We start from the raw sequence: 72,089 nt of genomic DNA, 5'->3' as shown, positions 1-72,089 counted from the left end.
TGTCATGTCTCCAACAAACTCCTACAGGTGTATCATAGAAGGCATAATGTCGGGTTGTATCTCAGCTTGGCTTGGAAGGACAGCTTACAAGGGCGGCACGGTGGTGCAGCGGTAGAGTTGTTGCCTTGCAGCGCCGGAGGCCAGGGTTCGATCCCGACTACGGGTGCTGTCTGGACGGAGGTTGTACGTTCCCCGTGAGATCTATGGTTTCCTCCCACACTCAAAAGACGTACAGGTATGTAGGGTAAACTGCCTTGGTGTAAGTTGTCCCGAGTGTGTGAAGGATAGTGTTAATGTGCGGACATCGATGATCGGTGCGGACTCGGTGGGCCGAAGGGCCTGTTTCCGCGCTGTATCTCTAAACTAAACTAAAAAAAAAACACCTCTGCCCTAGCAGGGAGAAGGAAAGACTGACTGAAGTGGGAATGGTCTTTGGTTATGCGACTACTTTCCCAAGGCAGACTGTAGATGGTGGCACAGATGAAGTTAATGGTGGGGAGTCTGATTTGTGAGTTCGAATGGACCACATCCACAACTCTTTGCAATTTCTTGCAGTCTTAGTGTTCCAATCTGCAAAAGCATAATGTTGAAATTTCCCTTTGGATAAAAAAAAAAAGGCATTTGATTTTTAAAAGCTAAGATTTGCAAAGAACTAATTAAAATGGTCTGAAGAAGGGTCTAGACTCGAAATGACCCTTCTTCAGACTAAATGAAGGGTCCCAACCTGGAACATCACCTATCCATGTTCTCTGGAGATGCCGCCTGACCTGCTGAATTACTCCTGCACTTTGTGTCTTTCTTTGCTCTTTCTACATTGCTGATTAGAATGATTAAATCTCACCTTCCTGATGAAAGAGCAATATTGTAAATTCCTTGGTCTTTAATACCTTGTGATGCATGATTCATTATTCTGCTGCAGGTTTTGATTGATGTCAAAACAATTTGATAATAGGCTATTAAGTTGGCACCTAGTCGTAAAAATACTATTAATTGAAATTGAAAATATAAGATAGACCCAAAAAGCTGGAGTAACTCAGCGGGACTCAGCCATGATCATATTGAATGGCGGTGCAGGCTCGAAGGGCCGAATGGCCTACTCCTGCACCTATTTTCTATGTTTCTATGTTTCTTTGACAGGCAGCATCTCTGGGGAGAAGGAATGGGTGACGTTTCGGGTCGAGACCTTCAGACCTGAAACATCACCCATTCCTTCTCTCCAGAGATGCTGCCTGTCCCTCTGAGTTACTCCAGCATTTTGTGTCTGTGCGTGTGTGTGTGTGTGTGTGCGTGCGTGCGTGCGTGTGTGCGTGCGTGTGTGCGTGCGTGCGTGTGTGTGTGCGAGTGCATGCACGCACGGCCGCCAGGAAATGGTGTCCCCCCCATGTTTTGATAGTGATTTCCGTGCCTGGGTGGGTATATGGAAGGAGTTGCCAGAGGAGGTAGAAGAGGGAGGGACTATCGCAGCATTTAAGAAACGATTAGACAGGTACATGGATAAGGACAGGTTTGGAGGGATATGGGCCAAATGAAGGCAGGAGGGATTAGTGTAGATGGGACATGTTGGGCGGTGTGGGCATGTTGGGCCGAAGGGCCTGTTTTTACACTGTATGACTAATACTCTATGCAGCATGGAAACACGCCCTCATGCCCTCCAGCCAATGACTCACCTGTTCACACGTTTTTCTAAGTTATCCCACTTTCTCAACTGCTCCCTACACATTAGAAGCAATTTACAGAGGGCCAATTATCACCCACAATGTCACCCATCCCTTCCCTCCAGGGATGCTGCCTGTCCCGCTGAGTTACTCCAGCGCTCGTCACTTAATTTCATGTTTCATGTATCTTGTTGTGTTTTGTGTTGGACTGTTAGCCGCCCAATCTCCCTCCTGGGATAAATAAAGTTCTATCGTATCGTATCGTATTTTGTCTCTATCTATACGTCTTCGGGAAGTGGGAGGAAACGGGAACAACCGGAGGAAACCCACGTGGTCACAAGTAGAACGTACAAACCCAGTACAGACAAGCACCCATAGTCAGGATCAAACCCACACGGATGGCAGCGGAGGCCCGGATCAAAGCCAGTTCTCTGGTGCTGGGAGGAAGCAGCTCTATCAGCTGCGTCACCGTGCTGCTGCATTTATATAGAAACATTTGCATCCTCGGTGAAGCAAAGCATTTTGCATTGGCAAGGTAGACAAAGTAACTTTTAAAGGAATGGCTACTGCTCCATGACTGATGTGACATTGATTTATAGACAGCATGACCTCACAAGAAACACATTTTAACTAGTATTGCAACAGAGATTAATGGGGGAGAACTCAGTGCTTCAAATATGATCATATATCCTGGTTAATAATTCATCCGTGATTTTACTCCTATGAAGTTTTAAAGGTGGTTATGAAACGTATTTTATACTCTGCGATGTTAAATATCCTGCTCATATTATCTAATAAACGAGTTTGATTTGCTATCTTTTAGCAGGTATTAAAAGCATTTCCCAATAAAACACATAATCGCACCAGAAAGGCACATCAAATCGACACATCCCAAGTATCTTTGCACTTGTCCTTATCAATGACACAATCTTCTTTGCATATTTTACCACCGCAGTGGCTGAGAGAAAGTGCCTGTTGATTAATGGGCTTTGATGTAAAGATACCTGGCATAAACATTTGACTTTGTGATCAATATCTCGTAAGGGAAGTGTCTTTCCCTGGGTGTACTTAAAAAGAGAAACAGGCCCATGATTAATGTGCCGGGTCAGTCAAACGCCACCATTTCTGCTCTTGATTCTATGCTGGAGAAGAGCGGGGTCAGGCTAGTGAAGATAAATCACTAGGAATTTATTCCAGGTGCGTACTGCTCTTAATAATGCCATTGTTTGCAAGAGTTCTGCTGCCTCTCGATGCGTCACCGAAAACTCTGCGTTCCCGATTTCCCCATTCCCGGCATTTCTCTCTACATTGCATGCCCAATTTTGTCTGCATTTTAATTAACTGCTATCATTTGGACCACTTCGGTGTAAAATTGATTCCGTTCCGTTTCTGCACACTTCTGAGCTGCTCTAAATTGATTTTTATGGATCTTTCATCTATAAAGAGAAATCAGATAAATGCTACAGGAGGTGGGAGGAGATAGTTCAATAAAGGTCATGCGGAAATGCAACTAAGGTCAAGAAAACTGGAACGGTCAACAGATATTTAAAATATCTCCCGTAAAAGATGCATTTAGTTGTACTTTCTAATCTAATTTATACTTTTTAATCTTGGTAGAAGAGATGAAGGACATATATGGCCTGGATAGAGTGGATGTGGAGAGGATGATTCCACCAGTGGGAGGGTCTTGGACCAGAGGTCATCGCCTCAGAATTAAAGGACGTCTCTTTAGGAAGGAGATGAGGAGGAATTTCTTTAGTCAGAGGGTGGTGAATCTGTGGAATTCATTGCCACAGAAGGCGGTGGAGGCCAAGTCAATGGATATTTTTTAAGACAGAGATAGATTCTTGATAAGTACGGGTGTCAGGGGTTATGGGGAGAAGGCAGGAGAATTGGGTTGAGGGGGAGAGAAAGATCGGCCGTGATTGAATGGCGGAGTAGACTTGATGGGCCGAATGGCCTAATTCTGCTCCTATCACTTATGAACTTATGAACTTATGAAATGGACATGGAAGCTCTGTAAATTAATTGTTTTAAAAATCGTTAAGTTGTTAAAGATATCGTGCAAGTATAAGCAGCCTTTGTGCAGGAGCTGAAAGATTGGGGACAAGAAGAGCCACTTCTGAAATGATGATAAGTGAACAATAGCAAAGATACAAGGCAAAGTCATCTTTAGCTGCGGCAGACAGATTGGGGTATAAAATCTGTCTGCGTGTGAGTACAAAATGGGTAATGATAATTCCGCAACTTGTGCTCCAGTTTCTGATGCTATAGAAAAAAATATCGCCATTCAGGGCGGTGGCACGGAAGCGCAGCGGTAGAGTTGTTGCCTTACAGCCCTTACAGCGCCAGGGACTCGGGTTCGATCCCGGCTAAGGGGGCTTCTCTGTACCGAGCTTGTACGTTCTCCACATGACCTGCGTGGGTTTTCCCTGAGAACTTCGGTTTCCTCCCACACTCCAAAGATGTCCAGGTTTGTAGATGCATTGTTTAAGAAGGAACTGCAGATGCTGGAAAATCGAAGGTAGACAAAAATGCTGGAGAAACTCAGCGGGTGCAGCAGCATCTATGTAGCGAAGGAAATAGGCAACGTTTCGGGCCGAAACCCTGAAGAAGAATGTCTGTGCCAAACATGATGCAAGGACCAACTCTTATCTGCCTGCACATGATCAACATGATCAACATGATCAACATGATCAACTCAGACCCTCTCTCACACCTCCGCCCATCCATGCTGCCACAGAGGGTAGTTGAGGCCAGTTCATTGGCTACTCATTAGATGTGGCCCTTGTGGCTAAGGGGATCAGGGGGTATTCCCGAGAAGGCAGGACTATACTGAGTTGGATCACAGCCATGATCATATTGAATGGCTTGGCAGGCTCGAAGGGCCGAATGGCCTACTCCCACCTAATTTCTATGTTTCATGTTTCAACCGGACTATTGCCAACTGGTCCAGAACGCAGCCGCCCGACTCATCACCCACCACACTAAATCCTGGCATCACATCACTCCAGTCCTCAAACAACTTCACTGGCTTCCCATCTCCCACCGGATCACCTACAAAATCCTGATCCTCACCTACAAAGCCCTCCACCATCTGGCCCCCCCATATCTCACTGACCTCCTACCAACCCTCATGGTCCCTCAGATCCACATCAGCCGGTCTCCTCTCCATCCACAAGTCCAACCTCCGCATTTTTGGGGACAGAGCCTTCTCCAGGGCAGCTCCCAGGCTCTGGAACTCCCTCCCCCAACTGATCCGCAATTCCGGGTCCCTCACCATCTTCCAGTCCCGCCTCAAGACCCATCTCTTCACCTCTGCCTATCCTTAGCCCCACGTGCCCTCCTTTTTCATCTGTGCATTAATTGCTTCATACTGCGTTTTGTATTGAATTCTGTATTTACTTTGTGTACTAGTCATGTCTCAGCTATTTATTTCATTCCCCTTACATGTTTTTCCTCTACCTGCTAAATTTTTGTAAGGTGTCCTTGAGACTCTTGAAAGGAGCCCATAAATAAAATTTATTATTATTATTATAACATCCCTCCATTCCCCACATATCCATGTGCCTATCCAAATGTCTCTTAAATGCCACTTTCATATCTGCCTCCACCACCACCCCTGGCAACATGTTCCAGGCACTCACCACCCTCTTCGTTAGAAATGTGCCTGGCATCTCTCCTTTAAACCTTGCCCCTCTCACCTTAAAGCTTAAGTTTAAACATTACTATAACACAATTCAAAAGACATTTGAACAGGTACATGGATAGGATGGGTTAAAGGAATATGGGCCAAACGCTGGCAAGTGGGACGTGTAGATGGGGCATCTTTGATGGCATGGACAAGTTGGGCCAGAGCGTCCGTTTCCATGCTGTATAACTGTATGTCTCTATGACTCTATAAACCTATGCCCTCTAGTTTTTGATATTTCCATCCAAGGGAAAAGGTTCTGACTGTTTTCCTATCGTGGAGCGGGGCGATCCGTTGCCGGGGAATCGCCAGAGAAAAGCTCCGATCGCCGGCCTGCTGCCTATAACCTCCTGAAGCCTCGGTCTGCGGAGCTTCCAGCAGCAGGCGTGGAGCGGGCTGTGTCATCGTGGAGCGGGCCGATCCCTTGCCGGATATCGCCAGAAGAAGAGCTCCGATCGCCGACTTGCGGCCGTCTAACATCCTGAAGCCGCGCGGTCTCTGGTAAGGAACTGGCCAATTCGGGAACTCCAAGCTGCGGAGTGTGTTTGATCTGTCCCGACGTCGGAGCTATGACCATCCCGACAAGAGGGCTTGCACATCGGGCCGTCCTTAACGGCGACTATGGAGGGTCAAAGCCCCCAACCAAGGGTGAACAAAGGAGGAAGACTGACTGAACTTTATTGCCTTCCGTCACAGTGAAGAATGTTTATGTTAAATTCTATCGTGTATTGTGTTCTTTTTAATTGTATGGCTACATGGTAACTCATCTCTCTGGACCTCCATTGGTGCATGGGACCAATCAATGTGAACCTTAAACCTATTAGAAATGTATTTTCAATGGATCACCATCCTAATGCAAATTCAGCTACTAATAATATTCAAGGATAGACACAAAGTGCTGGAGTAACACAACGGGCCAGGCATCATCTCTGTAGAAAAGGAGAGTTCTGACCGGAAACATCGCCTATTCCTTTTCTCCAGAGATGCTGCCTGTCCCGCTGAGTTACTCCAGTACTTTGTGACTATCGTCGGCACAAACCAGCGTCTGCAGTTCCTTCCTACATAATAGTATTCATGGCATGCATTAGAAGGGCCTCGACCCGAAACATTACCCCTTCCTTCTCTCCAGAGATGCTGCCTGTCACCGCTGAGTTACTGCACCATTTTCTATCCTTCATCGGTGTAAACCAGCACCTGCAGTTCCTGCCTACGCATTCAAACATCTACTGCTGTTTTGTTGAATTAAAGACTAATGCCCCTGTCCCACTTAGGAAACCTGAACGTTGCAGGTGGTTGCCAGAGGTTGCAGGTAGTGGAAGCAGGTAGGGAGACTGACAAAAACCTCCGGGAACCGCACGGAAACCTTGGGCGGGGCGCAAAGTCTCCAGAGGTTTCCGTTCAGGTTTCCTAAGTGGGACAGGGGCATTAGAAAACGACAGTTGTCCAGAAAGTAATTTAAAGATAGCGGAGCCAGGGGATGTGGGGAGAAGGCAGGAACGGGGTACTGATTGTGGATGATCAGCCATGATCACAGTTGATGGTGGTGCTGGCTTGAAGGGCCGAATGGCCTCCTCCTGCATCTATTGTCTAAAGGAAGCACAGATGACGTTGGCTGCTTTCAAACAGGAATAAAGGAAGATAATTGAGAAGAGTTGCAGAAAGACTATGGTTAAAGTTTCACATTAGTTGAATGTGACACTAACTACATAGATAAAGGAAATCATTACTAATTAGATCCAGTCAGCAACATCTCAGGGCTGATGATATTCTAGGTGGAAATAGAGGATAAAATCAAATATCAATGGCTACCTTTAGATAATGTACTTCCTTTTAAATCGCACTATTCGATTTAATGGCATAATTGGTTTTCCCTTAAATGTTTAGCCAATGCTTGTTGCTAAAGACAGTTTTGGCTCCACAGAATGCTCAAACCAACCATTACTTGCAGACATGTAAGTAAAATGTAAAACATCAAATCAAAATAGCTTTGTTGTTCGACAAAATTAAATATGCTGAACAATGCAACTATTGTGATCCAAATACTTTCAGACGAACACATTGCCACAGCGGTTATCAATACCATGGATCATTATTTCAACTCGGTGAAGGACCATCATTTCATTGCTTTCACTACAAGCAAGCGAACAAGAATAGTCCACCCTCAAGCAAATTTCCCCATTTCTCAAACTAGACAGTATAAGTGATCTCTCTTTTTTTTTTTTAACGATGCCTCTATACAACTCAATTCGCAACAATGCCAAACGGACTGTAATGTAAATTGATGGCTTTACAAAACTTTACCCTCACCGGACCTTACACTTTGAAACCTCAGTCACTTCTGAAATGCAGCATTTCTGGTTAATCACGGCGATCAGTATAGCTGCCTGTATTGCTCGACATTGAAACAGCGTTCAGGAACACTATTTGAGAGCAGATCTGTGAATAATGGTTCAGGCTTTGTCAGCAATTGTTTTTAAAATTCAGCAGGCACATTAAACTGCAGATGCTGGAACCTTGATTTTTGGTTTAGAGATACAGCAGGAAAATAGGCCCTTCGGCCCATTGAGTCCATGGCAACCAGAAATCACACATACACTAGTTCTACACACTAGGGACAACATATAGAAGCCAATTAACCTACAAACCCAGATGTCTTTGGAGTGTGACAGGGAACTGGAGCACCCGGAGAAAACCCACGTGGTCACAGAGTGAACGTACAAACTCTGTACAGACAAGCATCCGTACACAGGATTGTATGTGGGTCCCTAACGAGCAACCCTCCCACTGCATCACTGTGGCACTATATTCTCCATCCCATAGCTTGACTCTGATTAACTCCAGCATTTTGGGTCCTTTTGTCCATTACCCAGCATCTGCTAGTCTTTGTTTCTTTACTCTATACGCCTTTGAAGGAGCTGTGTAGCCGAGTCGCCCAACAATAGCAAAGGGGCAAGCTGATGTTGGTGTATAATAAAAGCTGAGCCCAAATCTCTTCCCCACACACTAACACTATCCTACACACCACAATTTGGCTAAAGCCAATTAGCCTGCAAGCCTGTACGTCTTTGGCATGTGGCAGGAAACTGGAGCACCCGGAGAAAACTCATGCTGCCATGGGGAGAAGGTACAAACTCCAAACAGACAGCATCCGTAGTCAGGATCGAACCCGGGTCTCTGGCGCTGCAAGGCAGCAACTCTACCGCTGGGCCACTGTGCCGCCCGATGTACTTAAATACAGTGTAATGCTTTGCGTTTGCATACAACCCGGTAAAATCATATAAAATCAAGTAAACCATAGAACTGTTTTTTTTTTCAATTTAAATAAATGTGTCTAATCAACTTCAAATTCATCAGTTCATCTTAACTTATTCTAAATAGAGCCAAATCATATTTGTAAAACAAAAAAATCAACATTTTGTTTTCATTCTATAAGCAAAAAATCATTTGAGCAGCAACGCACTTTTTTGAAAAATGCATTGCATCTGAATCTTTTAGCATTCCTGATCTTTGTACAGTGCGTAAGCATTGAAAGAAAATCTTCAGAATTCCTTTAAGTGAAGAAAGTCTACAGCCATGGCGATTATTTGCCAAACCTCTTTATCACCTGGTGGGAGTCCCAAGAGTGGTCGCAACTTTGTGTTCTGTGAAAAGCTCTGTATAGACAGTAGCGACAAAGGCACATTTGGCGTGAAGTTCCCGCATGTGTGCTTGAGAGAACCAAATATATGATCAAAAATTACACCCATCCATTGAACTTCAAAATACAATCCCGTACATCTCACCCTTGGTCTAAAGCCAGACATTTATACATCTGTAGCACAAAAATCTAGTATCAATCTGTGATATTAATATAGTAATAACTCCGAGGCAACTGTCAGTACAAACAGTGATGATCACATCATTTTGACACAGTGGTGGAGTTGCTGCCTCATAGCGCCAGAGACCTGGGTTCGATCCTGACTACGGAGTTTGTACGTTCTCCCCGTGACCGGCGTGGATTTTCCCTGGGATCTTCGGTCTCCCGCAACATTCCAAAGGTTTGTAGGTTAATTGGCTTCGGTATAAATGTAAATTGTCCCTGGTGTGTGTGGAATAGCATTAATGTGCGGGGATCACTGGTCAGTGCGGGCTCTGTGGGCCAAAGGGCCTGTTTCCGTGCTGTATCTCTAAACTACCCTAAACCCCTAAACACTATGTGTCCCTTTGTGTAAACCAGCATCTGCAGTTTCTACAGGGTAACAGGTGATGGGATGAACACCCTCATTGGATGCGATCTGGTATCTGACCCCAAATTCCCTGAGGGCATGCCGAACATCAAATCATCTAACTAGTGTGGTCAGTACTCGAAGCAATGAAAGATAAAGCCTAACCTCACAAAGAGATCTATCCATAAAGATCCAATCGATTTGGAGGATTGCACGGAGGGAAATGAAAAGAGGAGGTGATCGGAACCGAGAACTAATGATGGGGAAGGTCTTTCGAGAGTCTAAAAACAGCAGGAGAGTTAAATATAAATAAGGTCCTACATATAAATAAGCCACCAAGAAAGAAAATTAGGAAGGCAAAAAGGACCCGTGATAGGCATTATTAAGGTAAATCCAGAGGTGTTCTATCTAAAAATGCTAAAGGCTAAAGAATAACCAGGGAAAACAAATGACTCTTAATGGATAATACGGGTGTATGGTGTAATGTGCAAACTCCACACAGACAGAGAGGTTCAAACCCAGGTCTCTGGTGCTGCGAGGCAGCAGTTCTACCTGCTGCGCTGGAGTCCGCAACATTTCTTGGTATCATATTCCAAGAGTTTCAACCCTGCATTGAGTACAGCAGCATAGAGAATGTCCCTGTATAGTAGGAAATGCAGATGCTGGTTTACACCGAAGACAGTCACAAAATGCTGGAGTAACTCAGCAGAACAGGCAACATCTCTGGAGAGAAGGAATGGGTGACGTTTCTTCTGAAGGGCCTCGACCCAAAACGTCACCCATTCCTTCTATCCAGAGATGCTGCCAGTTCCGCTGAGTTACTCCAGCATTTTGTGTCTATCTTCGGGAAACTCTCCAAAAGCAGCTGCAACAATCATGCACTTCATTAAAGAACCAACCAAGACAGAGAACTCATTGTGAGGAGAGACATTGAATGATGCATTGTTGAACTTGTAGAACTGTTTGGATAGCTAATGCAAATGTTTCCTCTGCTGCAGTCTCATTAATTTGGGTTCTTCATTCGCTTCCTGCCAAAGGCAGGTGACTCATTAAACCTGTTGAGCAGCCCTCGCCTGCCACAGTCCTGGTAATCCTCTTTAAATACAATGCCCAATGCAGGAGGGGAGGCTTGCTGAGAATTGGAACGAGAAGAAGACCTGCATTTTAACTGGGCTGAGGGGCGCACTGAAGCTCGGTGCAACCAACGTGAAGGCTCTGCGGGGGAGGAACGCAGTCTAGGGTCCTGCCACTGCTGCACATTTGGGGGGCATTTGGGAGACACCCCTCAAACAAGGGAAGGGATATCACACCAGGGGGGCACATGGGTGACAAGGGTAAAATTTGTAAAAAAATGTATGTATAGCCTCGGAGAATGTCGGAAGAATGTTTGCACATTTATTGTATTGTGTATATTTTTTACTCTGAACAGTGCTTGATGCCGGAAACACAAAGCACAATGTTTTTACCTCCTGGGCGAACCTATGTGCCAGCATATTCGGCTGTCCACCCAGATAGTTTTAGAGATACAGCATAGAAACAGGCCCTTCGGCCCACCAAGTCCATGCTGACCATTGATCACCTGTTCACACTCATTCTATGTTATCCCACTTTCTCATCACAATAGGGATAATGGTACAGAGGCCGACAAACCTGCAAACACGCATGTCTTTAGGATGGGGGAGGAAACCAAAATGGTGCATTTAGCCTCCATTTGGATAGACTCGACTTGTACTCGCTAGAATTTAGAAGATAGAGGGGGGATCTTATAGAAACTTAGAAAATTCTTAAATGGTTGGACAGGTTAGATGCAGGAAGATTGTTCCCGATGTTGGGGAAGTCCAGAACAAGGGGTCACAGTTTAAGGATAAAGGGGAAGTCTTTTAGGACAGAGATGAGAAAAACATTTTTCACACAGAGAGTGGTGAATCTGTGGAATTCTCTGCCACAGAAGGTAGTTGAGGCCACAGTTCATTGGCTATATTTAAGGGGGAGTTAGATGTGGCCATTGTGGCCAAGGAAGACTCGTACTAGTAGGATGAGGATCAGCTTCTACAATAATACCATCACATTGCTGAACTCGGAGTCCCGCCGATAGATTTCTCCAGTCTCTCCATTCACATTGTTTGATTATTCTGTATTTTTATTTCTATATTGCACTATACTACGGACTGACGCTAAACTGCATTTTGTTGTACCCATACTTGTATTTGTGCAATGACATTAAAGTTTGAATTGAATTGAATTGGGATCAGGGGGTATGGAGCGTGACGTGGAGCGTGAACACCTCTGCGCTGCTGAAAAAGGTCCAGCAGAGACTGCACTTCCTGAGGGTGCTCAGGAAGAATAACATCACTCAGAGACTGCTGCTGTCCTTTTATCGGTGCTCCATTGAGAGCATACTAACATACTGTGTATGCGTGTGGTACACCAGCTGCACAGCGGCTCAGAGGAAAGCGCTCCAGAGGGCCATTGACAACGCCCAGAGGATTGTCGGCTGCCCTCTCCTTACCTTGGAGGACTTACACAGTTCCCACTGCATCAAAAAATCCCAGAGTATCATAAAGGACATTTCCCACCCCGGACACTCCCTGTTTGAACTGTTGCCGTCAGGCAGACGGTACAGATCTACAAGGACAAGGACGAACAGACTAAAAAACAGTTTTTACCCCACTGCTATAAAAGCACTAAATGTAGCCGCCAAGGAACGCAGGGGCGATACAGACTAAGGGACTGTGGTACATTGTGAAATCGACAGAAGGATGGAGGGTTGGGTGTTTATGCGTGCTATTTTCATGATATTTATTTTAGTTGTTTATCTTTTAATATTTTATCTTGTATGTATCGTTAGCTTTTAGAAATGTTTGAATGGTGCACTGACTGGCTGACATTTTTAAATTTCGTTGTACATGGTTCATGTTACAATGACAATAAAGAAATTATTCTATTCTATTCTGGAGAGAAGGCAGGTACGGGATACTGAGTTGGATGATCAGCCATGATCATATTGAATGGCGGTGCAGGCTCGAAGGGCCGAATGGCCTACTCCTGCACCTATTTTCTACGTTTCTATTTGCACAGTTTTAACAAAGTAGGAATCCAATTTCCTTTGGAATTGTAAAACTTCTGTAAAATGAATCTTTTCCCCACATCATTGATTTACACGTTAAAATAAAGTTCAATTAGATTAAAAGCGTTGCCTAATGTACGACAAAACACAAACGGTCCATATAGTTTGCTAGCATCATACACAGTGTGTTCATTCATGTAGTGGCTTCAGTACTTGGTATCTGTTTTCATAAGATACTTAATAATATTCCTTTGGTCATTGCAGGAGAACAGTATCTTGTTCAGTGCGAGTGGTTTCTGTTCTTACTGCTAGACTGCAGAGTAGAACCCAAGCCGCTAAACCAAACCCTTATGGAATCTAGTGTTACACTGTAAATAGTAAGCACTGGTATATTAACCTCATTTACTAAGTGGATCCTATAAAGGCCCAAATTTATTACATTGACATTGAGTTCAACCTACGAGTTTACACTGCCTAGAAAAGCAATCGTAATATTCAGCTCCCAGCCTGAAATACCAACTATACCTTACGACTACAGGCCGTTTAGTGGTACTACAAATTCTCTTCAAAGATTGTTATTAAAAATGGAAAGATTTCTATTTAAAATTTAATAATTCTTTATTTGTCTATTTTCCATCATAATTTTATCATCTTAGAATTTTATAAGGAGGTAGTTGAGGCTGGGACTATCCCAGTTAGAAACAGTTAGACAGGTACATAGATAGGACAGGTTTGGAGGGATATGGGCCATACGCGGGTTGGGTGGAACTAGTTTAGCTGTAACATGTTGGCCGATGTGGGTAAGTTGGGCCGAATGGCCTGTTTCCATGCTGTATCACTCTATGACTCGATGCCTGTAATCCATCCGTTATCCAATAATGCAGAAACAAATAACTGCAGATGCTGATCTGAAGAAGGGTCTCGACCCGAAATGTCACCTATTCCTTTTTTCTCCAGAGATGCTGCCTGACCCGTTGAGTTACTCCAACATTTTGTGTCTATCTTGACTAAATCTTCCTTTCTTCTTGCTGTGAATATTCTTTTTCCCCCATGGCAGCTTCAATATTCCCCGTGTTTCAATAACAGATTTGATTTATCCATGCAGACCTTTTAGTTATTTGTGTAATCCTCTATCAATATTTTTTAAACTATCTTTTATTCATGTCAGAAATCTAATTATCCAACTTCTGCATTTAGGACCATATTCTTTCTTACGTTTTCAATTAGCTGTTTCATTAGTGTACGTAGCTCTCATTTCCTGAAACATGTCTTGTATTTTATCTCTGTTTTGTATCTTATTTCCCTACGTATAAAAGCGATGAAAATTAAGTCACACTCATTTGCAAAGGTCAACGGACTCTTTTCCAGTTGTTAAACTGTTTAATTTGCATTATTACATTTTGTCTTGACTGGATGGCTTAAGTTACCATTGATGACAAATTATCCAGCATAAAGTGTGAAAATGCAGTCTAATGATTTGGCAGAAGCTGCTTGCAAAGCCGCATGAGTACTTCCCACTTAACTCCAAATTGAACTGACAGCAAGCCAGTATTTCTTGAAGGGACGGTGGACAAAAATGCTGGAGAAACTCAGCGGGTGAGGCAGCATCTATGGAGCGAAGGAAATAGGCAAAGTTTCGGGTCGAAACCCTTCTTCAGACTGATGATGGGGTGGAAGATTGCACCCTTCACGTGGTCCGCCCTGTTTCGACAAATGCAATCAAATAAGATAAAACAGAACAAGTTGTCCTACAACTTTAAGCTGTGCACGCCACACACAAGAAGAAGAAGACTGATGATCAGTCTGAAGAAGGGTTTCGACCTGAAACGTTGCCTATTTCCTTCGCTCCATAGATGCCGCCTCACCCGCTGAGTTTCTCCAGCGTTTTTGTCTACCTTCGAAATATCCAGCATCTGCAGTTCCTTCTTAAACATTTCTTGAAAGGACCATCACTTCACGAGGATGTTGCCAGGACTAGAGGGTCTAAACCATAGGGACAGGTTGAGTAGGCAGGGACTCTATTCCTTGGAGCGCAGGAGGATGAGGGGTAAACTTATGGAGGTGTATAAAATCATGAGAAAATTTAATAGGAATCTGAGGGGCAACTTTTTCACACAAAGGGTGGTGGGTGTATGGAATAAGCTGCCAGAGGAGGCAATTGAGGCTGGGACTATCCCAACATTTGTGAAGTTTGGAGGGATATGGACCAAACACGGGCAGGTGGGACTAGTGTAGATGGGGTATGTTGGCCGGCCTGGGCAAGTTGGGCTGAAGGGCCTGTTTCCACGCTGTTCGACCCGCCAATAAAAGCTTTAAGCTACTGCACGTGGCAATAATAAACCAATACCAATATCAAGATGGATGTATGGGGTCTTTGTAAAGGTGGACATGCTGGGATCAGTTCGGGATCAAAAGTTCAGATATATCATTGGATGATAGTTTATTTTTTTTATTCAAGTGATTACCAATGTTTACTTAACGATGTAAAATCAGCAATTAGTTATGAAATTACAGTGAATTGCAGCAAATTGTGGACGCAGCCCAGACCATCACACAAACCAACCTCCCTTCCATTGACTCCATTTATACCTCACACTGCCTCGGCAAGGCCAGCAGCACAATCAAGGACGAGTCGCACCCTGGCCACTCCTTCTTCTCTCCTCTCCCATCGGGCAAAAGGGAAAAGAAGAGTGAAAACGCACACCTCCAGATTCAGGGACAGTTACATCCCGGCTGTTATCAGGCAACTGAACCATCCTACAACAACCAGAGTGCGTTCCTGAATTACTATCCACCTCATTGGTGACCCTCAGACTATCTTTGATCAGACTTTACCTTGCACTAAACGTTATTCCCTCATCATGTATCTCTACACACACGCATGGCTCGATTGTAATCAGGTTTTGTCTTTCCACTGTCTTTCCACTGGTTAGCAAGCAACACACATTAGGTGACAGAGGTTATGTGGAGAAGTCAAGTCAAGTCAAGTGTCAAGTGAATTTATTGTCATGTGTCCCTGATAGGACAATGAAATTCTTGCTGTGAAGGCAGGAGAATGGGGTTAGGAGGGAGAGATAGATCAGCCACGATTGAATGGCGGAGTCAACTTGATGGGCCGAATGGCCTAATTCTACTCCTATCCTTTATGACAAAAGCTTTCTACTGCACCTCGGTACACGTAACAATAAACTAAACTGAAACTGTGAAGCTTTGCTCCAATGCATGTACACTCATGAGATGAGGCCACACCATGCCTGTGATTCACCACTTGCTGTTGTTTCCCATTGCTACATGCAAGGATGGAGAAGCTTTGCTGCAAAACTGGCACAAGGAAAAGAAAAGTGTAAGTATAATCAGAATAAGTAGTAAAGCCTAGGGCCATTTCTACAAAATAAATGAGAGGCGGAACACTGAAATGATAAGAAAATTACTTCTACAGAGAAAACTGCATCGTAATGTGATAAGTACAATGGGAGAGTATTGTCCATTTTCCAGTCCAGTGTCTTGGTTACTGCTGTAAGACTCATTTCCCCAAATTATCTCAGTCATTACTGTTGATAATACTACAACATAACCTCCATCCTAAGCCTGTCACTGAGGTACATTCCTGCCCCCATGCAGAGTAAATTGGCTACTCTACAGTCTCTGATGTACAAGCTCAGCTGAAATGTTAACCTACCTATTTTCATATGTCGATGCAGTCGCTGTGCGTTTCTGATATATTTCCTTTTTATTTCAAATTTCCATCATTCACAGTTATATCTGTTATCTGAGCCACTGTTATTAGCCATTCTAGAAGAGAACACTGGGCCCAGTATCGAGTGCGGCTTGCAAAACCATCAACTAGCTTCTCTTGTCTTTTGATACAACCAGAGGGCACAGCCCCAGAATAAAAGGACGCACCTTTAGAAAGGCAACGAGGAGGAAGTTATTTAGTCAGAGGGTGGTGAATCTGTGGAATTCATTGCCACAGATGGTTGTGGAGGCCAGGTCATTGGATATATTTAAGGCAGAGATTGACAGATACTTGATTGGAAAGTTCAGTTTAGAGATACAGCGCAGAAACAGGCCCTTTGGCCCACCGAGTCCGCACCGACCCCCGCACATTAATGCTACCCGACACATACTGGGAACAATTTACATTTATACCATTATACATTAACCTACAAACCTGTACGTCTTTGAAGTGTGGGAGGAAACCGAAGGTCTCGGAGAAAATCCACACGGGTCACGGGGAGAACGTACAAACTCCATACAGACAAGCACCCATAGTCAGGATCAAACCTGGGTCTCTGGAACTGTAGGCAGTAGCTCTGCCGCTGCGGCACCGTGTCACCCAAGGGTGTCAGGGTTATGGGGAGAAGGCAGGAGAATGGGGTTGAGGGGGGAAGATAGATCAGCCTTGATTGAATGGTGGAGTAAACTCAATAGGCCAAATGGCCTACAACTGCTCCAAGTCATAGTGATGAGTTGCGATATGAATACCTACCACTTTATATCTGCACGGCAAAATACTTGGACCGAATGCCTCGCTAAAACCCATTGGACTGCACTTGGAAATGTAGAAGCACACTATTCCAGTTAGAATTGAATTAGGCTTTTGACAATCCAAAGAATGATTTTCATGCCTCAAGACTCACTTGCCATGTATATATTCAACATATTTTCCATGCACATTTCATTTGACATCGCCACTCTGCTTAGAAACTAGAAAAAAAAATTTACTTTAGTATAACAATAAGATTTTTTTAAAGTATGTTTGGGATGTAAAAAAAATTATACTGAAGGAAATCATGTGAAGAATGATCAAGAACTAGTTATGTGTTTTAATGTTTAAGAAACCAGTGCACTTGAAAAACTGATATTTTTGGTATCAAAAGTTCAACTTGAAAAAATATTGTAAGGTGGGTTGATTATACACAATAGGTTTGGTTAAACAGTGCGCAGGTTTATTGTTTCTTGAAGTGTGGATTGCAATGGGAAAATTATACTTTTAAATGAGGGAGCAAGAGCAGAGAACTTTGAGGAATGAATTTCATGCCTTAGGCAGGGCAACAAAGTAAGGTGAGGGGGGGGATTCTAAAAGAGATGACAGGAACTACTGAAGCCATCTGAAGTTCAGTAAACCCACTTATGATCAGATGATCTGGGTAGCTATGATAGACAGAACAATCGAGTGTTTGGTGCATTTCCCTGTTGTGAATTGTTGTTAAAATTAAAGTTATTGCCAAGTTTCCCACTTCATCTATGAAAGCCCATGAAGAAGAAGATTTTACTGTAACATTATTTGTGGCCTCGTCAATGGCTCGATGATTTATGTTTAGTTGAGTTTAGTTTAGAGGTACAGCCGACCAGCGATCCCCGCACACCATCCTATAGACACGAGGGGGAATTTACAATTTTACCAAAGCCAATTAACCTACAAACCTGTGCGTTTTTGGAGCGTGGGGGGAAATCCCACGCAGGTCACAGGGAACGTGCAAACTCCATAACAGCACTTCCATAAGGGACGAAGCACTTCTTGTAGCGATCGAAGCCGGTTCTTCTTTTTTCACGCTTTATCGCTGCGAATAATCATTTATATAGCACATTTTTAGTCAACTTGCTACCCCAAAGTGCCACACCCTTCTTACTTTACAACCAGGCAAAGGTGGGTTTTTGCCCCAAGGACACAACGCTTTATCAGGGGAAACCGGCTACAACATGGTCGCCAGTGGAACACAATTGTACAGTCGTCCCTAACCAGGTAAACCATACAACATTGAGTGGCACAATGGTACAGCTGGTAGAGTGATTGCTTCAGTGCTCCAGCTTTCCTGTTTCAATCCTGGCGTTTAACACTGTCTTTGTGGAGTCTGCACATTCGGCTTGTGCTTTCCTCTGGGTCCTCTGGTTTCATCAGGTGTCCCAAAAGTACACAGGGTAGTGGGTTAATTGATCACTCTTCATTGCCCCTAGCGTGTAGATGAGTGGTAGAATCTGGAGGGGAAGGGGGAATTAATACATAGCAAATAAAATGAATTAGAGCATGTGGAGTGCAAACATTATCTATACATAACTAAAACTCTGATCTTGTTCTCTTCCGGTTTGGCGTGTCTTTCTATTTGAGCAAAAACGTTTTGCGAAAGTGCTACAATTTTTCGCCAGTTCACTCACCATTCTCCTGTCCGCCCCTTCCTGCGCCATCGGGTCTTTACTGGAGCTGAAGACGGCCGGCGGAGATTTCAAACCGGACACAATCTTCGGGGGGGACCAGAAGCAGCCCAGCCCCAAGCAGCCCAGCCCCAAGCAGCCCAGCCCAGTCAGAGGCCCGACCCAGCCCAGAGTAGGAGACCCTGCCCAGCCCAGCCCGGAGTCGGACATGTCGCCGATGTCGCCAGACGGAAAGCAGAGACTCTGACCCCGGTGGTGGTAAACGACAAGCGCCCGCTGTGAGTCCCCATCGCACCGCCAAATCCAGACACTACCCCTCTGGTCCCCATCGCTGCCTGCACCCCCCATCATGTTCCCCTCTCCCCAATGGTTCATCCCCCGTCTTTTCTCAGAGCTCCCTCCCCCCCTCGCCCACACACCTCTCTCACCCCACACAACTCTCCCCCCCACCCACACAACCCCCCCCCATTCAAACCCCCCCTGCCTACACACCCCACACCCACACACACACAGACCCACACACAGACCCCACCCACACCACACACAGACCCCTCCCCCCCCACAACACCCCCCCCCCCCCCAATCCCACTGTCACACACCCCCCTCCCCCCACACCACCTCCCGCCACACACCCCTCTTCCCTCCTTCCCTCACCTCCTCCCCTCCCACACATGAAGAGGAGGGGGAGGGAGTGCTCAGGGATGAGGGGAAATGAGCCGCGCCTGCACAAGTAGGGGCTATGGGTGAGTGGAGGAATATTGGGTTGGGGGAACAGGTTGCGTTGGGGGACCAGGCCTCCCCAGTGACTGCGACTTAGTCTAGTTATTTTATAAATTTGGAGTGTGGGAGGAAACCGGAGCACCCAGAGAAAACCCACGCAGGTCATGGGGAGAAGGTACAAGCTCGGTACAGACAGCACCCGTAGTCAGGATCGAACCCGGATCTCTGGCGCTGTAAGGTAGCAACTCTACCACTGCGCCACCGTGACACCTGAGTGAATCACTGAGAATAAAACAGCTCGAGAACAAATAGCAAGAATGTTTACCAGAACAACAAAGTCACAATTGGAAATCATTTCTGTCTGGAAACCTGCAAGAGTTGTATATCCTTCCCTTTGACTGCGATTCAAACCTTGATGCCAATGGTGCTGAACTTAAATGCACTGCGTTTTACACATTAGTGCCACCAAATAGGGAGGACTAAATGACATCAGGCTAACTAGATTCAAATCCATTTTCCAGGAGATAAGAAGTTCACTCCTCCATCTCAATGCAGGCACATTAATGCAAATCTTTGAGTTCACTGAAATGTTACTTACAGTCATAAGTGATAGGAGCAGAATTAGGCCATTCGGCCCATCAGGTCTACTCCACCATTCGATCATGGCTGATCTGTCTCTCCATCCTAGCCCCTTTCTTCTGCCCACTCCCCATAAATACGAGGCCATAGAGCTTCTTTTAAAGCACTTTCACAAAATCTGATTTTATTTTTGATTTTTTTTTGGTGAAAGTATTGCTGGAGGTGTTTAAGTTTGTGTATTAGTGCCATCAGTGAGTGAATCTACTTTGAAACTTCAGCTGCCTCCAGCAAAGACATTTTTATTTTTTTTTACGGTTGTCACTGCTGTATAAGTGATTTATCCAGGCTCATGGAATGTGTTACCGCAGGCTTTCAATTCAGCCTCTACTGTAAAATAGTTTAAGAAGCTTTTTTGGATCTAAAGCCCCATTTATACTCGACAAACCCCTCAGATCACATTTACTTTAGGTCAAGATGGGAAGAACAAGGGGTAATCCTCCAGAGTTTATAAAAGGGCCAACACTGAATCTCTCAGAGTAGATGAATATCATGAACCTTGTTGCCAGGAATACACTTTGCATTGTTGTACGGTCTGATTTAAGCCTTTCCGAATAATTTTTTTACTTTTGGAACCAGGGCCAATTTGTGTTTGAATGCAATGTGTGGCTTGAATATCGGTCCGCAAAGGGAGACGACTTTCTTCTGAACACAAGTCAACGATCATATATTGTCACATTAGTTTGGTGATACGGTGCAGAAACAGGCCCTTCGGCCCACCGCGTCCGCACCGACCAGCGATCCCCGCACATTAACACTACCCTACACACACTAGGGACATAGAAACATAGAAAATAGGTGCAGGAGTAGGCCATTCGGCCCTTCGAGCTTGCACCGCCATTCAATATGATCATGGCTGATCATCCAACTCGGTATCCCATACCTGCCTTCTCTCCATACCCTCTGATCCCTTTAGCCACAAGGGCCACATCTAACTCCCTCTTAAATATAGTCAATGAACTGGCCTCAACTACCTTCTGTGGCAGATAATTCCACAGATTCACCACTCTCTGTGAAAAATGATTTTCTCATCTCGGTTCTAAAAGACTTATTCTTAAACTGTGACCCCTAGTTCTGGACTTCCCCAACATCGGGAATAATCTTCCTGCATCTAGCCTGTCCAACCCCTTAAGAATTTTATTTATTTTTAAAAATTCACAATTATGCCAAGCCAATTAACCTACAAACCTGTACGTCTCGGGAGTGTGGGAGGAAACCGGGGAGAACGTACAAACTCCGTACAGGCAGCACCCATAATCTACATGGATTTAAGGTACATGGGTAGGGCAGGTTTGGAGGGAAATGGACCAAACGCTGGCAGGTGGGACTAATGCAGCTGGGACATGTTGGCCGGTGTGAGCAAGTTGGGCCAAAGGGCCTGTTTCCACACTGTGACTCTAGTCAGGATTGAACCCTGGTCGGTTTGTGGCGCTTGAGGGCAGCAAATCTACTGCTGCGACACCATGCCGCCCGGTCTACCTAAATACAGTGAAATGCTTGGTTTTACCGGAGTACGTGGTTGCAACCCCCACCCCTCCCCCTCCCTGCCTCCACTCCCCTCACTCTACCCCCTCCCACTACTCCCCCCCCCCCCCCCCTCCCCCCCTCTCCCCTTCCTGCTAATCCCCTCACTCTACCCCCCCCTCCCTGCCTCTACCCCCTCCCTGCCCCTTCTTCCCCCCTCCTCCCTGCCTCTACCCCCCCCCCCCCCCCCTCCCTGCCTCTACTCCCCCCTTTCTCTAACACCCCCTCCTCGTCCCCTACTCCACCCTCCCTCTACCCCTTCACTCCCAAGGTCTCTCCTCCATTCTCTCGGCACCCCCTTCCCACCGAGATCCCCCTTCATGTCATCTCCAACACACCTTATCTTCTAACCTTCTAACACTCTGCCACAATGTACAGGAGGCAGGCGTGTGCAGCCTTGGCATTGATACGCACCAATTTGCACCCTGGTAGTTTGATTAATTTTTGTGGTAGTTTTATATCCATCTGGTCTCCCGCGGTTTACATGAATGGATATTTAACCCGATGGTCTCTTCGAGTCATTCTTCATATTGCAGGGCAAAGGTTACACGGCTTGGGTCAAAGCCCATTATCCATATTCCGTAGCTGTAGATTTATGCAAGTACATGAAATGCTTGCTCACATCCCTCGGCATTTGGTGTGGTCTCACCCACCTAAAGTATCGCGGACATGAGCTACCTGAATTGAAAGTTCATGTTCGTGCATCGCTGGGAAGGAAAGGCCATTATTTTGCTGTTAGTGTTAGCCTTGTATTCGGGCTTTGAATTCCGACAATTCAAATTCGCCCCAAAAACACTCACTGCTTATTATCTGCACGGCACATGTGTGGACATTTAATTTATGGGTTAAATCTGTGAGAGATATCCATCAGGCATTTATAACAGCCTGCCGTTAACCTTCTGCTTCCGTGCCCCAAATAAAACCGGGAGGTTTTTATTTCCAAATCCGATTAGAGTAAATAAACTTTCCAGTGTTTATCCTTCCCCAGTTGGTGTGATAGTACCGCAAATGTGCAGGGACACATTAGAATTTGCATCCCAAGTATAAACGATGGGGGTGGAATCAGGTAATTAAACCTCCAATGTTTATGCTGCTTTTAATTTGTACTTAAGAATGTGTCAGATAGCGCTTGGCTCCCTCCCACACACACACACACACACACAGTGTCAATGATTTATCATCGTTGTGTTTTACTTGCGTGCCTTTTATTTCATCGGGGGAATTGTGTTAATTAGCGGATAGCTGGACGTCCGAATGATTTTTGTAATAGACAACTTGAACATTGGCGGAGTGGGGGGGGGATTACATAGCAAAACGAATGATGTTGGCGACCTTGTAAACGGCCCGGTCCGAGCCATCGCGAATTTGTTCCTCCGTATATCTGAAGCCGAAACCCAGCCGAATAACAATTTAGGTTTTTATGTCGTGCACTGCAGACGGTTCTACTTGCTGTTGTAAAGCTTGTTTACAGAAGCAAAAACAAAAAGCCAGCCACTCCACAGGACTCCACTCAGCTCCAGGTCTCAGCTCGGCAGTGTTTGTTTAGCAGCTGAGCTTGAACCCAGACTGGATCCACAGGGACATATTAGAAAGCACACATCCCTTTTGGCCTTGATATGCACAATCTGCTTCAAAGGAGAACTTCACACCACAGATTGATTGTATGGGCCCCTGTTGGTACACACTTCTGCTCCCGAGTTTAGGCATTGGTTGGATTTATTCAAACATTTTTCCAAGTTCAATTTCAAAATTATTTTTACCCTGGCAGGGAAAATGGCGAGGAAAGAACAAAAAATAAAACTTGCCGTTGAACTTCCATCAGCGATTTGATGTCCGAAGAAGGGATCCGACCCGAATCGTCACCTATCCATGTTCTCCAGAGATGCTGCCTGACCCGCTGAGTTACTCCAGCATCTGCAGTTTCTACCGCTCTTCAGCAGATTTAGCACAATTGATTGTGATCAATTTCACCTTTAGAACACACATACACTCATATTTATACCACTGTAATCTTCTCAATGCCTTTACCATGGTGCCAAATTTCCATCCCATTCCAAGCATGGAAAAGGTGCAACACTATTTACTCACCTAAAAATAGAATATTTTCACTATTTTCCACCACGAAAATGGTGTGAACTATTTATAATTATAGAAACATAGAAAAGAGGTGCAGGAGTAGGCCATTCGGCCCTTTGAGCCAGCACCAAAATGATCATAGCTGATCATCTAAAATCAGTTCCCCATTCCTGCTTTCTCCCCATGTCCCTCGATTCCATTAGCCCAAAGAGCTATATCGAACTCTTGTGAAAACATCCAGGGAATTGGTCTCCACTGCCTTCCGTGGCAGAGAGTTCCACAGATTCACAACTTTCGGGGTGAAAAAGCTTTTCATCATCTCAGTCCTAAATGGCCCATCTCTTATTCTCAAACTGTGACCCCTGGTTCTGAACTCCAACATCAGGAACATTTTTCTTGCATCGAGCCTGTCCAATCCCTTAAAGATTTTATATCTATATAACTAAAAGACTCACCTTAACCACTTCATGTCTGTGTTGTATATTGATTTTAGAAAAAATGTTACCCTATATCACTATGCTTTTTGGCCATCTTACTCAGTCCTCCTCCATTGAGGCAGCCATGAGAATTTTTCTGATCGATGAAAAATCAAAAAGTTATGAGTGTTTAAAAAAAATTGAGATCAGCAGATTAGTCCTCTCGCCTGTCAATCACCATCATGGGGGGGGGGGGGGGGGGGGGGGGGGGGCAGGACTATAAAACCCCAGAGGACTGGATGCGAGTCAGTCACTCTGGAAGATCGCAGGGGAGAGGCAACAACTGTGATTCTAAGCTGTGATTCAACTGAACTGTGAGTCTGCAATGTACTTGCAATAAATGATTTGTTATGAACTTAATGAAAAGAGCTGTTTGGCCTGCCCTGTGCTTGAAACTGCAGCTGAAATGGAAATGAAATGAAATGAGTTGTTTGGCCTGCCTGAAACCACTAATTTCAGCACACAAAGCCCCAATCAGCTGAGAAACCAGTCCCTTTTGCCCAAAATGCCCGTATTAGCCCAGGAGGCGCATTTTGGCCCAAAAGGCCCGTGCCAGGCCTGGAAAAGCCCAGCAAAATTGCCTTTCATTGATTTCACTCAGATTGTTTTTAAAGAGCCCATTCGGCCCATCAGGCCTGTACTAGCCCAGGATGAGTCCCTTCAGCCCATCAGTAAGTATTCCCCCTGCAAGTATTAAACCTCACCCCAGTATTTTTCCTCCCTCCCTTCATTGGCTCCCTGTGAGATCCAGACCAGGATAGACTTTACTCCTTCATTGCTGTGATCTGCAGAAAAAGATGAAACCTGTCTAAAATTGATTCTCCTCTCTCTCTCTCTCTCCCCTCCCTCCCTCCCCTCCCCCTCCCCCTCCTCTCCCCCCCCCCCCCCCCCCCCCCCCCCCCCCCCCCCCATCCCCGTTTTGGGCAGAATTTCTGGCAGTTTCTGAGCTGCCAGCCCACCAGGCCTGAGTGACTGAGCTGCCAACCCAAGAATCCATTTGGGCCACGATGTCTATACTAGCCCTCTGGAAACCAGACCCTTTGGCCCACAATACCCATACTGCGCTCCAGAAAGACATCTTTTAGCGGCTCGTAACGCTAACGGCAGGTACTCAGGAAGACTCGCTAATGGCACGTAAGCACGGGAAGACTCGTGAAGATTTTTCAACATGTTGAAGACTGTCCACGAGAGCCCCGAGTACCAACGAGTGGCCATTACCGTAAATCTCCGAGTTCGAATCAGGGCAAACTCGGGAGAACTCTTGGAATGAACTCGTACCGTGGGACAGGGCTTTAAGAGTGTATGAATCTTAAAATATTTGGTGGGAACTTTGAAGAGGTCATTTCGCTAAACAAGAACTATGTTATCAGGCAACTGAAACCATCCTATCAACAACTACAGAGCAGTCCTGACCTACCATGTACCTCATTGGAGGCCCTTGGACTATATTTGATCGGACTTTACCTTGCACTAAACATTATTCCCTTTATCATGCACTTGTGCACTGTCGATGACTTAATTGTGATCATGTATTGTCTTTCCCCTATCCAGTTAGCATGCAACAAAAGGTAGATAGATAGATAAGAGAGACACAAATGTTGGAGAAGTGAGTCAAGAGTGTTTTATTGTCATTTGTCCCAGATAGAACAATGAAATTCTTACTTGCTGCAATTTGTAAACATAATAAATAATATGATAAATGAGAGAAAAAAGTTCAGTGTGTGTATATATATATACACACACACATACGTATATATATACACACACACTTAAAAATCAAATAATAACAGTGCAATAATAATAATAATAATCTATTGTAGTTCAGAGCTTATGAGGTTGTAGTGTTTAATAGCCTGATGGCTGTAGGGAAGAAGCTGTTCCTGAACCTGGACGTTACAGTTTCCAGGCTCCTGTACCTTCTTCCCGATGGCAGTGGTGAGATGAGTGTGTGGCCAGGATGATGTGGGTCTCTGATGATGGTGGCAGCCTTTTTGAGGCAGCGACTCCGATAAATCCCTTCGATGGTGGGGAGGTCAGGGCCGGTGATGGACTGGGCAGTGGTCACAACTTTTTGCAATCTTTCCCCGCTCCTGGACGTTCAAGTTGCCGAACCAGACCATGAAGCTACCAGTCAATATGCTCCCTACTGTGCACCTGTAGAAGTTCAGGAGAACCCGTCTGAAGAAGGGTTTCAACCCGAAACATCATCCATCCCTTCTCTCCAGAGATGCTGCCCATCCCGCTGAAGTTACTCCTGCATTTTGTGTCTACCTTCGGTGCAAACCAGTATCTGCATTTCCTTCAGGCGAGTTGGTCTTGGCAGGCAGATGAGAGTTGGTCTTGGCATCAGAGTCGGCATAGACATTGTGGGGTGATGTGCCTGTTCCAACGCTGTGCTGTTCTCGGTCGTATTCTTGCCAGTGTTCCTCGGTATACATGACAATAAACCAAACTGAATCTCAGTCTAGTTGCCTGTTAGTTGTAGATTGTGGCTCTGATTATCTGCTTGAGCAGTTCTGGCTGTGCCTGGGAAGATTCTGATCACAATCAACTTTTATGATCTTGGGTTATTTTTGGCGGTCGCGGGAGATCTGAGCAAGAATAGCCTCCACATCAAATATTTATTGTCCTAATTGTAAAGCCAGCAAATTGCTTACCACAACCATCGACACATTTATTCCAGGGTTAATAAATGCATGCAATTGGACATCACTGCACAGATAGACATAAAATGCTGGAGTAACTCAGCCGGACAAACTGGAGAAGGGTCTCGCCCAGAAACGTCACCCATTCCTTCTTCTTTCCAGAGATGCCGCCTGTCCCGCTGGGTTACTCCAGCATTTTGTGTCTATCTTTGGTGTAAACCAGCAGCTGCAGTTCCTTGCTGCACATCACAGCACAGATGTGAGCAGATGCTGCCATCTACCTCTATGGGGTTGCTTGGCTTGCCAAAGTATAAGGTGCAATAGATAGTGGCCAAGCATTCATTACCGTGTCCTCTCAATGTGTGGAGGCATGGTGGCCATATCTTAAAAAATATCCATTGACTTGGCCTCCAAGCCGTCTGTTGCAATGAATTCCACAGTTTCACGACCCTCTGGCTAGTGAAATCCCTCCTCATCTCCTTTCTAAAAATACGTCCCTTTATTCTGAGGCTCTGGCATCTGGTCCTAGTGGAAACATCCTCTCCACATCCACTCTATCCAGGGCTTTCACTATTCCGTCGGTTTCATTTAGTTCCTCCCCTCATCCTTCTAAAACTCCTGCGAGTTCAGGCCCAGTTCCGTCAAACGCTGATCATAAGTTAACCCAATCATTCCTGGGATCATTCCCATAAAACTCTAGACCCTCTCCAATGCCAGCACATCCTTCCCCAGATAACTGCTTACAATACTCCAAATGCAGTCTGACAAGTGCCTCATAAAGCCTCACCATTACGTCGCTGTTATTACCTTAAAAGACTACTCTGCTAGCGTCCAAGTATTCCCAGGCCAATTGCATCCATGTTGCGTCAGATCTGTGCTAATGATTCACCGAAGGATGTACAAATGAACTGACCCCACAAACGATGGCAAGAGCAATACTGGACAGCATTGATGAGAGCAGGAATCTGCCCAAGCAATTCAATACTAGGCTCCCCGAGTCCATGGAGTTGCATGCCATTAGCTTTTGAAAGTCCTCATTATTGGTGGTGATTATATGAGTGAGTGACCCTGGCTACAGGGCTCTGTTCCCGATGACAGGCCTGCTCGTAGAAAGATAAATTATTTTAATGCATTAGGAAAGCTTGCAGTTTGAGAGGAGCTAATAGGCATTTCTGTTTCTGGAAGAATTTCTGCCAGTTTAAAGGATCAATGCCCTCATTCTAGTGCAAGTCTGCCCGAGTGCAGCTAACTAACCGTGAAGGGAGGGGGTGCACAGTGGCACAGCGGTCGAGTTGCCGCCTTTACAGCGCCAGAGACCCGGGTTCGATCCGGAGTACAGGTGCTGCCTGTACGGAGGTTTTACGTTCTCCCCGTGACCGCGCGGGCTTTCTGCGGTTTCCTCCCGAAAAGACGTAAATTTGATTTGATTCAACTTTATTGTCATTGCACAAATACAAGTACAGGTACAACAAAATGCAGTTTAGCATCTGGTCAGAGTGCAAGATAGTAGAAATAAAAATACTGGTTAAACAATATGTGGATGAATTACACTGGTACATGGGCAAATAAATGTATACAGATGGGAGAGTATAAAAGATAGCTAGCGTCGGGACTGTGAGTTCAGCAGTGTAATGGCGTTATTGAAGAAGCTGTTCCTCAGCCTGCTTGTGCGAGACCCGAGGCTCCTGTACTGCCTCCCTGATGGGAGGAGGACAAACAGTCCATGGTTAGGGTGAGAGGGGTCCTTGATGATTTTTCCGGCCCGTCTCAGACACCGTTTGCACAGGGATGATGTGCTTTGTAGGATAATTAACTTTGGTAAGAATTGTAAATTGTTCCTAGTGTGTAGGGGGGGGGGGGGGGGGGACCTTTCCTGCTGTATCCCCCCCCTCTCTGTGTCTGTCTGCGCTGAGGCCTATCTCGGAGCTGGCGGCCTCCAACTGCGACCGACCTCGAGGCTGCGGAGGCAGAGCCAGGACTTACCAACTTCGGGGCTGTGGTTGCGGTGCGACCCAACTTCCGACCCGACTTTGGAGCCTCGGAGGCTCGGCCGCGGGCCCAGTGGACGACATCATCGGGAGCTTGAGTTCTGTTTTCCGGAGCTCCCGCAACTACAGCTGCGTCCGCTGGACTGGAGGGCGGCAGCTTCGACCGCCCCGGGCCGCGGAGTTTGAACCGGCCCGTTTGCGGAGCACGGATTCAGCCGCAGGACTTACCTACCATCACAACATCGGAGGCTTGGATGGCCTCAGCGCAGAGGGAGAGCAAGGAGGGAAGAGACAATGACTTTGGGACTTTAAACTGTGTTGAGTGTTTGTTATTTATTCTATGTTATGACTGCACGCTAAACCATTTCGTTGCATTGAAAAGTGCAATGACAATAAATTGAATCCAATCAAATCAAATAATGCTAGTGTGCGGGGATCGCTGGTCAACGTGGAGTCGGTGGGCCAAAGGGCCAGTTTCCGCGTTGCATCTCTCAACTAAAGTTTGTGCTCTTGGTAACACATTCCCAAGTGGTTAATGCTTCTTGGATCATCTTTTCAATAGTCTAGCCCTCTTCACATTTTATATCTTTTTCCCCATGGATTTATGACAAGAGTCTTAAGCATTTCCTGGCATGAGTCAGTTTGATAGTCTGGATTTTTAAAAAGTAAGACAAAAGACACAAAGTGCTGGAGCAACTCAATGGGTCAGGCAGCATCCCTGGAGAACATGGATAGGTGACGATTCGGGTCGGGTCCCTTCTTCAGATAGTCTAGATAATGCTTGAGAGAACACATAATAAAACGCTATGGAAAACACTCAACGATTAGAGGGCTAGACATTGTCTTTACTACAAAGAGACCCTGGGAATTTTAAACAGTTCGATGTTACTGGGTGGCACAGTGGTGCAGAGGCGGAGTTGCTGCCTTACAGTGCCAGAGACCCGGGTTCGATCCTGACTACGGGTGCCGTCTGTGCGGAGTTTGTACGTTCGCCCCGTGACTTGTCTCCGAGATCGTCGTTTTCCTACCACACCCCAAAGACGTACAGGCTTGTAGGTAAATTGGGTTGGTATATATATGTAAATTATCTCTAGTGCATGTGGGATTGTGTTAATGTGCGGGGGATTGCTGGTCGGTGCAGACTCAGAGGGGCCGAAGGGCCATTTTCCGCACAGTATCTCTAAACCAAACCAAACTACTGAGGGAGAGAACTGAAAGTTTATGTTTAGGCTAAATAACGGCGTTGAGTCGAAACGTCACCTATTGCTTTTCCCCCAGCGTCTGATCCGCTGAGCCGAAACGTCTCGGCCCTACAAGTCCGTGCCGATTTTTTTTTTCCCCTTAGTTTGCACTCCCCCCTCCATTCCCTGCCTGCCAATGATCCGTTCCACTGGAGTTCCACACCGCTCCACTCTCTGAGTAAAGAGTTACTTTTTGGTGTCCATCTTCGATTGAAAGTATATGTCGGTGGTGGGGACATGGTGTTGGGAGGGGGGGGGGGGGGGGGTCATGGGGATGAGAGTGGATACATTTTGAGACAATGAATAATGTGAGCAAAGGGACAAATTAATGATTAAGTGAGATTTTTTATTCTGGATGCCGTGTCCGACTTGGCCTCCCCAGTTTGTACCATCATTCATTGTCAACATTTACCCGGAGATTGATTTAATTAAGATTAGAAAACTAGCAGTAAAATGGAATGGGTCAGTCTGATTGTGCTGATTGTTAGTGCTGAACACACAGTGCATGTGGCACTCCTGAAGTGTGTTATCACTTGTGTGTATGTGTGACTTCATTTAAGGAAGCATTATTCTTTGTCACACAATGTTTCAAATCAAAATCAAATCTGTGCTACAAAATCTGTTTAAATACTAAAGCCTTTCTAAAACATCCATACCCAAGTTAGGTTTTTTTCCTCCAAGTCATTTAAAAAGCCCCGAGGAAATGTTGACAATAAAAGATGAAAAATGTGTTATTACAGAATTACTCCATTCTGCTCTTTGATTGACCTTTCAGGCACTTAAGTTCCCAAGCAATTTGCAGAACACAAATCTATTTTTCATCACTATAACATCTACAGGAATATTACTCAATAAAATGATTAGGTGGACTATTGGAAATTGGATAAGGACAGGGAAACAATACAAATACAGATTCAATAAAGGTCAAGTCATCCTTACAGAACCAATTCCCAGCATTGGATAATAAGCACCAAGAAAATAATATTCTTCCCCCTCCTGTCAAACCTTAAACTTATTTAAACCATAGGATATGAGTATTTCTCTATGGGTAAATGGTATCTGATAACACACACTCGAGAGAGAGAGACAATCATCGACAAAAGTGTTTTATGAATTACAAAACTTACAAAAAACTAAAACTCCATTCCCTATGACTATCTGGATTGGGGGGGGGGGGAGAAGCAATTTCTTGCAAATCATTTTCCTCCCCGATTGAAGAATTTTCCAGTTAATTTTGACATCCACATTTTTGATACAATTTGAAAGTTGAGCAATTGCACGAGGTCGTATACTTTGGTTTTCCCCAGTGTTTATAATCTGTGCCTTATAATCCTCAAATTGATGCTATGCAGATGATAAACATTTAGCCCACTCTCTGTGCCAACTGCTAATCGAACACTCATGTCCTTGCCAATCCTCCCTCTCCCACCTCAGACCTCAAAATCATTTTCTCCTCGAGTGTCTATATCATTCTCTTTTGAAAGCCCAAATTGATCGGTTCCACCAATGAGTTACAGATCATAACCACTCACTGTTACAAATAAATATTTCCTCCATCCCCATTATAATGTTTGTCCAAGAGTATAAATATATATTTGCCGGCCCTTCAACTATCCATTGATGGGAACAGCTTCCCTTAATTCACTTTATCTACTCTGGTCTTCAAAGAGAGAGCAGTCGTAATAGCAAATGGTGATAATGAAATAGGTCACACTGGTTCCAACATCTTCTTCTGTCTCTTGCTTTGTGACCTATCCGATCTTAGTTTAGCTTAGAATTACGGTGCGAATACAGGTCCTTTGACCCACCGTGTCAGCGCCGACCAGTGATCACCCCGTACATATTAGGGACCCTACACATTAGGGACCATTTTCAGTAACCAATTAACCTACATGTCTTGGAGATGTGGGAGGAAACCGGATCACCTGGAGTAAACCCACATGGTCACGGGGAGAACATACAAACGCGGTACAGACAGCACCCGTAGTCAGGATTGAACCTGGGTCTCTGGCGCTGTGAAGCAGCAACTCCACCGCCACGCTGCACTTAACCTCTCCACTAAAACGCAACGGAAAGGCTCACTTGTAGCCTGCTGGAGTTGAAGCAAATGGTGTCGTGATATAGGTTTCATGGATACCATTCTAACATATAGGCGTGGCATGGAGAGTAGGCACAGTGGCGCAGCGGTAGAGTTGCTGCCTTACAACGCCAGAGACCCGGGTTCGATCCTGACTACAGGTACTGTCTGTGTGGAGTTTGTACGGTCTCCCTGTGACCGCACGGGGTTCCTCCCACACTCCAAAACCGTACAGGTTTGTTAGGGTAAGTGGCTTTGGTAAAAAAAGTAAATTGTATATTGTCCCGAATGTCTGTCGGATAGTGTTAGTGTATGGGGATCGCTGATCTGCGCGGACCTGGTGGGCTGAATGGCCTCTTTAGTTGCTGTATCTCAAAACTAAATATAGTTTGAACCTTCGAGGAAAGAAATGTATTTAAAGTGATGACTGAGAAATAGATCTCGGCAGAAAATACATGTATCGTAGAATAGATATCGCAGTTTATTCAATATTTTTGAATGAGTGACTAAGCTGAGGAAGTTTAACCCAAAATGATGACTTCAGCTCTGAACAATGCACTCGGGCTTCAACTAGGCCCAACATTCGGCAGCCACATGGTGCAGCGGTAGAGATGCTGCCTTACAGCGCCGGAGACCCAGGTTCGATCCCGACTAAGGGTGCCGTGTGTACAGAGTTTGTACGTTCGCCACATGACCGCGTGGGTTTTCTCAGAGATCTTTAGTTTCCGCCCTCCATTCAAAGATGTACAGATTTGTAGGTTAATTAGCTTGGTGTATGTATAAATTGTCCCTAGTGTGTGTAGGATAGTGTTAATGTGCGGGGATCACTGGTCAGCAGGGGCACGGCAGGCCGAAGGGCCTGTTTCCACGCTGTATTTTTAAACTAAAGTCTATATTTGAAGGTGCCATCTCCAAAAATAACCAAGAGAAAACTCTCAGTTTAAAAAAACAATGGGAAAATATGTCAAGCCACAGTACGGGCTGTTTATGCTGAGAATTAGGTTTTCTCCAAGATCATAGCAATAAGTGTGTGACAAGCTGAGAAGAACCTATTCACATCGCTTCCACTTTGTTCGTCAACATGATACGGCACAGCATTTGCTCATCTTCTTTAGACTTTATATACAGCGTGGGAACAGGCCCTTCAGCTCACCGAGTCTGCACCAACCAGCGATCACCCCATATAGAAGGAGGGTCTCGATCCGAAACGCCACCCATTCCTTCGCTCCAGAGATGCTGCCTGTCCCGCTGAGTTACTCTGGCTTTTCTTGTCTAACCCCATATACTTGCACCATCCTACACACTAGGGGCAATTTACAATTTACTGAAGCCAATTAACCGACAAACCTGTATGTCTTTGGAGTACAGGAGTAAACCGGAGCGCCCGGAGATAGCCCACGCAGTCACAGGGAGAACGTGCAAACTCTACACAGACAGCAACCGAGGTCAGGATCGAACCAGGGACTGTCAGGCAATGGCACTATGAGATGTACCACCGTGCTGCTAAATTGCCTCAATGTATTTTTTTTAAACCATAAAGATGACTCTTAAAAATTGCTTGCTATACATTTAGTTACAGTGCTTGTGCATGTTTCCATAATGGAAACAGTCATATTGTTACTGTAAAATATGGATTATTGTACTATACACAAGGTATTACCTTATCAGTACATTTCAGTGGAAGTTCCCCATTCAGTTCACAAGGTCAATGCATAACCTTCTAAGCTACTGAATCGCACAGTGTAGGAAAGGCTCGGAGTTAATTTCTGGGTCTATGTTGAATCAAACAGGTCTCAACTGATGTTCTGATAAGGATGCTACAATTGACCTCAACATTCCCAGATTATGGAGAAAATATCAAACTGCTGTATAATTCACTTCTTTATAGATTAAGGACACACAAATAGATGTATTCCTTTTGCAGAAGCTTACTGAGTAAAGGCACAGAATTGAGTCATAAAATCTTGCAGAGAACTTGGCACAGAATGTCCACAGTGGCTGATCATCACCAGGGGCAATTTAAAGAAGGCAATTAACCTCCAAACCTGCATGTCTTTGGGATGTGGGAGGAAACCGGAGCACCCGGAGAAAACCCACGCGGTCACAGAGAGAACGTACAAACTCCTTACTGACAGCACCCGTAGTCAGGATCAAACCCAAGTCTCAGGGGCAGCAAGGCAGCAACTGCTGCTGTGCCAACTATGTTGATCTTCTGTTGTCTTTCAGGAAAACACACTTTTCCCATCATGGGTCGTTGGAGAGTGACTGGAGATGGAAATGCTTTTGTTCCCAGCCTTAGCTTCCCTCACTTGGAGCAATGAGTACACTGACCATTGCTTCACAGCACCAGAGATCTGGGTTCATTCCTGACCTCGAGTGCGGTTTGTGTGAAGTTGGCACATTCTGCCTTGAGCAGGGCCGTACATCGCCCGGCGCGGCTTTAATGGCCGCGGGACATTCGAACGCCTGCCGGGGGCTCCAACTTGTGACTTTTGGGCCTGGAGCGGGGCCGTACATCGCCCGGCGCGGCCTAAAATGGCCGTGGAACTTACCATCGCCCGCCTGGGGCTTCAACATCGGGAGAAAAATGGTGCAGGGGAGAGAAAGACTTTGCCTTTCATCACAGTGAGGAGGAGATTCACTGTGTTGGATGTTTGTGTAAATTGAATTGTGTGTATGTCTTATAGGAATTGTCTCCGTTTGTATGGCTGTGGAAACTAAGCTTCGTTTGAGCCTCACTGAGGTTCAAATGACATGTAATAAATATTCAATTCAATATTTCTCTCTGTGACCACGTGGCTTTACTCCGGGTGCTCTGGTTTCCTCCCACATCCCAAGGGCGTGCAGTTAATTGGCTTCTGTAAATTGCCCCCAATGATGATCAGCCACTCTACCAAGAAGCGTCTCGACCTGAAACGTCAACCATTCCTTCTATCCGGAAACGCTGCCTGTCCCGCTGAATTACTCCATCATTTGTGTCTTCCAGTTGTCAGGATCGAACCCGGGTCTCTGGCACTGCAAGGCAGCAACTCTACCGCCGCTTAACCTTAACCGTTAACCTTAAGCGATGGTGGTGAAATTAATCCTGCGGGTGATTTGCAAAGATCAGGATGTTGCCAGGAATGTGCTCAAAGCACAGTTGTAAATAAATGCATACAACTGGAGGCATTTCGAAATTCACATTGCTTGTCCTGCTGGTTTTTCTTTTCACCCAGTGACCCAAGGCCGTTTTTATTATAGTGATTTATGGCGTCTGGCTCGGATACCTTTTTTTTTTTTTTTTTTTTTTTTTATACACATGGTCTATTTCAAAACCTCTGGTGACAAACCAACACCCAGGCATGTTCTCTCACATTGATTGAGCATTTAGGGTTTTAGTTTAGGTTAGAGATACAGCGAGGAAACAGGCCCTTCGGCCCTCCGAGTCCGTGCCGACCACGATCCCCGACCATTAACACTACCCTACACACACTAGGGACAATTTACAATTACGTCTTTGGAGTGTGGGTGAGGAAACTGGAGAAAACCCACGTCGTCACACAGAGAACGTACAAACTCCGTACAGACAGCTCCCGTAGTCAGGATCGAACCCGGGTCTCCGCCTTGCAAGGCAGCAACTCTACCGCTGCGCCACAGTGCCGCCCGTGATGTTTAAACTATTTCCACAAGACAAATCACTTAGATAAACCAAGAGAGCTCTGAACATCCATGATGGACACAAAATGTTGGAGTAACTCAGCGGGACAGGCAGCATCTCTGGGAGAAAGAATGGGTGACGTTTCGGGTCAAGACCCTTCTATCAGTCGGAGAGTCAGGGGAGAGGGGAACGAGAGTATAGAACAAAAATATATGATATGCAAAAAAGTAACAATAATCATGGAAGCACTCCGACATCCAAGAGTTCAATTCATAAGGTCATAAGTGATAGGAGTACATTTGGCCATTCGGCCCATCAAGGCTACTCCGCCATTCAATAATGGCTGGTCTATCTCTCCCTCCTAACCCCATTCTCCTGCCTTCTCCCCATAACCCCCGACACCTGTGCCTTAAAAATATCTATCTCCGCCTTAAAAATATCCACTGACTTGGCCTCCACAGCCTTCCGTGGCAGAAAATTCCACAGATTCACCACCCTCTGACTAGAGAAATTTCTCCTCACCTCCGTTCGAAAATAACATCCTAGAATTCCTAGGGCAGATGTCTTCAGGAGATGGAAGACACAGGAGTTGCCATCTGAACACAGGGTCTTTGACTGATAGAAAACTACCACAGAATTGAACCTTAATAGAACATTATTTAAAATGATTGTGCTTCATCTGTTCATAGCCTCTATTGAAGTCCACTACAAAATACGACTTATACCACACGAGACACCAGGAGTTTAAAAAGTATTTGTAGATTTTGTTAAAAGCTCTTCACAGACTGTCTCTGAAACACTAAAAATCTTTGCTGGGTGCCAGTGAGAATTAGTCACATGATAATTCTTAAAGAAGTGATAGCCTTAACGTAACATTTATTTCATTTACTATAATCACCAATTTCAAGATCTCACATTGCAATTGATACAGCGCGGAAACAGGCCCTTCGGCCCACCGAGTCTGCGCTGCCCAGCGATCCCCGCACGCCAGCACTATCCTACACACTGGGTACAATTAACATTTTTACCAAGCCAATTAACCTACACATCCTGGGAGTGCAAGAGGAAAACGGAGCTTGGGGAAACTTGCGTAGTCACAGGGAGGATCGCCCAAGCTACATTTAGACTGCGCCCGTTGTCAGGGATGAACCGTGGTCCGTGGCACCGTAAGGCCGCAACTCTACCACTGCACCGCCCATTCTATCAATTCACTTCTTTCGCTGAATTTTTGATTTATTTAACTTTTTTTAAGGACAGCACAGAAACTGGCCCTTCGGCCCACCGAGTCCACACTGATAACCCATCACCTTTTCACACCAGATATCTATCCTATCCTTTCTCATCCACATCCTTTAAAACCAGGGGCAATTTGGAGAGACCTCTATTTAATCTTTATTTAGTCTTTGGGATGTGGGAAGAAACTGGAGCACCCAGAGGAAAAAAAAAATAATCAAACAGTCACAGAGAGAACATGAATACTCCACAAAGACAGTAGCCGAGTTCATGATTGAACCCGGGAGTCTGGCGCTGTGAGGTAGCAGCTCTACCTGCTGCACCACCCTGGTATGCAGCACTGACTGCCATTATTTAGGGCAAATTTGGATCTTATAAATCCACTCCACGAACATTAAGTTAACTGCCCTGCCCTACTGATGAATCAAGGACTTTAATTCAGAATGATTTTTTATTAACAAAGCTGCAGATCAAGTTGAAACTTACTTCAAATTGCATTATCCCTTTCGATTGCCAAGATAGTGTAACATCAAGTTCATCAACAATGTACTTTAAAGTCCCTTTGAAAGTAAATCAGTATGTCGCCAAATCCCAGTAGTTTGAATTAAATGATGCCATCACTAGTGAAAAGCAGAGACGTTTCATTAATATGTTTTAACGATTCCCATTAAAATGCCTCAATTTCATTTTTCTTCTCTCAAAAAGACCTTATGCTAAATCAAACTCACGCGAGTCAGATTTTGATGATCTGAGGAGGATTGCTGTAATTGATGCTAAAAGCTCATCTGGTTTTCTAAGTAGCAGAGAGAGAGCATCGTGCCACTTTAAAATAATGTTTTTTTTCCAGAATAAATAAAGGAAATATTCCTTGAAGCAAAAAAATATCTACAGTGTCTGCAGAGAATAATGCTGTCTGCGCACTATGATCATGTATATATGAATATGTAGAAGCAACTCTGAAGTATTTGCAAGTGTTTTGTTTCTTTTACAGTCACCGAATCATTGGCTTTGAACTTTGGCAGAAGTGCAATCTATAAGAGTCAAGAGAGTTTTATTGTCCAACGTCCCAGATAGAACAATGAAATTCTTACTTGCAGCAGCACAACACAATATGTAAACATAGTATACTGTAAACAATATAATAAAGAAGAAAAATAGAAATTTTACACAGACAGACAGACAGACAGACAGACAGACAGACAGACAGACAGACAGACAGACAGACAGAGTAGGAAGGAACTGCAGATGCTGGTTTAAACCAAAGATAGACACAAAATGCTGGAGTAACTCAGGGGGGACGTTTCAGATAGAGACCCGAAACATCAGCCATTCCTTCTCTCCAGAGATGCTGCCTGTCCCGCTGCATTACTCCAGCTTTTTGTATCTATCTTTGGGAAGGCGACAATGATGCATGCAATCAGTAAGATTATGGTGGTGCAGGGATAAGGACAGTGAAAACTTTTTCACACAGAGAGTGTCTGTGGAACTATGGAGGGTCATGACTCGAGGCCAGTTCAAGGGATAGAGAGTTTAGGGTAAGGGGATGAGGGGGAGGTTATGGAGAGAAGGCAGGTACGGGTACTCGAGTTGGTGCGGTATGATCAGGCAGGTGTTGGTATCATTTAAAAATAAATTGGATAGGCATATGGATGAGAAGGGCAGGGTTATGGTACGAGTGCAGGCAGGTGGGACTAAGGGAAAAAAAAGTTGTTCGGCACGGACTTGTAGGGCCGAGATGGCCTGTTTCCGTGCTGTAATTGTTATATGGTTATATATGTCCATTCTTTGGTAGTCTAAGTCTGAAGGGTCTCGACCCGAAACGTCACCTATTTCTTCTCACCAGAGTTGGTGCCTGTCCCGCTGAGTTACTCCAGCTTTTTCCAGTCTATCTTCTATTTTTACGCACACACACACACACAAAACAATAATAGTGCAATCATAATGTAGCTCAGAACTTAATGGAGGTTGTAGTATTTAATAGCCTGATGGCTGCAGGGAAGAAGCTGTTCCTGAACGTTACAGTTCAGGCCCCTTTACCTTCTTCCCGATGGCAAGGTTGAAATAATTTCCCCTGTCCAGAACGATGAGAAATAAAATACAAAGTCAACCAGGCCAGCCATCTTGTCTCATCAACGTGTTCACTCTATATTGACCATTTGGTACCCTGCTCATGGTGACCGTATCCAGTTTTGAAGCGGACATACCAAAACCATCCGCATTTGGCAATCAGACCACAAAATACTTGGCCCAAATGCCTCAGATACTTGGAGGCTTTTCACCCGAGTTATCTGGAGAATCTTTATGTGAATCGCATGAAAATCCAACTTGGCAAGCGATCCAAGTCTAACCTCACATGGAAAGTTTATTTCAGTCATATTGGGGTTGTGATCTTTCATGCCAAATTTCACAGTATATATACTCGTAGTTATTTCTTTCATGAGGATGTCTGACTGCTGTCAGTGAAGTGGAACTTGTAAAACATCCACATAATACCTGAAGTTACTCCAAGGAAGATGCAAGGGGGCAGATCTCATAAGTTGTCAGAGCAGAATAAGGCCATTTGCTTGATAAATATTTGTCTAGATAAATATTGACTGGTGTTACGAGCAGGAAGGAACTTCATGATGCTGGTTTAAACCGAAGAAAGACACAAAAAAGCTGGAGTAACTCAGCGGGTCAGACAGCATCTCTGGAGAAAGGAAATAGGTGACGTTTCGGCCCGAGACCCTTCTTCAGACTTGTGTTAATTTTGTAATAACAGTTCAGTTGTTCCTCTTAACATTTTGTTTGCTCCTGTGCAGGGTCATGACAGGGGAGCAGTTGAAACATTGGGTTGAATCAACGTTATCCTGGAGAAGCCAGCAACATGTATTCTACATCTGTGGTTGTATGGATGTACAAAAATGCGGAGTTACCACTTACCCAAGAGATGGTGCTGGCTTCAGGCTTCTTACAACCAAGGATCTCCACAGATGCTGTCCGACCCACTCTTTGAGTCCTTTACAGACTCCCGTACCAGCCCCCCCCCCCCCCCCCAACCCCCACCACCCCTACACCTTGCCTGTGCCCACGTGCCACACTTCGTCCTGCCTCTCCTTCCTTCAAGCTTTCTTTTCTCCCACTCCAATCAGCCTGAAGGGTCCCAACCCAAAACATCTCCTATCCATTTTCTGACTGACCCGTTGAGCTACTCCTGCTTGTTGTGCCCATCTCCTTTCACCTTCCTCAAACGCAAATCCAAAATTTAATCCAATACATTATATAAGAAAGTGTACGAGGATGTTGCCAGGACTCGAGGGTCCGAGTTATAAGGGACTCTATTCCCGGGAGTGCAGGAGGATGAGGGGTGATCTTACAGAGGTGTATAAAATCATGAGAGGAATAGATCAGGTAGATTCACAGAGTCTCTTGCCCAGAGATGTGGATACGAGGACCAGAGGACGTTGGTTTAAGGTGATGAGGAAACGATTTAATAGGAATGTGATGGATTCCTTTTTCACACAAAGGGTGGTGGGCGAATGGAACGAGCTGCCAGTGGAGGTAGTCGAGGCAGGGACTATTGCAACGTTTAAGAAACAGTTCGACAGGTACATGGATAGAACAGGTTTGGAGGGTCACGGACCAAACCCAGGCTGGTGGGACTAGTGTAGAAGGGACATGTTGGCCGGGGTGGGCAAGTTGTGCCGAAAGACCTGCTTCTAAATTGTATCACTCGATGACTCTATGATCTGAGAAAAGGTTTAGTTTAGTTTAGAGATACAGAGCGGAACAAAGGCCCTTCGGCCCACCGGGTCCGCATCGACTAGCGACCCCCGCACATTAACACCATCCTACACACACTGGGGACAATTTACATTTATACCAAGTGTATAAACCCAAGCCAATCAACCTATACATCTTTGCAGTATGGGAGGAAACCATTGATCTCGGAGAAAACTCACGCAGTCACGGGGAGAACGTACAAACTCCACACAGACAGCACCTGTAGTCGGGATCGAACCTGGGTCTCTGGCGCTGCAAGGCAGCAACTCTACCACTGCGCCACCGTGCCACTCATAAAACATATTTTAAAAGATCATGTTATTCTGCTATACTATGTATGCTCAGTCTGGAGAACACAGTAAAAGCACTCCACCCTCTCCTCTCCTCACATTCCCACAGATGAATTCCTATTAGCGGTTTTCCCCCCCTACCTGATTCAAATGCAGCTGGAGCTCCTTACATGGAGAGTCCTGGGAAATCTATCTTCATTCTGAATTCACTTTTAAATGGTGTAACAGTTTTATGGCCTTTAATGATCACCAATTATGTGTGCATTGCCAATCAAGGAGCACTTAATGACAAAACAGAAAAATTAACCTCTATTCAAGCTGCAGAGTGTGTAATTGCCAGCGTTAATGTTTTGGCACTCGGGGGTCAAGAAGGAGACTGCTCAGTTCAGTAAGATAAATAACACTTACAGGCTGCTACAAATACCTTATCCTGCCATTGATACAATAGAGCGACCTTTGAACCTCTCCTTGATCTGCCACAGCCTGAATGACCTTGCTGCTGCCACTGTCGTTTCTAACACTGCCTCGATCAAATGCCAGTAACGCCTTGGGTTTTCACAAAAAGCAAACTGCTCCTTTATTAAGACAGAATGGTGTTTTTTTTTTGTTTTCTACAACCTTTAGCTTAGATTAGTTTAGAGAAACAGCACGGAAACAGGCCCTTTGTCCCTCCGAGTCCGCGCCGACCAGCGTTCCCCGCACACTCACGCTATCCTGCACACACTTAAGGGCCTGTCCCACTTGGGCGCTATTTGCGCGCCATTTACGCGCGTCACGTCCGCATCGTGATGCGCGCATGGAGCGTGGTGAGAAGTGGTGGCGTAGGCAGTGATGCACGGCTGCGCGCGGCGCCCCCAGGATTTTGGGATTCACAAAATCTTCGCGCACCACCTGCGTGATGCGCAAATGTCGCCCAAGTGGGACGGGCCCTTTAGGGACAATTTACAATTTTTAAGTATATCTCTATCAATCTCTTTATTTCCTTTCTTTCTCTCTCTCTCTTTCTTTTGCTCTTCTCTTTTTTCCACTCTATCCACTTCTCCCTTTTCCTCGGGCTTTCTTTACTATGTCACGAACAAACACTATCATCACTCTCTTTTCTTCTCTATCTTGGCTTGTCTCATTTTCTGTTCTATTCTGTTAAATTTGAAACAAGAAGTTGTACATGAACTGTAATATCTTATTATGTATCAGGTACTTATGCACTACATTATTGTACATACTTCTAATAGAAAATATAAAAAAATAAACATAAATAAAACATTTTAACAAGACAATCAGCCAACAAACCTGCACGTCTTTGGAGTGTCGGAGGAAACCGAAGATCTCGGAGAAAACCCACGGCAGTCACAGCGAGAACGTGCAAACTCCGTACAAACAGCACCCGTGGTCGGGATCAAACCCGGGTCTCCAGCGCTGTGAGGCAGCAACTCTATCGCTGCTCCACTGTGCCGTCCTGTTGATACCTTCTAAAGATGAATGACCACAGCAGGGCAAAATAGGAAATCTTACGGTGCAATCTTGCACTTTAAAAAGGCTACAGCATTGGAAAATAGTAAACTTCAAGTTAGCGCTCAGCTACATTTCCCTGAGGAGTGGTCCCCATCACGTTATGCCACAGTTGTGACAAGATCCAGATTGTGAACATATATTTTTGGTATCACTACAGTAAAACAACCACACAAAACCCTTACACACCGACTACCAGGGAAAACCACCATCGCCATTGACAAATTGGGGTGCTCTCTGACAAACATTTTGGAATTTCTCCAAGGAATCACCAAGTTCACTACTATGTGTGAGGCAAAGAAATGTTACTGTTTTTGAAATTTTTTGAATTGTGCTACCAGTGCGGGCAAGGTTTCCGCACGACATTATTCATTGAAGAAAGGGTCGCCAAATGTGACATGTACAATTAGTCAGAAGGCAGGGAAAAGAGATATAAAGAATGAGTCAATTAGGACGGTAACTCACCATCTGCAAGTGCATCTTATGTAGTGGAATTGAGTCGTACTGACCACGGTTCCCCAATGAGTGCTGACTTATCACTTATCTACGCAGCAGGCCTCAGTATTTTAAACCGAGGGGGGGGGGGGGAGCAGTGAGGCCTACAGTTCTTCTTGCCTGTGTGTGTGTGTGTGTGTGTGTGTGTGTGTGTGTGTGTGTGTGTGTGTGTGTGTGTGTGTGTGTGTGTGTGTGTGTGTGTGTGTGTGTGTGTGTGTGTGTGTGTGTGTGTGTGTGTGTGTGTGTGTGTGTGTGTGTGTGTGTGTGTGTGTGTGTGTGTGTGAGTGTTTTGTTGTGTGTGTGTGTGTGTGTGTGTGTGTATTTATGTGTGTGTGTGTGTGTGTGTGTGTGTGTGTGTGTGCGTGTGTCTGTATGTGTGTGTGTCTGTGTGTGTGTGTGTGTGTGAGTGTGTGTGTGAGTGTGTGTGTGTGTGTGTGTGTGTGTGTGTGTGAATGTGTGTGTGTGTGTGTGTGTGAGTGTGTGTGTGTGTGTGAGTGTGTGTGTGTGTGAGTGTGTGCGTGTGTGTGAGTGTGTGTGTGTGTGAGTATGAGTGTGTGTGTGTGTGAGTATGAGTGTGTGTGTGTGTGAGTGTGAGTATGAGTGTGTGTGCACAACATTAGGCATTAAGAATTTTCATATTGAAAAAAAATACAACAGAAACATTGCAAAAACAACAATCTGCAAATATGATATTACCATTTGGGGAAAGGAAGAAAGAATTTATGAATTTTTGGGATGTGATTTTGAAGACATTTTTGCAGCGAAAATTGCAAATTCTTTCTTTAGACTTTGGACTTTAGAGATACAACACGGAAACAGGCCCTTCGGCCCATCGAGTCCGCGCTGACCAGCGTTCACCCCGTACACTAGCACCATCCTACACACTGGTGTTTCTGGCACATCAGACTCACTGTGAGTGTTTGCAAGAAAACATTATAATTGCTGGTTATCAGTTTGATTCTTTTGCCCGAAAGCGTGGAATTGGATGGATGACATTGTCGCCCTTGTAACGCTGCAAGTGAAGCCGTGCGGAGGTGAAGTGTTTGGTATCCAGTTTTGACATAGGATTCCGTTTAGATCAGTTTAGTTTAGTTTAATTTATTGTCACGTGTACCGAGGTACAGTGATTGACCAATTTTGTTTAGTTCAGAGATACAAAGTGGAAACAGACCCTTCGACCCACCGATTCCACGCTGATAAATGTTCACCATTATACGAGTTCCAGTTTACGCAATAGGGAAAACTCACTGAAGCCAATCATCCTACAAACCTGTACGTCTTTGGAATGTGGGAGGAAACTGGAAACTGTTAATCATCCCTAAGGTGTAGGTGAGAAAGAACATCGAGCAGTAGAACACGTGAACAGGCCCTTCGGTCCACAATGTCTGTGCTGAACATGATGCCAGGACATAATCTATATCCCTCCACTCCCTGGATACCCATACACTTATACAAACATCTCTTCAATGCCACTGTTGTATCAGCCTCCACCACCATGCCCTCCAGCACGTTCCAGGCACTCACCACCGTCTGTTTAAAATAAAATCCTGCACATCTCCTTCAAGTTATGCCCCTCTCACCTTAAAGCCATGCTAGTATTTGATATTTCCATCATGGAAAAAAAGGTTTTGACTGTCTACCATGTCTGTCATAATTGCAAACACTTCTATCAGGTCTTCCAGCAACCTCAAGCCAAGAGCGGGTGGGAGATTGCAACCTTCACGTGGCCCACTCTGTTTCAACGAATGCAATCAACCTGGCGTGCACAAACGGAGGATCAAACGGAACAAGTTGTCTTACAACTTTAAGCTGTGCACCCCATACGCAGGAAGAAGTCAAGAGTGTCTTATCGTCTTATGCCCTGAAATGAAACGATGAAATTCTTACTAGCAGCAACACAACAAGCATAGAAACAAAATAGTCAGTAGATAGACAATAGACAATAAGGGCAGAAGTGGGCCATTCAGCCCCTCGAGCCATTCACTGTGATCATGGCTGCTCATCCACAATCAGTACCCCGTTCCTGCCTTCTCCCCATATCCCTTGATTCCGCTATCTTTAAGAGCTCTATCCAACTCTCTCTTGAAAGCATCCAGAGAATTGGCCTTTACCGCCTTCTGAGGCAGAGAATTCCACAGATTCACAACTCTCTGGGTGAAAACGTTTTTCCTCATCTCCTTTCTAAATGGCCTACCCCTTATTCTTAAACTGTGGCCCCTGGTTCTGGACTCCCCCAACATCGGGAACATGTATCCTGCCTCTAGCGTGTGCAATCCATTAATAATCATATATGTTTCAATAAGGTGTCCTCTCATTCTTCTAAATTCCAGTGTATACAAGCCCAGTCGCTCCATTCTTTCAACATATGACTGTCCCGCCATCCCGTGAATTAACTTCGAGACATTTAGACACAAAATGCTGGAGTAACTCAGCGGGACAGGCAGCATCTCTGGAGAGAAGGAATTGGTGATGTTTCGGGCCGAGACCCTTCTTCAGACTGACTCTGGCGATACCATAATAAATGCCATAACACCAGAATGCAAGGTCAAAAAAAAATGTTAAACTCTTGTGCGATGCAGAATCAGGGAGGTGTTAGTGAGAATCTGGAGAGATTAAATAATTTAATGTCGATTTAGAGTAAAATTGGGTGCTTGATGCTCAGAAAAGGACTCAGAGTTCTGGAGTACCTCAGTGGACCAGGCAGCATCTCTGTAGAACATGGATAGGTGACGTTTTGGTTCGAGCTTTGTGTGTAGTGTGTATGTATGGGCTTTGCTTATGGATGATCAAGCTTGATTTTCACCCAGTCTGCTGATCATTATTTTCTCAGCTGATCCATGAAAAAAAAAGTTTTTTTAATGAGAAGCCCGAGGATGAAATCCCTTTGGAACTGGACCTTATTGGGGTGGGAAATGGACACAAAGTGCTGGAGTAACTCAGCGGGTCAGGCAGCATCTGTGGAGAACATGGATAGGTGGCGTTTCAGGGTCGGGACCCTTCTTCAAACCTTATTGGGAGCCTTTAAGTTTCCTTTAAGTAAGAAATGAGGAATATTGGGAAGCTTTAGAAATGCATAAAAAATTGCAGGAGAGAAAATCAACCTACTTTGATGTAACTGCTATTGTCTGCAATTAACTTAATTGTGCATCACAGCAATGCACTTCACCGAATGTTATGACCACGGTACACAAACAATTTAGTACATTTGCAGTAATGAGGAATATTCCAAGAACAGATGGTACAAGATGAGAAGATAAGTGCATCTAAAATAGGAGTTACTGAAAATTAGTTGTAGAAAATGATGAAGTACCTTTGAGATTTAAATCTGCGTGGCACAGTGGCGCAGCGGTAGAGTTGCCGCCTTACAGTGCCAGAGACCCGGGTTCGATCCTGACTACGGGTGCTGTCTGTATGGAGTATAACGTTCTCACCTGCGCGGGTTTTCTCTGAGATCTTTGGTTTCCTCCCGCATTCCAAAGACGGACAGGTTTGTACGTTAATTGGCTTGGTATAAATGTAAATAATTGTCCCTAGTGTGTGTAGGATAGTGTTAGCTGTGCGGGGATCACTGGTCAGTGCAGACCCGGTGGGCCGAAGGGCCTGTTTCCGTGCTGTATCTCTAAACTAAATTAAAATAATCTAACATGGTGATCTGACGTGGATTACTGTGAGATTATTAAATACGGTTCAACATGAGAAGAGAATGCAGGACTCTGTAAAGTCTATTACAGATAGATGTCTGTGAGGTATCAAAATTGAACTTGTAATTCCTAAATAAATGAGGTGCATTCTAATCTTTGCACCATTATGCTGTTTTGCATTCATCATTGTATGTATTGTTATATCTACAGTTACCTAGTACACGTCAACCACTGATTTTCAGGCAACTGATGGGTCCAGCGCTCCCTTTTAATCCGACCAAAATACTCCTCTTGAAATCCCCCCAAAAACGTGGGCCCCAGACCGGGTGAGGCGACCGATTTCAACCTCATTGAGAATTCCGTAGCCGATCAACATCCAATTTGCCCCCTGTGTCCAGGGCTATGGAGCTCCGGCCCGGCCGGAGCCGGAGGATCTGTCCCCATAGCCGACTTCCGCGGCCAACTTTGTGGGCGGGTATCTCGGCCCCCACCAAGGCCTAAATTGCCTAGAGGGTATCAACTAGGAGAGGCTGAACAAGCGTTTATTTTCTCCTGAATGTCTGAGACTGAGGAGAGACCTGATAGAAGTTTCTCGAATGATGTGGGTAGACTGTCAGAATCTTTTTCCAAGAGTGGAAATGTCAAATAGTAGCGCTCACAGCTTCCAGGTTAGACGGGAGAAGTTGAAAGGAGCAAGGGTGGTGAAGGAAGCAGACATGATTGTGGCATTTAGAGGTTTTCAGATAAACTCATAAGGCTTAAGGATAAGGGGGAAATCCTTTAAAACCGAGATGAGAAGAACTTTTTTCACACAGAGAGTGGTGAATCTCTGGAACTCTCTGCCACAGAGGGTAGTCGAGGACAGTTCATTGGCTATATTTAAGAGGGTTAGATGTGGCCCTTGTGGCTAAGGGGTTCAGGGGGTATGGAGAGAAGGCAGGTACGGGATACTGAGTTGGATGATCAGCCATGATCATATTGAATGGCGGTGCAGGCTCGAAGGGCCAAATGGCCTACTCCTGCAACTAATTTCTATGTTTTATGTTTCTATAAATATGCAGGGAAGGGGAGGATAAAACGATGGAAGGATAATGGATTAGTTTAATTTGGCATCACGTTCAGCACAGACTCTGTGGGCCGAAGGGCCTGTTCTTGTGCTGTACTCTTCTATGTTCTACGTTCTGCGCTTACTATGAACAAACTGTCTTAAACATTAGCTGTAATTCAGCAGTTTCAGCAGACCAATATCACATTACCCACCGACAACCAGTTGCTTTTATAATTAGTGCAACTAATTAGATTTAATACTCAATAGATGTCTGTTTACTGCAATATTTATTTACTGCATAAACAAAGTTTATCTCATTTTACAAATGGAACAGCAGGATTGAATTTATAAGTGTTTAGAAGTTTAATTCTCAGTTTCTCTAGCTCCAAGTAACCATAGGCCAGTAAAGCCCTAATCCTTACATGCCTGGCTGTCCGATATTATCTAAGTTTATTACTCTAATCTTTCATTTACAGCCTGTAGGTGGCTACAGGCGTTAGTACTTGCATTGTTGCAAAGTCGAGCTACAACAGATTTTCAGGTAAAAATGTACTTTATTCCAAAGCCCCACTTCAGCTTCATTTGATTTGATGTATTCCCTTCGAAATAAGTCGAAACTGCTCAGTCAATGGATCAATCCCAATGCATCAATTGTATTGAACAGACTGTCACACAAATGCTGCACACCAAGTGATCTAGTAACATTTGTATAGACTATGCATGACAGTTGATTTAATATATTCATCCTGTGTGAATGGATCTATTGGCCCAGTAATCGATGGCGACTGTGTTTCGACTCAAAACTTGAGCAGTTGGACAATCCCCGTTAATTAGTCCAACTGACTAATTTGCACTGTTTAGCTTCAACACGGTAAAAATGATAACGAGGTCTAACAAAGAGAATTTCCTTGGCATGGTTCAAGAACAATGTGGCACGGTGGCGCAGCAGCAGAGGTGCCACCTCACAGCGCCAGAGACCCGGGTTCGATCCTGACTACGGGTGCTGTCTGTACGGAGTTTGCACGTTCTCCCTGTGACCGCGGGGTTTTCTCAGGGTGCTCCGGTTTACTCCCACACTCCAAAGACATGCAGGTTTGTAGGTTAATTAGCTTCTGCAAATTGTCCACTAGTGTACGGGTGATCGTTGGTCGATGCTGGCCCAGTGGGCCGAAGGGCCTGTTATCACAATGTATCTCCAAACTTATCGAAACTAAACTGGCCAGTCCAATGTCACTAATGGAACCAAAACAATTTCTCCTCCACACTCCATCGCCTGCAGTATTACAAGGGTAATAGTTCACTAGTTATAGGAGTAGAACTAGGTCATTCGGCCAATCGAGTCTACTCTGCCATTCAATAATGTCACTTAAACCATCCAATTCCGTGATTTCAGACAAAAGAATCACACTGATAAACAGCACTTTACATGGATAGGATAGGGTTAGAGGGATATGGGCCAAACTCAGGCAAGTGCGGTCGTTGTGGACAAATTGGGCCGATGTGCCTGGTTCCACACTGTATAACTCTATGACTCTAATTATAAAGTCCTCGTATCCTTCCAAACACTCTCAGTAAGTCTGACATGGCAGAAATGACATTAACACACAAACACTAGTGCTTAGAGTTGATGCAAGATTTGACGAGGTGACTGTATTTTCAGGCACTTTTTCACAGGCCTTCACGTGGTGATCACCTGTCCTCAGCTGATGTATCCGAGAATGTTTCACATAGGACGCGTTCCTGCAGGAATATGAGGAAATGTTGGGAATTAGTTTAGTTTAGTTTATTGTCACGTGTATCGAGGTACAGTGAAAAACTTTTGTTGCCTGCTATCCAGCCAGCGCAAAGAAAATACATGATTACCACCAAGCCATTTACAGTGTGTAGATACATGATAAGGGTATAACGTTCAGTGCAAGGTAACGCCAGCAAAGTTTAATTAAGGATAGTCCGAGGGTCACCAATGAGCTACATAGTAGTTCAGGACTGCACTCTGGAATATGAGCCATCATAAGGTCATAAGGTCATAAGGAATAGAAGCAGGATTAGGCCATTCAGCCCAGCAGGTCTACTCCTGCATTCAATCATGGCTGATCTATCCCTCCCTCCTAACCCCATTCTCCTGCCTTCTCCCCATAACTTCAGACACCCCTTCTAATCAGGAATCTATCTATCTCTGCCTTAAAAATATCCACTGACTTGGCCTCCACAGCCTTCTATGGCAAAGAATTCCACAGATTCACCACCGTCCTCATCTCCTTCCTAAAAGAACGTCTTATAAAAGAAATGTTTAAGAAAGAACTGCAGATGCTGGAAAATTCGAAGGTAGACAGAAATGCTGGAGAAACCCAGCGGGTGAGGCAGCATCTATGGAGCGATAGATGCATCATCTATGCAGCATCTATCAGCCACTCCTGACGGTGGTTGACCTGTAACGCTAGTTTTAAAAAGAGGCAACAAGTTGAAGCATCGTGCTGTTGTCTCCATGATAAAACAGAGTGCTCCTTTGCTTGCATTTAATCGCATAGCAATAAAACAAAACACCGCAACACTTACATGTCACACTGTCCCAGCGAACTCCCTCTTTCTCCATCCCTCTCCCACCCAGCATCTCGTTTTCACCCAACAAACAGCTAACGAAACAGGCCTGCTTCACAAGTTCACAAGTTATAGGAGTAGAATTAGGCCATTCGGCCCATCGAGTACATTCCGCCATTCAATCACGGCCGATCTCTGCCTCTTAATCCCGTTTTCCTGCCTTCTCCCCATAACCCGTTCTAATCAAGAATTTCTCTATCTCTGCCTTAAAAATATCCATCAACTTGGCCTCCACAGCCACTGTGGCAATGAGTTCCACAGATTAACTACCCTCTGACTAAAAAAGTTCCTCCTCACCTCCTTTCTAAATGAGCGTCCTTTAATTCTGAGGCTACGCCCTCTGGTCCTAGACTCTCTCACCAATGGAAACATCCTTTATCCTCGGTACTTTTTTGCATATCTTTCATTCATTGATCTTTATCTCTCTACATCGTCGTCTGTATCTCTCATTTCCCTTTCCCCTGACTGGTCTGGAGAAGGGACTCGACCCGAAACATCACCCGTGCCTTCTCTCCAGAGATGCTGCCTGTCCTGCTGAGTTACTCCAGCATTTTGTGTCGACCTTCGGTTGAAAGCAGCATCTGCAGTTCCTCCCTGCACATAACATATAGCTCTCTCTCTCTTTCTCTCTTTTTCTCTCTCTCCCTTCTTCAACAATGAAAGGTTGTCAAGTCCATTATTTGTGCAGATGGTATTTCTTCAATATGTTAATGAGAGGCAGACTCAGTCCTTCCTAGCTAATTAATAACATTTATTGAGACCCATATCAATAACAACTTATTTTTTTGTTCCACAGAGTATTTCAGAGGGCAGGAGGCAAACCAATTCTAGTTTCTGCTGTAGGATATTCAAAGGTTGCCGCAACGAGCCTTTCTTTTGTCTGAATTATGTTCACTTTTCTTTTAAAAGCAGCTCTGAAATAAATGTCACAAAAGGTCCAATGTCATCCAGATCAACACACGGTCCACCAGCGACATTTTGCTTTTAAAGTCAGCTTCGTACTTGAAGCCAAAATTCCCCAAATTTCTGCCGGGTTGAAACTCTGCTGCAAGCCATGACTTTTGATCCCTAAATTACAACGTAAAACATTGTCAGTTAAAATCTGTGTTGGAACAAAGGACGGCAGGGTACACTAGTATTATCAAAGGGGCTGTCAAGTGAAATCTTGAAGGCAGCGCCTCTTTGAACAGCCCACAGCTGCACATGTGTGTTACCTTTGGTGTGAAATTTGGATTGACAACAATTAATGTTTCTCCCCGTCCACGGGCCCGCCACTGGGCACAGAGAGCCGCTAAGATTTCTCCGACATGCGTCTGAGTTGGGCCTTAGGCCTGAGTTGTCACTCGTTATCTGCAAGGCGGGAGAGTGGCATGGGCAGCTGACAAACTCGCCGGGCCCCTCCTGAGAGACCCGCATGATAAAGCATTCTGCTTTGTGCTGTAATCAGCTTGCAATACATGCATTACTTCCTAATGAGAGCCGTGTTTAAACAAGTGTATAGAACACATCTGTCCGGGCCTTGGGATTCGAACCTGTGTGACCAATTCAGCATCTGAAAGTTAAATTAATGGTAAAGAGTTTAATTGTGAGTAAAGAATGCTACATTAAGGACCAGTGCACAGTGATGGGTAATGAAAGACTAACTATTCAATCACAGATGTGACTGTCGCTGTATTTTCATTAATGATCATCCTCAGGCTGCTCCTCAGGCCTAGTTAAAAGGCAGCATGATTTATTTTAAAATCAAAGTCTGTTTGTTACACTGCCCCGACAAGAATAACCCCCCCCCCCCCACCCCCCCCCCCCCCCCCCCCACCCCCCCCCCCCCCCCCCCCCCCGCACCACCACCCCCCGCACCACCCCACCCCACTCCCCCCTCTCCCGAATCTTCTTGCTTCACTCCACATCACTTAAACTGCAATTTTAACTCCCCTTTATAAGCTCAATCGAACCTGATGAGAATTATTCCAGCTTACTCGTGCAAGAGGTACATTTAATTTAGCTGCCTGTACATTGCCAAACAAATCAAACAACTTGTACCATTGTAATGATCAGAACCTCGATAAACAAATAAAACAAATGACTCAGCCTTCGGCATCCAGTGGCATGTTTTTAACCCTTCATTTCCATCACAGTAACCACGTCGACAAATTAATGTTTTAAAATCATCTTAACATTTGGAAGCAAAATCCCCCAACCTTCAACACAAATGTGTTTCAAATTATGATGCAAAATAATTGATGAGATGCAGACAGTTCGAACCGTTCTCTCAGGATGGAAATATCAAAGACTCGAGAGTGTAGCTTTAATATGGTAGGGGTGAAGTTTAAAGGAGGTACTTAGGGCTGGTATTTTACGCAGAGGGTGGTGGGTGCCTGGAACGCACTGCCATTGATGGTGGTGGAGGCAGATACGTCCGTGCTGTTGAAGATTCTTTTGGATGGGCACATTGACACGGAGGGGATGGAGGAATATGCATTACGTGCAGGCGGATAAGAGTTGGTCTTTGCATCATGTACAGCACAGACATTGTGGGCCGAAGGGCCTGTTCTTGTGCTGTACTGTTCTAGGTTCTATGTACTTTAAGAAAAAAAAAATGTATTTTATAGACTAAGAAAATATTACTATGACAGTACACTAGTAATAATGCAATGATGACCAAAGTATATTAATGCACCAGAGTGTTAGATCATGCTTCCAACGTACCATAATAGAATTGTGTAGGAAGGAGCTGCAGATGCTGGTTTACACGGAAGATGGACACAAAATGCTGGAGTAACTCAGCGGGACAGGTAGCATCTCTGGAAAGAAGGAATGGATGACATTTTTGGTCGAGTAGGGTCTTGACCCGAAACGTCACCCATTCCTTCTCTCCTGAGATGCTGCCTGTCCCGCTGAGTTACTCCAGCATTTTGTGTCTACAATAGATTTGTTATTCAGCTATTCATACTACGACTGAAACTCTTCTTTCCGTTTATCGGCATGCGTATATGTCAGTGAAGTATGCAAGTTTGTAACACAGAGGGTGATGAGGGTCTGGAATGCACTGCCGGGGGTGGTATTGTATTCGTATTCATTGTATTGTATTCAAATTTATTGTCATTGTCTCAATTTGAGATAACGAAATGAATTTCCCGTACAGGCAGTATCGTTTAAAAAAAAAAAAAATCACAAGAAAAATAATAAAAATAAATAATAAATAAATAATAAAACATATTAAAAATAAAATTGAAATTGAATTAAAATTTTTTAAAAAAGCACAAACACAGAAAGTCCACAACACAACATAAATGGCACCCAGGTTAGGATGGCACCATAGTCCAGCCAGCCTCCCCTCCATGTTCATCCGTGGTCGGGTGGTTGAAGTGAATACATTTGTGGCATTTAAAAGACTTCTAGATCGCTGGACATGCTGGGAACTGAGGGATATGGCTTAAGTGCAGGTTGATAAGTGATTATAAGGTTATAAGGTCATATGATAGGAGTAGAATTAGGCCATTCGGCCCATCAATTCTACTCCGCCATTCAATCATGACTGATCTATCTTCCCCTCCTAACCCCATTCTCCTGCCTTCTCCCCATAACGTCTGATGCATGTACTAATCAAGAATCCATCTATCTCTGCCTTAAAAATGTCCACTGACTTGGCCTCCACAGGCTTCTGTGGCAAAGAATTCCACAGATTCACCACCTTCTGACTAAAGAAATTTCTCCTCATCTCCATCCTAAAAGAACGTCCATTAATTCTGAGGCTGTGACCTCTGGTCCTAGACTCTCCCACGAGTGGAAACATCCTCTTTTGGCATCTGATGGTCTTGGCATAATGCTCGGCATGGACATTGTGGGCCGAAGGGCCTGTTCTTGTGCTGCATTGTTCTATATTCTATGTACTTTAAGAAAGAAAAAAAAAATGTTAAACCAAGAAAATATTGTTATAACAGTGGTAGGTTGAAATACATGAACTGACAATACTGGTCCTGGTCCAAACAGATCTCAGCCTTAATTGACGTTATCCATACTGATAAGCATTTAACTCCCTTTTCCCCCCTCAGAGCAAATACATATTTTCAATACAAATGAGCAAGGTTGTCCAAATGCTCAGCCACTTGCCTTAATGACCGGCCTACCCAGGTATAAACCGCTGTGAGCTGGAGAAATATTCGGCTTCAGCGAGGCACAATATATTCAGTACCCAGAGGGTTAACTCAAAAGAATTGATTGGCCTGGAAATCACAAAGATTTCACTTTAGCTGGAGGCAGAAAAAAATCAACTGTGCAGTCTTGATATCCGTGACAACTTTATTAAACTCTGGCTTTACCCAAAAGGTATAGTATTTTAATCTTAAACTGCATCTTCTGTTTTTATCCTGCTGATCTTTTCACTATCTGTTAACCTTATTTCTAACCCCCCTTATATTCTGGACAATGAAGTTTAACGTTTTCCCTAATTACATTCTCAAAGCGTTTAAAATTACTGGTCCTGTAAAACAAACAATTGATTCACATTTACACATGTAGCCATGTTACTAACACAATTTGCCAATTTGCCAAAGGCAAAATATATCTAAGGTTCTTTTATTTGGCTTGTTGCAATATGGTGTCAGCCCCAGTGTCTGCAGTCAGTACAAGGCAGGATGGTCTCCTTTCATCTATATATATAAAAATATCACGTACAGTGGCAGCAAAGGATTTGGCTTGTTAGTAACCAGCTGTAATATAACTGTCTCACAGAGCCACGAGTAAATAAAGACTTGCTTAGTGTCAGAAAGAGAGATCCGCATTTGACTGTGAGCAAAGAAGGAATAGTGGTTGATGGAACACCACACACAAGTCACAGGTCGGTGTAAACTGGACAGATTTGCAGGCTCGGCCTATTTAATTTAGCCTAACATCACATTCAGAAATCTGGAGACAAACAACAAAAGGTGTTAATAGGTTTATGGAGACTTCATGCCTGTTTTTTTCATTCTGCATGAAAGCAAGTGTGTTCAGTTTAGTGTGGAAACAGGCCCTTCGGCCTGCCAAGTCCAGGCCGCACAGCGCTAGGGACCTGGGTTTGGTCCCGACTATGGGTGCTGTGTGTACGGAGTTTGTACATTCTCCCCGATTTCCTCCTATGCTCCAACGACGAATGGGTTTGTAGGTTAATTAGCTTGGTAAAATGGTAAATTCCCTGTAATGTGTGTGGGACAGTGCAAGTGTGCGGGGGTTGCTTGTGAGCGCAGACTCGGCGTGCCAAAGGCCTGTTTCTGTGCTGTATCTCTAAACTAAACTAAACTAAACTAAACTAAAGCCATACACTAGTTCTATCCTACAGAAGATAGACACAAAATGCTAGAGAATCAGGCAGCATCTCTGGAGAAAAGAAACAGGTGACATTTTTGGTCGAAACCCTTCTTTTCGGCCAAAATGCCATATATTCCTTTTTCCAGAGATGCTGCCCGACCTGCTGAGTTACTCCTGCATCTTGTGTCTATCTTCGATATAAACCAGCATCTGCAGCCCCTTCCATCCTCCACACCAGGGTCAATTTACAGAAGGTGATTAAAGCCCATAAAGCCGCAGGCCGTTGAGATTTTTGGGAGGAAACTGAAGCACCCGGAGAAAACCCACGCGGTCACAGGGAGAGCATACGGAATCCATACAGATAGCACCCATAGTCAGAATTGAACCCGGGTCTCTGGTGCTGTAAGGCTGCCACTCTACTGCTGTGCCACTGTGAAGCCCTGCAGCTTTTAACTGATTAACTTTCCATAGGGATGGTAAAAGGTTGGGAACAGTGACATGGAAATTCCAGGTTGATTGTTGGAGGAACCAAATGGCTGGGCCATTTAAGTCTGGTAGTCACAGAGTCAGACATATGTGAAACAAGCCCTTTGGCCCAATTCAACCTTGCTGACCAAGATGCCACAACTAAGGTGTAGAAAGGAACTGCAGATGCCAGTTTATACTGAAGATAGACACAAAATGCTGGGATAACTCAGAGTGTCAGACAGGATCTCTGGAGAAAAAAAGTTTTTGGAGGCCGAGCCCTCCCCCCCCACCCCCCCGGAACCGTGGCCCATGTTTCGGGTTGGAATGCTTCTTCAGACTGAAAGCAGAATTGGGGGGTGATGTTAGGGAGGGGATGTGGGGGGGGAGAGGGGTAGACTGGAGGCGAGTTAAGGCCAGAATGAATCAGGGCCGGCAATAGATGACCTGAATGTGGAGCCCACAATGGTCCATTGTTGGCTGGGGAAGGTGTGATAACACACGGGGGATACAAGAATGAGAACAGTAGAACAGGTAGGGCACAACTAGGGTGGGGAAGGGGGGGGGGGGGGGGGGAGAGGGAGAGAGAGGGGAGGGCATGCAGAAAGTCGGCACGGTGGCGCAACAGAAGAGTTGCTGCATAACAGCGCCAGGGAACCGGGTTCGATCCTGAATCTCTACAGAGTTTGTCCGTTCTCCCCGTGACCTGTGAGGATTTTCTCCGTGATCTTCAGTTTCCATCCACACTCCAAAGGCGTACAGGTTTGTATGTTGATTGGCTTGGTGTAAATGTAAAACTGTCCCTATTGTGTTAATGTGCGGAGATCACTGGCTGGTGCGAACTCGGTGGGCCGAAGGGCCTGTTTCCGCGCTGCATCTCTAAACTACACTAAGGCAGTGAGTGTAATTAAAGCGACACAGAATCAAGCCCTCTAGTCCAACAAAAGTAGAAATTTGTATCAGAATAAATACAGGTTTAAGTCAGAGTTACAATTTTCACTGTGGTACTTAAACTATGAGGAAAACTGAATTAAAATAAAAATGACCAACAGATATTTAAACCTCCAAGATGATGGGAGGAAAGAAACATGTATAAAAAAACAAGGATAAAATAGCAGCATATTCAATCATTTTATTTTAGTTGTGGAATTTTAATGCGGAACTCCATAAAATGACTCATTGTGTTTTACAGATAACAGGTGCCCCGATGATCAATGATACCAGCTTCAGTATTTGTTATACACACCAAGGCAAGAATTCCAGGAGAGATTAGGAATTAATGTTTCATAGAACTGAATAAAAAAAACCCTTACGGCTTTGCAGAAAATAGCAATCGTATATAAAGGAGAAAGTTATATCTTCAGGTCTGAAGAAGGGTCCTGACCCGAAATGTCACTCATCCATGTCATCCAGTGATGCTGCCTGACCCGCTGAGTTACTCCAACTTTGTAAACCAGCATCTGTAGCTCTTTGTGTCTATATATTTTTAGCTACATTTATTTTCAGGATCTGAATGTCAGGGGCAATGTCATGTATAGGAATGAACTGCAGGTGCTTGTGTAGAGCTCTTAAAGATAACGGAGTCAGGGGATACGGGGAGAAGGCAGGAACGGGGTACTGATTGTGGATGATCAGCCATGATTACAGTGAATGGCTCGAAGGGCCGAATGGCCTACTCCTGCACCTACTGTTTATTGTCTAATGTCTATTGTCTATTTACACCGAAGATAGGCATAAAATGTTTGTAGACTCAGGAACAGCTTCTTCCCCTCTGTTATCAGGCACCTGAACGGTTCTTCCAGCAGTTAGGGTACTGTTTGTTCCACCTCTACCACATTGCGGATATTCGGCCTTGTCAATGGTACTTAGTTTAGTGTTAGAGATACAGCGTGGAAACAGGCCCTTCGGCCCACCGAGTCCGTAGCGACCAGCGATCACCGCACACTAACACTTCCCTACACACACCAGGAATAATTTACAATTAACCGGTACGTCTTTGGAGTGTGGGAGGAAACCGAATATCTTGGAGAAAACCCAGGCAGGTCACGGAGAGAATATACAAACTCGGTGCAGGCAGCAGCTGAACACCCCGTGACCTGCGTGGGTTTTCTCCAAGATCTTCGGTTTCCTCCCACACTCCAAAGACGTACAGATTTGTAGGTTAATTGGCTTGGTGTAATTGTAAATTGTCCCTAGTCTGTGTAGGATAATATTAGAGCGGACTCGGTGGGCCCATGGGCTGTATCTCTAAACTAAACTAAACTAAAAATAAGCTTTGATTGAAGGGGTGAGGTATGCTTCGATAATAAATTGGGGTACAGCCTTATTTGGGGATAGAGTGGGGATCAGTATCCATTTTATTGGAACTATATTGATTTTATAATTTTTTCTTATGCAATTACATCCCATTCCTTGCTTTTCGCTGCCCACGCATTTCATTCACGTTCCTAACCAATACAGAAGCTTCATTCTATATTTGTGCCTCAATCAACCCCAAATCCCAGTCATAGTCTTCCATGTCTTTCCCACAATCACCTGTTCAATTCCCTGCTTGTTCTGGTCCTCTCATTGTGAACCCCCACATCTTCTCGTTGCTTGTAACATATTTGTGAATTCATTGTGAGCCAGTCTGAGGGGTGCTGGCAGGCCTTTACTACCGGAATCTTCTAGAATAGGGGTTCTCAATCTATTTTAGTCCCGTTTACCCCTGGCAACTTTAATAGCACATGAAATGTTATTTCATTTATTTATGACCAACTAATGATGAACAGATACTGGCATACCAGAACCACACACAGTCGGTCAATGAGAAAAAATATGTATAAATCCACAATCAACAAATTTACCCCCTGGGTAGATGAAATTTACCCCCAGGTTGGGAACCCTTGTTCTAGAAAGCATCAAGGACAACAAAGGTTCAATGGTACTTTATTGTCACCTGCACCGATATGCAACGCGTGGACAGCTTGATTGTAATCATGTATAATGCTTCACCTGACTGGAACGCAACACCCAACAAAAAGGCTGTTCACGCTACACGTGACAATAAACTAAACTAAACCAAAAAAAATCTTAGGGCGGCACAGTGGTGCAACGGTAGAGTTGTTGCCTCACAGCTCCAGAGACCCGGGTTCGATCCTGGCCTCGGGTGCTGTCTGTACGGAGTTTGCACGTTCTCCCTGTGACCGTGCGGGTTTTCACTGGCTGCTCCGGTTTCCTCCCACGTTCCAAAGGTGTGCAGGCTTGTAGGTTAATTGGCTTCTGTAAATTGTGTGTAGGATTTTGAGGCGCAACTTTCATCATTGTTCAACTTCTGTCAAGGAGAAGCTATACCTCACCCTCGTTAGACCTCATTTGGACCACGCAGTTGCAGCATGGGACCCATACACAAATAAAAACATTTCTTCCATCGAACGTGTCCAAAGACAGGCAGCTCGATTTGTTACTAACACCTATGAAAGAGAAGCGAGTGTCACCAAACTTCTGAATTCTCTGGGGTGGAACCCTCTCCAAGACAGACGTGAAACTCACCGTTTTTACAAAATGTTAAATGGTCAGCTCGACATGGACTACAAGACCAACACCAAACCCAAACCAATTAGGAGCAGACGAGGGCATTCGATCCAATTTGCGATCCCAGCTACAAAGACAGGTGTATACAGCAATTCGTTCTTCCCCCGCACAATTAAAGCATGGAATAATCTCCACCTAACTATAGTTACCCAACCAGATGCAACTAAATTTAAAGTATCTCTTTCTTCCCAATAACCCTTTCTGGCTTAAGCCCTCCCTTCACCACCTCCAGTTTAAATTCCATTTAGAATATTTTGGAGGACCAAGAAACCAAGAAACAAAATTGAACAAGTGTACGGGCGATCGCTGGTCAGCATGGACTCAATGGGCCGAAGGGCCTGTCTCCATTCTGGATCTCTGAACTGAAGTAATAAACAAAGAGACCAATTAGTGTCAGGTAATTACTTATCTCATTTAGTGTGTTTGGGACAGATTTCAGCAGCGTGTTCTCATGCTAATAATATTTAGAAATGAATAAAGAGTCAGATTTATATAGCAGCCCAATGGTGCATGAATGTCTAACCACTGTATGATTGAGTTCAATGTATTTTAAAGGAGAAATTCAAACCAGTTACAGATCCTGAGTTTAGATAAGGCTGGGTTCTAACTACACTCACCACAGTAAATCAAGCAAATTTGTTAATAGATAAAATGACAAAAGATTAATGGGAAATATTATATAAAACAAGTTAATGCAATACAGACCAATTTATGCCCATAGGTACAAGAGATCGACTTGTCAATAAAGCAGTCATGGATGAAGTAAGAAACAAGGTGAAACATAAACCATCAAAAAAGGAGAAACTTAAATTCAATGAACTGAGAAAGATGTAAAAGAACGACAAATAAAATGACAAAGTAGATCGTAAGAACTTAAAAAAAAACGGAATGTGATTTTTTTTTTCCATAATTGGAACAAAAACATACTAATAATGAGGAACAAAGGATGACTGATAGATCGATACTGATTGGAATGGGTACAGGCCCTAAGTTCCAACAAAATCACGTTAGCCATCGATCGCCCTTTCACCATTTCTATGTCATCCCACATTCGCATCCACTCCCTACACATGATTTACAGAGGGTCAATTAACCCACAAGCCCACACGCCCTTGAGTTGTGGGAGGAAACCAGAGCCCACAGAGGAAACCCACAGCGAGAGCAGCAGCAGAGAGTATCCGAGGTCAGGATCGAACCTGGGACCTCTGGTGCTGTGCGGCAGCAGCTCCACCTGCTGCAACGCTGGCAGGATGGTCTGGAGTGCCTGAATGCTTTTGAAAGATGGTAAATTAAAGATAAGGAAATATCAGGAATCCTGAATTATTACTTTGAACATAGAGGAAGAGGATTGCAACTCAATTATCCTGAGAAGATAAGTTTTGAATTGGGGATGCACTCTTGTCAAAATGACCACAAGCATCTTAACGGCAATAAACAAAATAATAACGATAAAGAACAACAAAATCCCCCAGATCTAGATAGTTTCCACAAAAACACATTAAATGCTGGATGAACTCAGCCGGTCAGACAGCCTCTCTGGAGAACATGGACAGGTGACGTTCCAGTTCCTAACCTGCATTTTGTGTCCTTTTGAGCATTAACCAGTATTTGCTGTCCCTTGTTTTTGAGTTTGTGTCCATCTTCATAAGTTAATAAGTTATAGGAGCAGAATTAGGCTATTCGGCCCATCAAGTCTACTCCGCCATTCAATGATGGCTGATCTCCCTTTTCCTCGCAACCCCATTCTCCTGCCTTCTCCCCATAACTACTTATCCATCAAGAATCTATCAATCTCCACCTCAAAAATATCCATTGACGTGGCCTCCACAGCTGCCTGAAGCAATGAATTCCACAGATTCACCACCCTCTGACTAAATAAATTCCTCCTCATCTTCTTTCTAAAGGTATGTCTTTTTATTCTGATACTATGACCTCTGCTCTTAGACTCTCCCACTAATGGAAACATCCTCTCCACGTTTATTCTGTACAGGCTTTTCACTATTCGGTATGTTACCCCCTTCTAAACCCCAGCGACTATAGGCTCAGTTCCATCAAATGCTGAAAAGTTAAACCCAATCATTCCTGGGATTATTCTCGTAAACCTCCTCTGGACCCTCTCCAAAGCCATCACATCTTTCCTCAGATATGGAGCCCAAAACTGCTCACTGCTCTTGTGTTCTTAAAGAGAGGAGGTGAAATCATCATCAGGCCTAATGGTAATTTCTTGATTCAGGAACCATTTGGAAAAGACAATAGGCCATATCACTCAAATGATCAAAATGCCTTATCGTCATTACTTTTTTGCATATCTTTCATTCATTGTTCTTTATCTCTCTACATCCCCATCTATATCTCTTGTTTCCCTTATTCCTAACCAGTCTGAAAAAAAAGGCCTCGACCAAAAACGTCACCCAGAGATGCGGCCTGTCCCGCTGAGTTACTCCAGCTTTTTGGGTCTATCTTGATTAATATCCAGGTAGTTCTGGTCTATCGTGATAATCGCATTCTTAAGAAACCTTGTGCCATAGAAAATCGAGTCATGGTATCAACGGGGGAAAAGGAGTTAGTAGTTTCAGATTTGCAATAACAGCGGTTTTTTGTCAGGAGGATTGTCAAAAAATAAAGATTTTTGAATAGCAACAAGTTTATTATTTTAATTGCAAGTTAAAAGTACTCAAGGCCATATGTAGCATTGTTTGATGGAGTATCATTGCACAAGTGTCAATGGAAAGGATTGCTTGTCAATTTCAGTGGCCACCCGCTGTTAAGGTGGCAGCTGTGATCTTAAGAGACAATGTCGTCTGATTACTGGGGGGAGGTTAAGTATAAAGCGGTTTTCCCCCTCCCCCCCTTTATTGTTTAAATCCAGATCAGCTTTCTCTCTGCTTGTCAACTCTCCAAGTAACTTTTAAGTGACTCTTCAGTTTCCATTTGAAATTGTGATATATTTAGGGAGGAACTTCAGTGGCTGGTTTAAACCAAAGACAAACACAAAAGGCTGGAGTAACTCAGCGGGTAAGGCAACTCTGGCAAAAAGAAGAAAAGGAATAGGTGACATTTCGGGTTGAGACCCTTCTTCAGACCCTGAATCTGAAGAAAAGTCTCGACCCGAAAAGGTCGAAACTATAGGTCACCTATTTCTTTTCTCCAGAGATGCTGCCTGAACCGCTGAGTTACTCCAGCTTTTTGAATCTGTTTGTGATATACTTAGTTTAGTTTAGTTTAGTTTAGAGATATAGCATGGAAACAGGCTCTTCGGCCCACCAAGTCCATGCTGACCATTGATCACCCGCACACTAGTACCAAGTTATCCCACTTTTATTGTACACAATGGGGGCATTTTTACAGAAGCCAATTAACCTACAAACCTGGATGCCTGTGGAATGTGGGAAGAACCAGAGCACCTGAAAAAAACCCACGCGGTCACAGGGAGAGCGTACAAACTCCATACAGACAGCACCCGTAGTCAGGATCAAACACGGGTCTCTGGCGCTGTAATGCAGCAACTCTACTGCTGCGCCACTGTAAAATAACGTTTAAAAACGGTGATAGTCAAAATCAAAATACTGTTCAGACCTCACCCGAGTACAATGACAAGATCTGGACACTTCAGGATATGTTGGAAGAAGATGCAGCATTAAAACCGAGATCATATCTGGACTGGAAAAGTTATGGAAAATATTATCAAACTAATGGTGTAAATTATAAGATTAAGCTTTGTATTTATTGAAGTTTTCAAAATGGTATTTGGGGACAAATGATTTTTCAGGAATTCAGAACTGGGTTAGTCCTCTTTCGAAGAGGGCTTCCGGCTGGGGAAGGGCCCATTCCTTCTCTGAAGAGACGCTGCCTGTCCCGCTGAGTCACTCCAGCATTTTGTGTCTATCTTCGGTTTAAACCAGCATAGAAACATAGAAACATAGAAATTAGGTGCAGGAGTAGGCCATTCGGCCCTTCGAGCCTGCACCGCCATTTAATATGATCATGGCTGATCATCCAACTCAGTATCCCGTACCCGCCTTTTCTCCATACACTCTGATCCCCTTGGCCACAAGGGTCACATCTAACGCCCTCTTAAATATAGCCAACGAACTGGCCTCAACTACCCTCTGTGGCAGAGAGTTCCAGAGATTCACCACTCTCTGCAGTTCCTTCCAACACATTTAGTCTTTCCTCTGAGTTGAAAAACAAACCTATAGGGAGCATTCCCGCTAGAGAGACCTAAGCACACAATCCAGATAACAGTGTAATACTGAGAGAGAGTTGCAACGGTAGAGCTGCTAAATTGAGTTCTGCCTCGACTCTCTCCAGTGAGCTCGAAGATATTTTGCACTTTATAAAGAAAATTAGGGCTAATTCTCCTTGGTATTCTGGCCAATTTTTATTTTTACGGCCTACATTGCTAGAAGAAGCAGATGATGTCTTAGTTATTGCAATATTAATATTTTGGGATCTTACACTGCATAAAATGATGCAATTTTTCCCTTGTTACCATGGCAACCTCCCCGCCAAGTTATTTAATTGTCCTTTAAGTGATTAGAAGTGCGAAAGGATAAAATATACTTCTAATTTTTTTCCTGTTCTAACCTTTGATTATAGATATATGTTCATTTATTAATGTTTAGATGGGGTGGGAGATTGCAACCTTCACGTGGTCCACCCTGTTTCGAATAAATGCAATCAACCCGACATGCACATCAAGATCAAATAGAACAAATTGTCCTATAACGTTTGGCTGTGCACGCCATACACAAGAAGAAGAATGTTTAGATTATGGGCATAATATGTATGGAATATATATCCCCTAAATGCTTGATAGTAATCTGATCTAGTGAAGGAAAGGAGTTAAAATGTACCAAAGTTTTCTTAAATGTGGTTTAAAACACAACTACTTGCTACAGTCGCCTGATTTAATACTACTTTTGCTTTCACTGGCATGGTTGCAAGTTAGCATCAGATCATAAATTTGTATTTCACAGTGAAAAGCTATTTTGGTTTAAGATATTTATTTTGCACTGCCAAGTAAAATACTAGGTCACAAAAATAAACCCAGTTCTCCAGTCTCTGGTGACCAATGACTGTGGTAAGGAAACTTGTTTTTGAACAAGATCTTAGGCTCAGCTTCACATCTGGATGTAGATTGTGTTACATTTCTGAATTACCAAAGCAATGCAGCATAATATCAGTCTTTCCTTCAGTGTCAAATGTCTTTTGGCTTATTACCATAACAGGTATCAAACGTTAACCCCTTCACAGATCTCATGAGAGCTGCTGTTATTATTTTTTGTCGGGTTCTTTGCCAATAGGGGTGGCACGGTGGCGCAGCGCTAGAGTTCCTGCCTTACAGCTCTTACAGAGACCCAGGTTCGATCCTGGCCACGGGTGCTTGTCCGTACGGAGTTTTGTACTGTAGGTTCTCCCCGTGACCTGCGTGGGTTTTCTCCGAGAAACATAGAAACATAGGAAATAGGTGCAGGAGTAGGCCATTCGGCCCTTCGAGCCTGCACCGCCATTCAATATGATCATGGCTGATCATCCAACTCAGTATCCTGTACCTGCCTTCTCTCCATACCCCCTGATCCCTTTAGCCACAAGGGCCACATCTAACTCCCTCTTAAATATAGCCAATGAACTGGCCTCAACTACCCTCCGTGGCAGTGAGTTCCACAGATTCACCACTCTCTGTGTGAAAAGTTCGGTTGCCTCCCGCAGTCCAAAGATGTACAGGTTTGTAGGTAGACTGGCTTGGTCTAAGTGTAAAATTGTCCCCAGTCAATGTGCGGGGATCGCTGGTCGGTGCGGACTCGGTGGGCCGAAGGGCCTGTTTCCGCGCTATATCTCTAAACTAAACTAAACTAAACTAAACAATATGTCTGTACCGTCTTCCAAAGAGACTCAAAAGGGGTTAAAACCCTTTCTTGGCTAAAAATTGTATCTATTTCCCCAGTGGCTGACCATTGGTATGGTACATTTTCCTTTAATAAATCTGTTTTATATGGACTTCACAGGGTGAAAAGACTGGGAGTCTCGAGGCAGAGCCAAATATTGACATGCACTTCATTATGATACTAAGTCACTACTTCAGAACTGTCAGGGCCAATTTCTGCTCCTCGATACTTATTTTCTGCATCAGTCTGGCTTATTTCAGGAGGTACAGCCATAGATATTCCAAAGTTACCGTATCAAATCTGAGGAGACAGTCCTTCTCTTGTTGGCTTAGAAAGTCTGTAATTATTGACCATAGCAGGCATATTTATATATAGATCTCTCATTACATACCGCAATCCTCTCAAGAAGATTATTTTAAGAAAATGACAATCTAATGAGTCAACGTTACAATCACGAGTTTCAATCTATTTGTGAGAGTTTGCGTTAAAATTCAGAACTGTAAACTAGATGAATTGCTATGTGGGTTGGTAGGTGTGGCAGAGAATAGATTAACTCATAAAGTAACTAAAATCCAGCAGCTTTATACAGAACGTTTTAACATTGTTGTTTCTCTCATCAATTATCTGTCTGCAATCGTAGGTTCTTCACAAGGTATCTTGCCAGCTTTTCATTGGATCCATACAACATTTTAGTTTTTTTCAGATTTAGATATACAGCACGGAAACAGGCCCTTCGGCCCACCGAGTCCATGCCGACCAGCATTCCCCGCACATTAACACTGACCTACACACACTAGGGACAATTTACACTTATACCAAGCCAATTGACCGACATACCTGTACGTCTTTGGAGTGCTGGAGGAAACTGAAGACCTCTGAGAAAACCCACGGGGTCACGGGGAGAACGTACAAACTCCGTACAGACAGCACCCGTAGTCGGGATCGAACCCGGGGTCTCCAGCGCTGCAAGCACTGTAAGGTAGCAACTCTACCGCTGCGCCACCGTGGCTGCCCTTTGCCTTGGAGGAGGTAAAGAGAGGGACCATGTGAAGACCTTGTGTGGAAACAAGGAACTGCAGATGCTTGTTTACCAAAAAAAATGGCACAAAGTACTGGAGCAATTCAACCGGTCCATGTTCTGCAGGAATGTTGCCTTACCCGCTAATTTACTCCAGAACTTCAGACTTGAGAGATTCAGCGCGGAATCAGGCCCTTCGGCCCACCGAGTCTGCACCAAACAGCGATCACTCTGTACACTAACTGATTGTGGATGATCAGCCATGATCACAAAGAATGGCGGTGCTGTATCGAAGGGCCAAATGGCCTCCTCCTGCACCTATTTTCTACGTTTCTATGTTTCTCTCCCCTCTCATCCTAAATTCCAGTGAATACAAGCCCAGTCGATCCATTCTTTCATCATATGTCAGTCCTGCCATCCCGGGAATTAACCTGGTGAACCTATGCTGCACTCCCTCAAGAGCAAGAATGTCCTTCCTCAAATTAGAAGACCAAAACTGCACACAATATAATAGGGGACATGATTGAGAAATGGGAGGTAAGGAAGGAATAAAGCAAAGAAGTAGTAAAAATGAAAAGGGAGCATGGATAGATAGCTAGTTCACTAGTGTCCCAAAGCACTTCTTTTGCTGAGTAACAGAAGCATTGCTTTTGGCTACCACGATGCATATACACGCCAGATAAATTAATGATATTATGTCTCCAATGTCCATCTTTTGCATTCATTTATATGGGAAATATTAAAGCAAGGGTATAATATAAGTTAAAATGGAAAAATAATGCAAGAGTGGAATAAGCTGGTAGAGGCGGAGGCCCAGGTTCAATCCTGACCTCCGGTGCTGTCTGCGTGGAGTTTGCATGTTCTCCCCATGACTGCTTGTGTTTCCTCCGGATGCTCCAGTTTCCTCCCACATCCCAAAGTCGTGCAGGTTTGTTGGTTAATTGGCCACTGTAAACTGTAAATTGTTTATGAGAAAGTTGGATAACATAGATTGAGTTCGAATGGGGGACGGATGGTTGGGGTGGACTTGGTGGGCCGAAGGGACCTGTATCCATGCTGTACAGAGTCATAGAGTCATACAGTGTGGAAACAGGCCCTTCCGCCCAACTTGCCCACACCGGCCAATATGTCCTATCTATTCTAGTCCCACCTGCCTGCTTTTGGCCCATATCCCTCCAAACCTGTCCTATCCATGTACCTGTCTAACTGTTTCTTAAACGTTGCAATTGTCCCAGCCTCAACTAAGTCTTCAGGCAGCTTGTTCCATGCACCCACCACCCTTTGTGTGAAAATGTTACCCCTCAGATTCCTATTAAATATTTTCCCCTTCACTTAAACCTATCTTTCAATCAATCTAATTCCATGCCAAGGTCTATTTTAACACAGCCTTATATAAATTCAACAAAGCACCCTGATGCATTTATTCCAATTCCTCACCAAACAAAATTCAGAATTGGGTCAGAGAGGCATGGGCTCACCTCCAAGTGGAAGTATCAGGGGTGCCACATTAACAAATGGGTGTGAATGTACCTATAAACATTAGTAACGTGCAGAGCAGTGAGCAGTTTGGAACCATTTTCCATCTCTCCACATCAGCCAAGGACCTAATGTAACATTGGTTTAACTAAACAAAACATTGAGGGTAATGAAGGGATCGTGTACCGAGCAGGTTCAGGAAGTCGTTACAGGTTAGTAACTGGTTCGTACCTTTGGCCGCAGATGTAATTGCGTTATTTTGGATGGTTCTCGTACTTGCCAGATTATGAATGCTCTCTACAAGGTTGGTCTGGCTGGTCTTGCTGGACCGCTTGCCATGTAAAATAGCATGCATCCAGACCACAGGTGGCTGGCAGGAATTCCTCTGGGAGCCAGTCACGTCTGGGAAAACAACAAGGTACCATGAAGGGCAAACCAACTGGAAGAGGGAGAAAAGAACATAAAGACCTTTCGGTAGTCGGCCATTTCTACTCCGAGAACGTTTTTCTTACATCAGCTTTAGTAAGGAACAATCCAAGGTTCGACCCTGTTTGACTTTGCTTCACAAATGAGGTTGATTTCTGATATCTGTGGCAGTTCTTGTTAAACTGGAGCTTTAAAGCACACACTGGCTGTCAAAGTGGCCACTGATTCTTAACCTTTATATTAAAGGGAAGGGATTTGCATGGATTACAAATTCCCCCAGCTGCAGTCTGCCACGGACTGCATATCCAATGCTCTGAACACACTTCATGTAAACTTCCCATTTCCACCAACCAAAACAAGATTTCTCTGCACATTGGGTCATACCACCAGGGGCGCCGCACGATCGGCAGCCCCGCCAACAGTCTGTCTGTTTTTTCGACATTTTTTTTTTTGTGTGTGTTAAATGTCTGTGTAAACATTCTCCGGTTTATTTTATGTGGGGGGAGGGGGAGAAACTTTTTTTCAGTTTCGTCGTGCCGGAGTTCGATTGTTTTTCGGATTGTATCTCAGGTTGCTCTGCGGCCTACCATCGATGGAGATGGAGGCCTCCTCGGACTGACTTTGAGCCCCACCGTGCGGCGTGGACTTAACATCGGAGTCGATCCTTGGGATCGCTCCAACCGCAGCCTGCGGACTTTACCAGCGCAAAGCTCGCAGTCTCGGGAGAGGCCGAGTCGGGAGCTCCAACGACGCAGAGGCTCGACCAGCCCCAACGCTGGGTTCAATCACCCAGCGGGGAGGAGTTGACATCCCCCCCGATGCAGGAGCTGATCGCCCTGATGCGGAGGGCACAAAAGCCGCCGGCTATGGGAGTCAAGATCGTCCCGTCAACGGAAGGCTCGAGGCCCCCGACCGCGGGAGAACAAAGAAGGGAAGAGATTGAACTTTTTTTCTCCTTCCATCACAGTGAGGAATGTGGAGGAGTCACTGTGGTGGATGTTTATACTAAAATGTATTTTGGGTTTTCCGCTGCTTTTTATTTGTATGACTGACTTGGCAAATGAAACTCCTCATATGTTGCAAAACATACTTGGCTAATGAAGTATTATTGTATTGTATTGTATTGTATTGTATTGTATTGTATTTCCAGTGTACAGATACATGATAAAGGAATAACGTGGATGTTAATGTGCGGGTTTACTGTGTTGTAATACAGTACATCTATAGTATTACATCTAAATACTATAGATGGAATAATATTTCCATCTAATACAAACCAGGGGAGTTTTGCACAGTCAGAAATGTTTCTCATTAAATGAGGGATTAATGGGAGACATCATCTTCTCACCCGTAAGGATTTAGAGAATCCTTTGGTGTCATTCCAAGGAACAGCACAATTTTAGTTGTTGCTGGTGGCCTGACCAATATTTATCTTTCGTCAGCGTTACTTAAATGTTGACACATGTGGGATTTTGCTGTGTGTAAGGTGACGGAAAAACTTCGTACATTACGACAATGATTACAATTCAGAAGTCATTAATTGGCTGTGAAATGCTTTAGTTTACTAATGTCATGAACAGTCCGACAGAAATAAAAGTCTCTACTCTATTTGACACCGCTGGCATCCTCAATAAAAGCACCCCCTCGTACAGCCCTCCGCGCACTCTGCAGCAACCGTGACATTAGCATCAAACCCGCTGACAAGGGAGGTACCCTGGTCGGCTGGCGTGCTCACCTCTACCTCACTGAGGCCAGACGCCAGCTCTCGGACACCTCCTCCTACGTACCCTTGGGCCATGATCACACTGATGTGAGTCTGAATAAAGGCCTTGACACGAAACGTCACCCATTCCTTGTCCCCAGAGATGCTGCCTGTCCCTCTGGGTTATTCCAGCGGTTTTGTGTCTATTACCTGTTGCTTATATTCAACGTTTAGTTTTGTTTAGTTTAGTTTCGAGATACAGCGCAGAAACACGCCCTTGGGCCCATCGAGTCCGCACCAACCAGCGATCCCGGCACACCAACACTATCCTACACGCACTAAGGATGATTTACATTTATACCAAGCCGATTAACCTCCAAACCTGTACGTCTTTGGAGTGTGGGAGGAAACCAGAGCACCTGGAGAAAATCCATGAGTTTACAGAGAGAACGTACAAACTCCGTAAAGACAGCACCTGGGTCTCTGACGCTGGAAGCGCTGTAAAGCGGCAATTCTACTGCTGCGTCACCTTGCGCCCATGATGTAGAGATACAGCACAGAAACAGGCCCTTCAGGCCACCCAGTCCGCACTGACCTGCAATCACCACACACTAACACTATCCTACACACACTGGGGACAATTATTACCAGTTCCCCAACCAACAATAGGTCATTGTGGGCTCCACCCTTCCTTGGTCATCTGTTGCCGGCTACGGTTTGTTCTGACCTATCCCTACCTCCAGTTCCCTCCCCTTTACTTTCAGGCTAAAGAAGAGTTCCGACCCGAAACGCCACCTTTTCTCCTGATTCGCCGCCTGACCCGCTGAGTTACTCCTGCACTTTGTGTCTATCTTTGGTATAAACCAGCATCTGCAGTTCCTTTCCACATGTGAGTTGCTTTATCTTCCAGTTTATCTAGCAAGTCAATGTAGGGAATATTCTATCCATGAGCAGTCAACTCAACTCCCCCTCACTAGCAAGACGTCCTTTATATAAATAATCTAGTTTATACATTGTAGATTCTAATATCACAGCCCTCTGAATTTCAATGAATATCATCCGTGCAATGCTGCATGGTATAAGATTATTAAGTAACTGAAACCACACTATATTGAATTTGAATAGAATGAAGCTAATGGTATGTTAAATCACAAGTACTCAAAGTGACAGCGAATATTGCAAGAGGATGAAAAGTGAGAGGAGTGTGGAAAGGGATGTGGTTTGATTATGATAATAATGATATTTCAACATGTTTAATGCTGAAATAGTGGACCGAAATCTGATTACAGCCTCCAACACAACCAAGGACTTCAATCAGGCTGAGTTTCCAAAACCTCGTATCCAACACAATGAAATATTCTTTACAGTGGTCATTTTAACAATGGGGACACTGCCACATTTTATCATCTGCTGTCTTCATCACCTGAGCCATTCTAGCAAAAATATTAAGCAATACATTTTATTATCTGCAGACAATTTAAACATCATATTCACATGGAACCTGATGAAAAATCCCAAACCAAAATGTCCATGTCCTCCAGAGATGCTGCCTGACCTGCTGAGATTAGCTTACTAAAGAGACAGTGGAAGCACGTGAATGTACATCATATTCACATTAAAAACATGTTGTTATGGTTTACTAAATGCAAAGCATCGAAAAGAGCAGATAAGTGAACAATGACAATCTGCAAACAAATGTAAGGAAGGAAATAGTATTCCAACTTGATCTAAAGAATATTAATAAATAATGATCTTGTAACGGCGCCAGCTAGCGCAGCGCACGCAGATATCCAACCCGGCGTTCGGAAGCCGCGGTCACGTGACTCGGGAGGGGCTGTTGTTTCCGCGTGGTTTCCCCCCTGCGCGCGTTAGTTCAGTGCCGACCACC

Source organism: Leucoraja erinacea, chromosome 17 (assembly GCF_028641065.1).
Source record: "Leucoraja erinacea ecotype New England chromosome 17, Leri_hhj_1, whole genome shotgun sequence".
Taxonomy (NCBI): Eukaryota; Metazoa; Chordata; class Chondrichthyes; order Rajiformes; family Rajidae; genus Leucoraja; species Leucoraja erinaceus.
This window is presented reverse-complemented; position numbering follows the sequence as displayed.